Source organism: Mercenaria mercenaria, chromosome 13 (genome assembly GCF_021730395.1).
Source record: "Mercenaria mercenaria strain notata chromosome 13, MADL_Memer_1, whole genome shotgun sequence".
NCBI classification, from domain to species: Eukaryota; Metazoa; Mollusca; class Bivalvia; order Venerida; family Veneridae; genus Mercenaria; species Mercenaria mercenaria.
Window position 1 is genome coordinate 9453379 of NC_069373.1, and position 72089 is coordinate 9525467.

General features: G+C 36.8%; 1 protein-coding gene, 1 non-coding gene and 1 pseudogene across 3 annotated transcripts; 2 read left to right on the forward strand and 1 right to left on the reverse strand.

The window, feature by feature from the left end:
• Positions 1-2754: 2754 nt before the first annotated feature.
• Positions 2755-41883, reverse strand: LOC123529908 (alanine aminotransferase 2-like; annotated as a pseudogene).
• LOC128548075 (U6atac minor spliceosomal RNA) lies at positions 18378-18499 on the forward strand. Its single transcript, XR_008366893.1, has one exon. It is a non-coding gene; the product is annotated as a U6atac minor spliceosomal RNA (small nuclear RNA).
• LOC123529910 (BTB/POZ domain-containing protein 6-like) lies at positions 35676-49171 on the forward strand. 2 transcript variants are annotated; one of them, XM_045310496.2, is made up of 4 exons: positions 35676-35961; positions 44030-44203; positions 45599-45684; positions 46607-49171. In XM_045310496.2, the coding sequence occupies exons 1-4, from the start codon at positions 35935-35937 to the stop codon at positions 47700-47702; spliced, it is 1383 nt and encodes a 460-aa protein (XP_045166431.2). In that variant the 5' UTR covers positions 35676-35934; the 3' UTR covers positions 47703-49171. The 2 variants fall into 2 exon arrangements, with proteins under 2 accessions (XP_045166431.2, XP_045166432.2); XM_045310497.2 differs by lacking the exon at positions 35676-35961 and adding an exon at positions 42116-42279.
• Positions 49172-72089: the final 22918 nt, after the last annotated feature.

Below are 72089 nucleotides of genomic sequence, written 5' to 3' on the forward strand. Positions count from 1 at the left end.
CACAGCAGCACTAAAATGCAGCATTTTGGTGGAATTGTAAGTAGTTTCTTACTTCTAAAAATATATTATCTATACTATATATTCTTTCAAAGGTGGAACTGTTTCATTGGTGGTATAAACTATCTTAAAAGATACCATGTAAGTGTCTGCTTCAAAGTCTATGATGATTGGTTAGAATTAGCTCCAAGGTCTATGATGACTGGCTTGCAACAACAGCAGCAGCAGCAGCAAAATCTATGTTGATTGGATAACAGTAGCTGCAAGGTTGATATTCATTGGTTATTAGCAGCAAAGAACAGTTTGGAACAATACATCACACTTTTGTTTATTTCTGAAATTATAAAAATACATAATTTAATATACTCATCATAATATTCCAACATTCTAACATGAAAACATGTCTGCAAATTTTGGGCATCCACAAATTGGGATGTAAATGTACAAACATGGAGATTCTCCAAAGCATGTGCCATTGTTGAACATTTTTTTGTATGCTCATCTAGGTCCAAAGTTACAAGAGCTGCTAGAATGACAGGACATTCAACTATTCAAAAATGTTTACCAAGAAACTATTATTATATGATATAGTGGTTGGTGGAGGTAGGTTGGATAACGGCAGTGACTGGAGGCGGGGAGATGTTTGGGGTGGGCGGGTATGGCATATGGTAGTGTGAGAAATGTAAATGGGACCAGGAGGCAGTGAGGGATATGGAGAAACCATAAGAGATATGTGATGTAAGTAAGCATAAGAAATGTAAACAAATGAGAAAATATTGGAGATTCTCTTTCAGGGGTGGGGGAGGGGTTAGAGAAGGGTGGTAGAAGTGTGAGTGGAGGTTAAAAGTGAATGAAATTGGGACAAAAGAACTAAGAAATATTTTGTGATATAATCAAAACTGCTTAGAAGCAGCCAAACTTTAAACTAGAAATGTGTCCATGGGACACAGATGCCCCCACTATATGACAAAGGACACAAATATTTTCCTAGGTCAGGGGCCATAACTCCTACAATACTGAATGAATCCGGACGCGAAACCCCAGGTGCACAACTGCACATGCTGACCAACATTCCTGTAAACTTTGGTGACTGTAGGTCAAATAATTTTGGAGCTACGCTCGACACAACATTAAAACAACCAATTTTTAACTAAGTCAGTGGCTATAACTCCTACACGACTGAATGAATCCAGAAGGAAACCCAGGTGCACAACTGCACATGCTGACCCAAAATTCCTGTAAACTTTTTGGGGTCTCTAGGTCAAATACTTTTGGAGCTATGTGTGACACAACATTAAAATGACCAATTTTTTACTAAGTCAGGGGCCATAACTCCTACACGACTGAGTGAATCTGGATGCGAAACCCCAGGTGCACAACTACACATGCTGACCAACATTCCTGTAAAGTTTTGTGACTTTACATCAAATACTTTTGGAGCTAGGCGCGACACAACACTAAAATGACCAATTTTTACAAAGTCAGGGCCCATAACTCATACATGACTGAATGAATCCGGATGCGAAACCCCAGGTGCACAACTACACATGCTGACCAACATTCCTGTAAAGTTTTGTGACTATACGTCAAATACTTTTGGAGCTAGGTGCGACACAACATTTTCGGAAGGACGGACGGATGGACGGACGGACAAGGGCAAATCTGTATGTCCCCCCCAAAGTGGGGGCATAAAAACACTATTACTAGTATTACTATAAAATCTGACCCCAGCTACCATGACCTTCACCTTCACCATAATATGTCCACCAGAATGTGGTAGGTGACTCGGTTTGCTTGGTGTGAGCTGTAGTCTTATTTTCTGATACTTCCAACACTTTTGTTGTGCTGTATTCATGTAGAGTAAATAACACCAATTTGTTTCATGTGACAATAACATATTGGTGCACTCCCTGCTAAAATAAACCTGTGTTTTATGCATATATATTGCATAGTATAAACATATTATCTTTGCAATACAGACTAGGATGTATGCTTGGGTGACATTATGTGATATTTCAACTGATAAAGTATTTAAAGCAAGTCATGCTTTAGGATATATGTCAAAAATCAAATTATCAAGTCTTTGCTCAATCAGGGCTTGACCAAAGTCTTTGAAAGTAAGTGCTCCTGCAGGACAAGCTTCATAAAATGTTCACTTGACCTGCTGCCATTAGCACTCATCCTGCTAAAGAAAAATGCCTATTTTACAGTATTGATCATTCCGCCACTTTCAAAATCCTGTAAAGACTGGAATTATGGACTACTGATCATCTAGCTTATGTTATCATAGCGCAGTACCATAACAGAATAAGGCAGATTTTGAAGTCTTAGTTTAATATAGAGCAAATGAGCCTAATCAAGCATTGTACATAAAAAAAATCTAGTGAGTGAGTGAGCTGGGTTTTACAGTGAATCGACACAAAATGGTCATATATCGCCAAGTAAAAAATCTAAGTGAAGATCTGCTGATACTTGTTTTTGACTGTGTGTCCGCAAAAATTCTGTTTTGTTTTAAAAATGTATCTCATGCTTGACAATGCAGAGCATTTTTTTACATAAACAAACTATTTCATATACATACTACTGTATTTTTTAGATCTGCATTTATATGTTGAAGTGCGACTTGGAATACAATACCTGACCCTGTGTAAAACAAGTGATCATGATTTTAAGTCATGTATTTTTCAAAATACACATACATATTTTTTGTAAAATAAAAAACACTTAGAAAAAAGGAATATCGCAAAATAAAATTACCTTCTGTAAGTTCCAACAGATTACTCGTACTGCTTCAAGAATTCAAGATGGAATTTTTCGAAAGTTTTTAGAACTGTCTGCATTTCTTCTAGCCTTGGAAGAATTGTGATCCTGAAGTGGTATGTGCCTTTCTTCTCTCCAAATCCTGAACCTGGCACAGTACAAATTCCAGTGGCTTCAAGTAGCTGCATGCAGTAGAAGAAATCGGGAGACTGCTTTTTTGCCTCTGCTGCTGCAACAGCCTTCGGGGGCAGAAAAATTTGTGGAAATGCATACATGGCTCCCATCACCTCATTGCATTGGATACCTTTTATCGAGTTAAACAGCTTGGTAACAAATTGAGCCTTTTGCTTCAGTAATGAAAGAACTTCAGATTTCTCCTTCTCGAAAAGATCGTAAGACGGTTCCCCAGGAAGTGGTGGGTTCACGATAGTGTCCATTACAACTTGTCCTAAGATCGGAGGACAAAGCTTGGCAGAAATAGACTTCAGGAGTATAGCCTTAACATCTGGATGGAGATTCACAACTTCAGCATACCCGCCACGGAATCCACATTCACCCATGTAACCTTTAGAGCATGACATAAATGAAGCCAGTTCCGTCTTGCTATATTTACCATTGTCCATTTCTGTCATCACTTTCTTGAAAGAGAAAAATGCTGAACCTTCTGCCCAAATGTTATGTTGATAAACCTCATCAGCTAAAATCATGAGTTTTTCTTCATTTGCAAACCTGATAATAGCCTCAATGTTTTTTCTCTAGTCAGTACCTGTCCTGTCGGATTTCCTGGATTTATCACACAGATGGCTCTTGGCAAACACTTTCCTTTGGCTTCTTTAATGGCGTGCTTTAACTCACTCACATCGAGACTCCAGTTGTTTTCCTCATTGAGGTAGTAAGGGATAGGATGAGCATTAAATTCTGTAATTGTTGCAGTATATAGAGGATACTGGGGTACAGGTATCATTATACCAGCTTTTTCTTTACCATCTTTCCCTGTCATGAGAAGGTTGAGAACAGTTTTAATTCCGTCACTAGCACCAGTACACAGTATAACATCATCCGAACTAGCTTTCTGGCCATCCCTCTTTGCGATATAGTTTGCAATATCTTGACGAACCACATCAATACCAGGTGACGCACTGGAAAATTTTAAAAACAATCAAGTTTTTAAAAACATTTCAGAAAAATATGAATTCTTGCTTATCAGTCTGTATAGTTAGCTCACAAAAGAGATTTAGAGGTTAAGAAATTATGGAAAACTGTTTTCTGATTATTAAACAGAAACACTAAGAGATTAATTTTCATAAACAAGAGGGCCATGATGTCCCTATATCGCTCACCTGTTATCATTGCACTTGAGGACAAGAAGGTCCTCAGAAAAATATCTAAGTCCAAAGGACAGGAACAACAAAGGGAAGAAATTAAACCAAAAAGAAAAAAAAATTCTTACAAGGTACAGATATGTCAAAATACACCTAAAACTTGGAAGTACCATCCATGTTGTACCACAGAAAAGTGGTCTCGGTTTTTCCCTACGACCAATAATAAAAAAGTTACTAAAAACAAGTTATTTATAGTAACGTAAAAGGGAAGTAATCTAAAAAAAAAAATGATTGTAAGTAAACAAATGAAGGATCTGCCAAATAAATCTGTTGGCATAAATGAAATTTCAGATCAGTATCTTCATAAGTTAGGAGATATACCCATTTTAATTTGAAATAAAGGGAGGTAATTTGACATAAAATCAGTCCATAGTTATCTATCCTCATTGGCTCAGTCCAACTAATGACAATAATGAAATTTCAAATAAGTCCTATAAGTACTTACTGATAAAAATCCATTTTGATTACAATCAGGGGAGGTAATCAGATATAACAAGAGCTGTCCGTAAGACAGCCAAGCTCGACTATTCGAAATATTGTCCCAGAAGCAGGAAAATATTACCCAAAAAGGTTAAATATCAAAAGAGTTTTAAGTTCAAAAGGGGGCATAATTTGACCAAAATGCATATCAGTTATGGGACTTGCTGCTATCAACTAGTTTTATAACCCCGAAGGCACATGTGAAGTTTCAATTCAATATCTGCATTAGTTTTGGAGATAGACACTCGCATGTAAAACTTAAACCAAAAGGGGGCATAATTTGCCCAAAATACATGCCAGAGTTATGGGACTTGACCCAGTGAGGTTGGTAATTGATCTAGAAAAAGAAAAAATAAGTTTCAAATCTATATGCCTTTTAGTAATAGCTGTATGTACTTGCACGCAAAACTTTAACCAGAATTTGCTAAATCCCAAAAAGGGGGGATAATTTGGCCAAAATGAAGGTCAGAGTTATGGGGCTTGGGTGCTATCAACTAGTTTTATAACCCCCAAGACACATGTGAAGTTTCAAATCATATCTTCATTTGTTTTGGAGATAGTAACTTGCATGTAAAACTTTAACCAAAATTTTCTAAGTCCAAAAGGGGGGGATAATTTGCTCAAAATACATGCCAGAGTTATGGGACTTGACCCAGTGAGGTTGGTAATTGATCTAGAAAAAGAAAAAAAATTATATTTCTTTTGTGCCTTTTAAAAATAGCTGTATGTACTTGCACGCAAAAATTTAACCCGAAAATTTGCTAAGTCCAAAAAGGGGGCATAATTTGGCCAAATGAAGGTCAGAGTTATAGGACTTGCTGCTATCAACTAGTTTTATAACCCGAAGACACATGTGAAGTTTCAAATCAATATCTGCATTAGTTTTGGAGATAGTAAAACCTGATGTAAAACTTTAACCAAATTTTCTAATCCAAAAGGGGGGGATAATTTGCTCAAAATTTCATGTCAGAGTTATGGGACTTGACCCAGTGAGGTTGGTAATTGATCTAGAAAAAGAAAAAATAAGTTTCAAATCTATATGCATTTTAGAAATAGCTGTATGTACTTGCAGGCAAAACTTTAACCAGAATTTTCCAAGTACAAAAGGGGGCATAATTTGGCCAAAATGAAGGTCAGAGTTATGGGACTTGCTGCTATCAACTAGTTTTATAACCCTGAAGACACATGTGAAGTTTCAAATCAATATCTGCATTAGTTTTGGAGATAGTAACTTGCATGTAAAACTTTAACCAAAATTTTCTAAGTCCAAAAGGGGGCATAATTTGCTCAAAATACATGTCAGAGTTATGGGACTTGACCCAGAGAGGTTGGTAATTGACCTAGAAAAAGAAAAAATAAGTTTCAAAGCTATATGCCTTTAATTGATGGCTGTGTGTACTTGCATGCAAAAACTTAATTAAGGTGCGACACCGACGCCGACGCCAGGATGAGTAGAATAGCTAGACTATTCTTCGAATAGTCGAGCTAAAAATAACTCTGGAACCTACGAATGGATCTGATTTGTCATGGAATCAAAGATTTATTGTTGTTGAAGATATTTTGGAAGTTTGTATCAAATAAAACCATAAAGAAGTCTCTATATGGCTGCAAAAGCCAAAATAGCCAATTTTGGACCTTTAAGGGGCCATAACTCTGGTACCCATGAAGGAATCTGGCCAGTTCAAGAAAGGAACCAAGATCTTGTGGTGATACAAGTTTTGTGCAAATTTTGGTTAAAATCAAATCATAAATGAAGCTGCTATTGTGCAGACAAGGTCAAAATAGCTAATTCTGGCCCTTTCAGGGGCCATAACTCTGGAATCCATTAGGGGATCTGGCCGGTTCAGGAAAGGAACCAAGATCTTATGGTGACACAAGTTTTTGTGCAAGTTTGTTTTAAAATTTAAATCATAAATGAAGCTGCTATTGTGCAGACAAGGTCAAATAGCTAATTCTGGCCCTTTCAGGGGCCATTTAAATCTGGAACCCCTGAAGGAATCTGGCCAGTTCAAGAAAGGAACCAAGATCATATGGTGATACCCAAATTGTGTGCAAGTTTGGTTTAAATAAAATCATTAAATGAAGCTTTCTGTTGTGCAGACAAGGTCAAATAGCTAATTCTGGCCCTTTCAGGGGCCATAACTCTGGAACCCATAATGGAATCTGACCAGTTCAAGAAAGGAACCGAGATCTTATGGTGATACAAGCTGTGTGCCAGTTTGGTAAAAATCATATTATAAATAAAGCTGCTATTGTGCAGACAAGGTCAAAATAGCTAATTTTGGCCCTTTCAGGAGCCATAACTCTGGAACCCATAATGGGATCTAGCCAGTTCAAGAAAGGAACCGAGATCTCATGGTGATACAAGTTGTGTGCAAGTTTGGTTAAAATAAAATCATAAATGAAACCACTATCGTGCAGACACGAAATTGTTGATGCACGCACGGACGGACGGACTGATGACGGACGATGGACGGAGGGTGTTCACAAAAGCTCACCTTGTCACTATGTGACAGGTGAGCTAAAATACAAGGAGCTGCATTCAATAAAAGCTTTTTGCATCTAAGTCCAAAACGAGGTCAAGGTCAAACTGAGGTCAGGTGATGTTTGAAGATGAGGAATGGTCACAGTTTACATCTGTATTAATTCATTCTTGTAAGGTGTATTGATGCTAGATGAAACGGTCCCATTTGGTTAACCAAGAGATGGCCCATATAAAGCAACCTAAGTCCAAAATGAGGTCAAGGTCAAACTGAGGTCAGGTGATGTCTGAAGATGAGGAATGGTCACAGGTTACATCTGCATTAGTATTAAGTCATTCTAGTAAGGGGTATTGATGCTAGACGAAACGGTCCCATTTGGTTAACCTAGTACGGACGGGTAAACGAACAAACGGACGGACAGGACAATCACAATCACTATATGCCTCCCGCATCAGTAGATGCGGGGGGCATAAAAACCCTATGTCTCCCACCTATTAACATGCAGACATTGTAAAATTAACGGCCTAACAATAACATACTAGTGATATGTTTGGTGGAATTCCAACCAGTGGTATAAGAGAAGTAGCATTAAAGTATTTGAAAATCACGGGTTAGCTAAAAATTACTTAATCTGAACATGCCGATAATATACCTAACTAGGCTTCACACCAATCATTCATTAGGTTTGGTGAAATTCAGCCCAGTGGTATATGGCAGGTAGTATAAAGCACTGTACATGACGGCAAACAACGAGCCATAACTATACTGAAAATCACTGGACTGGAACATGCCAATGATATGCTTAAATAAGTTTTTCACTGATAACTCCTGTAAGGTTTGGTGAAATCTGCAAAATTGTGTTAAAGAAGTAGCCACAACATATACTAGAGTGTGTGTCTATAGGACACATGTTCCTCCAATTCCTGTCACTGTGCATGGTTTCATGACTTTAAAAGGTGAAATATTTTTTCAAGATATATGCAACATGAACTTTTAAGCATTTTTCACAATGTTCAAAGACAATAACTCTGTTCCAGCGAAGTAAATCCTACTTGCTGTGCCACTGGAGTTGGTCAGACAAACTTTGTGACATACAAACAGACAGAACAAAATCTCTAGGCGGGAGACATAATTAGAGCCAAAGTCATTTTTGTCTCTGTCAGTTTCAAGTGGGGTAGATGTCACATAAACAGACCTACTTCAACAGACAGTAAACCGTTAACGTTTTTATATAATTATCATATCCATTTGTATAACATAGGCAAATATTTCACTAATGCAGTAATAATCTACAAACCTATAAGAGCCTACACTCTGTCCTTTACATCCCTGAAGAATTCTTCGAGCTTTGTTTTTCACATCGTCTGGGAAGTTACAAGTGTCCATTAAGTCTGGACAGACACACGCAGCAACAACTTGACGAATAAACGTGATCGGGTTCTGTCCAGTGGCATGGCAGTCACCTATGTTGGCTTGAAGCTGTAACAATAAAGAACAGTTCTTTGACTGGTTCTCATTTTATCCATAACCTAGAAATGATGACAAGACTTCCATGTAATCAATGCAGGAAGAACTAGTGCTGTCAAAAAGACAGCATGCTTGATTATTAAAACATGTTAACATTTTAAAGAAAATAAATTCAGAACCACATTTTTCCATGGCAACCTACTTAACTGAACAAGAGGGCCCTATATCGCTCACCTGAGTACCACTGCTTTAACCAAAAACAAAAAGAAACAAAAAGCTGCGTTCAATAAACGCTTGATGCCCCCGGTGCCATCCTTGTCGATACAAATCAACCTAAGTCCAAAACGAGGTCAAGGTCAAACTGAGGTCAGGTGATGTTTGAAGATCAGGAATGGTCACAGGTTACATCTGTATTAGTATCAATTCATTCTTGTAAGCGGTATTAATGCTAGACGAAATGGTCCCATTTTGTTAACCAAGAGATGGCCAATATAAAGCAACCTATGTCCAAAATGAGGTCAAGGTCAAGGTCAAACTGAGGTCAGGTGATGTTTGAAGATAAGGAATGGTCACAGGTTACATCTGTATTAGTATCAATTCATTCTTGTAAGCGGTATTGATGCTAGACGAAATGGTCCCATTTGGTTAACCAAGAGATGGCCCATATAAAGCAACCTAAGTCCAAAATGAGGTCAAGGTCAAAGTCAAACTGAGGTCAGGTGATGTCTGAAGATGAGGAATGGTCACAGGGTAAGTCTGCATTAGTATCAAGTCATTCTAGTACGGGGTATTGATGCTAGACGAAACGGTCCCATTTGGTTAACCTCGTACGTACGGACGAACGAACAGATGGATAGGATGATCACTATATGCCTCCCGCACCAGTAGATGCCGGGGGCATAAAAATTCTTACAAGGTACAGATATGTCAAAATACACCTAAAATTTGGAGGTACCATCCATGTTGTACCACAGAAAAGTGGTCTCAGTTTTTCCCTATGACCAATAATAAAGAAGTTACGAAATAAGCTATTTATAGTAACATAAAAGGGAAGTAATAAAAAAAATATTGTAAGCGAACAAAAGAAGGATCTGCCAAATAAAAACAAGAGCACTGCAATGCAATGCAAATGCAGAGCAATATTCACATAAAACAAAGTCATATGACCTTTGACCCCTAAGTGTGACCCTGACATTGAATTTAGTCATCCAAAACATGCGTTCTGCACATCCTTTCAATGAGTGAACATTTGTGTCTCTGAAATCCATCAAGGCGTTCAAGAATTACAGAGTGGAAGTGAAACTGCTAACCAACACACAGACAGATAGACGGACACAGAGGCGATAACATAATACGTCCCTGCCGGCGTATAAAAAAGAATCGAGATCTTATGGTGATACAAGTTGTGTGCAAGTTTGGTTAAAATCAAATCATAAATGAAGCTGCTATTGTGCAGACAAGGTCAAAATAGCCAATTTTGGCCCTTTCAGGGGCCATAACTCTGGAACCCATTATGGGATCAGGCCAGTTAAAAAATGGAACCAAGATCTTTTGGTGACACAAGTTTTGTGCAAGTTTGTTAAATTCAAATCATAAATGAAGCTGCTATTGTGCAGACAAGGTCAAAATAGCTAATTCCGACCCTATCAGGGGGCATAACTCTGGAACCCATTAAGGGATCTGGCCGGTTCAAGAAAGGAACCAAGATCTTATGGTGACACAAGTTTTGTGCAAGTTTGGTTAAAATCAAATCATAAATGAAGCTGCTATTGTGCAGACAAGGTCAAAATAGCTAATTTTGACCCCTTCAGGGGCCATAACTCTGGAACCCATAATGGAATCTTGCCAGTTCCAGAAAAGGAACCAAGATCTTATGGTGATAGAAGTTGTGTGCAAGTTTGGTAAAAATCAAATCATAAATAAAGCTGCTATTGTGCAGACAAGGTCAAAATAGCTTAGTTTGGGCCTTTGAGCTTTCAGGGGCCATAACTCTGGAACCCATAATGGAATGGCCAGTTCAAGAAAGGAACCAAGATCTTATTGTGATACAAGTTGTGTGCAAGTTTGGTAAAAATCAAATCATAAATAAAGCTGCTATTGTGCAGACAAGCTCAAAATAGCTGATTTTGGCCCTTTCAGGAGCCATAACTCTGGAACCCATAATGGGATCTGGCCAGTTCAAGAAAGGAACTGAGATCTTATGGTGATACAAGTTGTGTGCAAATTTGGTTAAAATAAAATCATAAATGAAACCACTATCGTGCAGACAAGAAATTGTTGACGGACGGACGCACGGACAGACGTGCGCCCATACGATTCATGTATTAGGTGGTCATTCCACTGTTTGAAAACAATAGAATGACCACTTAAGGAACAAAAGAATTAAGTGGTTAGGGAATAAATACGAAGGATTTCTATTGTCCTAGGCCACACCTCCTACCACCTAAGGTACCAATCGTATGAGCGCATGCGCTGACGACGCCCAAAGGGTGATCACAAAAGCTCACCTTGTCACTATGTGACAGGTGAGCTAATAAAATAGATATGTGTTACAGATCCAGGTAAAATTTGGAATTTACCTTCAAGTAATTCTGAAACTATCAAGACAAGAGGGCCATGATGGCCCTATATCGCTCACCTGTTATCACTGCACTTGAGGACAAGAAGGTCCTCAGAAAAAATATCTTAGTCCAAAGGACAGTAACAACAAAGGAAAGAAATTTAACCAAAAAGAAAAAAAAATTCTTACAAGGTACAGATATGTCAAAATACACCTACAAATTGGAGGTACCATCCAAGTTGTACCACAGAAAAGTGGTCTCGGTTTTTCCCTACGGCCAATAATAAAAAAGTTACTAAAAATAAGCTATTTATAGTATCGTAAAAGGGAAATAATTAAAAAAAAAAAATTATTGTAAGTGAAGAAAAGAAGGACTCCCAAATAAATCTGTTGACATAAATGAAATTTCAGATCATATCTTCATTAGTTTACGGACATATACCCATTTTAATTTGAAAAAAAGGGGAGGAAATTTGAAAAACCCCCTGATTGGCTCAGCCCAACTAATGACAATAATGAAATTTCAAATAAGTCCCTATAAGAACTTACTGGGTATAAATCCATTTTGATTACATCAGGGGAAGTAATTTAGATATAAAATAACTCTGGAAACCCATGCTTGGATCTGATTTGTCATATAATCCCCCGAATTATTGTTGTTGAAGTTATTTTGGAAGTTTGTATCAAATAAAACCATAAATGAAGTCTCTAAAATGGTGCAAAAGCCAAAAAAAGCCAATTTTGGACCTTTAAGGGGCCAAAACTCTGGAACCCATAAGAAATCTAGCCAGTTCAAGAAAAGGAACCAAGATCTTGTGGGGATACAAGTTGTGTGCAAGTTTGGTTAAAATCAAATCATAAATGAAGCGCTATTGTGCAGACAAGGTCAAAATATCTAATTCTGGCCCTTTCAGGGCCATAAACCTTGAACCAATAATGGAATCTGGGCCCGTTCAAGAAAGGAACTGAGATCTTATGGTGATACATGTTGTTGCCAGTTTGGTAAAAAAACAAATCATAAATAAAGCTGCTACTGTGCAGACAAGGGCAAAATAGCTAATTTTGGCCCTTTCAGGGGGCCCTAACTCTGGAACCCATAAAGGAATCTCGACAGTTCAAGAAAAGAAAACCCCAAAATCTTATGGTGATACAAGTTGTATGGCAAGTTTGGTTAACATCAAGTCATAAATGAAGCTGCTATTGTGCAGGGCAAGGTCCAAAATAGCTAATTTTGGCCCTTTTAGGGGCCATAACTCTGGAACCCATAATGGAATCTGGGCCCGTTTTAAAAAAGGAACCAAGATCTTATGGTGATACAAGTTGTGTGCCAGTTTGGTAAAAAATCAAATCATAAATAAAGCTGCTATTGTGCAGACAAGGTCAAAATAGCTAATTCTGGCCCTTTAAGGGGCCATAACTCTGGAACCCATAGTGGAATCTGTCCAGTTCAAGAAAGGAACTGAGATCTTATGGTGATACAAGTTGTGTGCCAGTTTGGTAAAAATCAAATCATAAATAAAGTTGTTATTATGCAGACAAGGTCAAAATAGCTAATTTTGGCCCTTTCAGGGGCCTTAACTCTGGAACCCATAATGGGATCTGGCCAGTTCAAGAAAGGAACCGAGATCTTATGGTGATACAAGTTGTGTGCAAGTTTGGTTAAAATAAAATCATAAACGAAACCACTATCATGCAGACACGAAATTGTTGACGGACGCACGGACTGACGACGGACGAAGGGTGATCACAAAAGCTCACCATGTCACTATGTGACAGGTGAGCTAATAAAACAAGAGGGCCATGATGGCCCTGTGTCGCTCACCTGAATACTATTGCTCAAAATGATACGTTCGTTTCAAACCAGTCTCATTAGAAGCTGCTAAGGTGTATTCATTTAGATAAATAATAAAGGAGGTAATCTGTCATAAATTCAGTCAATATGTATCTTCACTGATTGTCCAAGTCCATCTGTTGACATAAATGAAATTTCAGATCAGTATCTTCATTAGTTACGGACATATACCCATTTTAATTTGAAATAAAGGGAGGTAATTTGACATAAAATCAGTCCATAGTTATCTACCCTCTTTGGCTCAGTCCAACTAATGACAATAATGAAATTTCAAATAAGTCGTACTTACTGATATAAATCCATTTTGATTACAATCAGGGGAGGTAATCAGATATAAAATAACTCTGAACCTACGCTTGGATCTGATTTGTCATATAATCCCAGAATTATTGTTGTTGAAGTTATTTTGGAAGTTTGTATCAAATAAAACCATAAATGAAGTCTCTATATGGCTGGAAAAGCCAAAATAGCCAATTTTGGACCTTTAAGGGGCCAAAACTCTGGAACCCATGAAGAAATCTAGCCAGTTCAAGAAAGGAACCAAGATCTTGTGGTGATACAAGTTGTGTGCAAGTTTGGTTAAAATCAAATCATAAATGAAGCTGCTATTGTGCAGACAAGGTCAAAATAGCTAATTCTGGCCCTTTCAGGGGCCATAACTCTTGAACCAATAATGGAATCTAGCCAGTTCAAGAAAGGAACTGAGATCTTATGGTGATACATGTTGTGTGCCAGTTTGTTAAAAATCAAATCATAAATAAAGCTGCTACTGTGCAGACAAGGGCAAAATAGCTAATTTTGGCCCTTTCAGGGGCCATAACTCTGGAACCCATAAAGGAATCTCGACAGTTCAAGAAAGAAACCAAGATCTTATGGTGATACAAGTTGTATGCAAGTTTGGTTAAAATCAAGTCATAAATGAAGCTGCTATTGGCAGACAAGGTCAAAATAGCTAATTTTGGCCCTTTCGGGGGCCAAAACTCTGGAACCCTAAGGAAAATCGGGCCCATTCAAGAAAGGAACCAAGACTTATGGTACAAGTTGTGTCCCAGTTTGGAAAAAAAATCAAACATAAAAAGCTCTACTGGCAGACAAGGTCAAAATAGAAATTTTTGGCCCTTAAGGGGCCCCCTTTACCCCGGGAACCCCATAGGGGGAAATTGCCCATTCAAAAAAGGGAACCGAGATTTTATGGTGATAAAAGTTGTGTCCATTTGGTAAAAATCAAATCAAAAATAAAGTTGTTTTGTGAGACAAGGTCAAAATACAAATTTTTTGGCCCCTTTTCGGGGGCCCTAACTCTGGAACCCCATAATGGGTCGGGCCATTCAAAAAAGGAAACCCGGATCTTATGGTATACAATTTGGTGCAAGGGGGGGGGGGTTAAAATAAAACAAAACAAAACCCCAAAATCAGCAGACACGAAATTGTTGACGGACCCACGGATGACGCGGACGAAGGGATCACAAAAGCCACCATGTCACTATGGGACAGGTGAGCAAATAAAACAAGAGGCCATGATGGCCCTGTGTCGCTCCCCTGAATACTTTTGCTCAAAAGATACTTCTTTTAAAACCCTTCTCTTTAAAGTGCTAAGGTGTTCATTTAGATAAATAATAAAGGAGGTAATCTGTCTAAATTTCACTATGTATCTTCACGATTGTCCAGCCCATCTTTTGACATAAATAAATTTCAGATCATATCTTCTTTATTCGACATATACCCATTTTAATTTTGAAAAAAGGGAGGAAATTTTTTGACTAAAATCATCCATAGTTATCTCCCCTTTTTGGCTCAGCCCCAACTAATGACAATAATGAAATTTCAAATAAGTCGTACTCTGATATAAATCCTTTTGATTAAAATCGGGGGAGGTAAAATATAAAATAACTCGACCTACGCTGGATCTGATTGCATATAACCCAAATTATTTTGTTGAATTTTTTTTTGGGAATTTATCAAATAAAACCAAAAATTTTAAGTCTCTAAAAGGGCGAAAAAAGCCAAAATAGCCAATTTTGGACCTTTAAAGTGGCATTTGCGCACTTACAGCACGTAGGGGTTTTTTTGGGGTTGAATGTTTTAAAAAAGCAAGTTTTCGGTTGTGTTTTTAAATGTGTTTAATTAACAATAACCCCGCATAGTATTTAAAAAGGATGTTTTAAAATAAGAAATGGGTTATAAAAAATATTTCATTTCTTCAGTCTGTAGAAATGACCTCCCTTACCTATAAGTAGAGATTTTGAGGTTGAAGGGAAGCAACTCATGCAAGCAGTTTGACTTTCTTAAAAGACTGCCCCCCGTCAAAAAAGAAAAAGTCATATTTTAAAAAATATTATTTTTGTAATGGTAAAAGGAAGAGTTTGGTATATGGGGTTAAAAACTAAATTTCCTCCCCCCTTTTCACACACATATTATTTGTGCTGTATTTTTTCTTGAAAAAAGCGTATAAATTCCACTTTAAAAAGGGGGGCCAAAACTCTGGAACCCAGAAGAAATCTAGCCAGTTCAAGAAAGGAACCAAATCTGTGGTGATACAATTGTGTCAAGTTCGGTTAAAATCAAATCATAAATGAAGCTGCTATTTTGCAACAAGGTCAAAATACTAATTCTGGCCCTTTCAGGGGCCTAACCTTGAACCAATAATGGAATCGGCCCGTTAAGAAAGGAACGAACTTTGGGGATACATTTGTGTGCCCTTTGGTAAAAATCAAATCTTAATGCAATGTGCAAAAAGGGGAAAATAGCTAATTTTGGCCTTTCAGGGGCCCTAACTCTGGAACCCCTAAGGAAATTGACGTTCAAGAAAGAAACCAAAACTTTTTGGGATAAAAGTTATCAAGTTTGGGTTTAAAAACAATCATAAATAAGCTGCTAAGGCAGACAAGGGCAAAATAGCTAATTTTGGGGCCCCTTTTAGGGGGCCCTAATCTGGAAACCCAAAAGGAATCTGGGCCTTCAAAAAGGAACCAAGATCTTAAAGGTGATACAAATTTTGGGGCCATTTTTGGGAAAAAAGAGGGGCCCTAAGGGGCCCTGTACGCTCATGCCCATTGACCTAAGTCCAAGATAGTTTCATTAAAATTGACATAATATGGCCCCTAAAGTGTAAAAACTTTTCCTTTGATTTTTATGGTGACCCGTTTTTACCCCCTATGACCAATTCGAAATTGACCTAAAAACATCAAAATTAACATTCTGACAAAATACTGGTACAGTCATAAATTGGGCCCCTAGAGTGTTAACAACTTTTCCTTTTTATTTGACCGGTGACCTTTTTTTTGACCCCACATGGGCCCCCAATTTAAACTTGACCCAAAGATCATCAAGATTTAAAATCTGACAAAGGGTTTTTGAAGATACAGTCATAAAGTGACCCTAGAGTTAAAAAGCTTTTCCTTTGATTTTCCCAGTGTAGTTTTGACCCCCCCTGCCCGATTATACAGACTATAGATCATCAAAACAACATTCTGCCGTTTCTTAAATTGGTCTAAATTGGCCTCTAGAGTGTTTAACCCACCTTTTTTTGATTTTTTAAACCCGGCGACCTAGTTTTTTTACCCCACATAACCCCGATTCAAATGGACTTGAATCATCATGAATAAACTTTTGAAAAAGTTTCATGAAGTTTTGTCAAAATTTGTGAATTCCCGTTTTAAAAAGTTTTTCCCTTTAAATTTGGGACCTTGTGCCCTATTTTTTGATCCCTTTTTGACCCAATATTGAATTCATCCAATTTTATTGAGGGTAACATTTGACAAATTTTTCTTTAAAGTTTGGGGCCCAAAATTGTGACCTTGAGTGTTAAAAGCTTTTTTTTTGGTTGCCCCAGGGACCTATTTTTTGACCCCAAAAGCCCCAATAAAAAAACTCGCCCAAGATTTTTTTGGGAGGGTAATTCTGCCCAATTTTCTTAAAAAGGGGGGCAAAATTGTGACCTCGGGTTTGTTAACAAGCTTTTCCTTTGATTTGACCGGGGTCCCCTATTTTTTGGACCCCAGATGCCCTTTTTAACGAATCATCCAAGTTTTTATTAAGGGTAAATTCTGCCCGTTTCATTGGTTTGGGGCCCAAAAAATTGTGACCTTGGGTTTTAAACCCAACCCTTTTCCCCTTTAAATTTGCCCCGTGACCTTTTTTGACCCCAGTTGCCCAATATCAACTGGGCAAGATTTTTTGAGGGTAAACATTCTGACCAAGTTTCATTAAAAACCCGGTCAAAATTGTGCCTCTAGAGTTTTAAAAAAGTTTTCCCCTTTAAATTTGACCCAGTGCCCTTTGTTTTTGACCCCGGGTTGGCCCCAATTCAAACTCATCCTGTTTTTAATTAGGGGGTAAAAATTGCCCAAGTTTCTTTAGGTTTGGGGCCAAAATTTTTGCCCTTTAAAAGGTTTTAAAAAAGTTTTTCCTTTGTTTTGGGCCCTGAAAAACCTGGGTTTTTGCCCCGGGGCCCCAAATTATCGAACTCGTAAAAATTTTTTTTGGTGGGTAACATTTGCCCAAGTTTTTTTAAGATTGGGCCCAAAAATTGTGCCCTCTAGAGTTTTTAAACCCGGTAAAAATTTTTAAAGACTGAGGGGGACACGGGCAAATTCCACAAAAGCTCCCCTTGGCACTTGTTCTCAGGTGAGCTAAAAAAAAAAAAAAAAAAAAAAGATCATAACCCTTAAAAGGATGACCGGGGAAATTTTTTTTGATTTTAAAATTTGCGACTTTTGCCCTTAGTGTTACAGGTCTTGGAATAAAAGGGTTTATTGAGAACATTGTACTAAGTGTTTTAAAAACCCCTTGATCGTGGCGTTTTTGGGAAACCACCCAAAAAGGTGCCTTGACTTGAAGCTTCAGGCCGGGGTTTCTTCCCATCAACAATTTTATCAATGGAAAATTGTCCCCCAAAGTAATTTTTAAAACCCTCTCGAAAAAATTAGCCAAAGTTTTGGGCCTGACAAAAAAATAGGTTTTGTACATTTTTTGCTTAGATAGTGACCTTGACCTTAAATCAAACCCGGGATTGTGTACCCTTTTTCTTGAAACAAGCAGAAAGAAAAAAAACCCAAATTTTTTTTAATCTGCCTTCAGCAATAAGGTATGAAAACTACCCAAAAAAAAATAAATCCTAAATGAGTTATTTCCCCTTGAATAACAAAAACATTTTGATTTTGCGGATTTTTTTTTTTAAATATCTAAAAAAAAATATTTTTTTTTTTTGAAAAATTTTTAATTGCTAAAAACCCAAAATTTCCCTCAAGCTAAATAAATTAATAAAAATATTTTTTAAAACCTTTTAATTTTGTATGCCTTAAAATGGTATGAAAAATTTTAAAATAGGCCCAAAGCTATATAAATTTTTTTTAAACCATTTTTTAAAACCCTCTTGGGCCCAGCTATATAAAGGTGTGTTATAAAAAAAGGGGGGAGGTTGGGCACCCCCTTGAAAAGGGAAAGGAAGAGCCCTTCATGGTTTAAAAACCAAATGAGGCTTGCCCCCTTTTTATTTTGAGGGCAGCTTATATTTTTAAAACCCACCTATTCGTACAAAAACAAAAGTCCCCCCCTTTAAACCTGTATGGGAAATTTTGAAACACGAAAAAAGATTTAGTTTGAGGAAATTTTCCCATTACCCGATTTCATATTGACAGTTTAACTTTTACATTTAAAAATGAAAAAAATGTAAAGAATAAAAGATAGATTCCGCCTTTTTAAAAAGACACTTGCAAATTGCAGTTTAAACCCCAGAGTTTTTTAAATGCCCCCCCAAAGAAAAGACTATTTAAAAATATTGGTTTATAAAAAGGAATATATTTGACACTAAACTATACCCCAATTTATTTTCTTTGTGAAATTTTGAGGCTTTTTTAAAGGGGTTGGGAAAAATTTAAAAGTAAAAAAATTTTATGAGGGTCTAAATTTTTACAGAAACTTTTATATGTTACTGCAGAATACTAAAATTTTGTAATCTGTGACTTTAAGATAAAAAAGGGATGTTCTTTTCTTTCTATTTATAAATTTAAATCACCCCACGCTTTCATGGGATCTTTTTTTTTTCCCTTTATTTTCCCTTCCCAATTTAAATTAAAAATTGAAAATCTTAATTTTGAAAAAACATCCCAAAAAACCTGGAGGAATGCCCCAAAGGCTTCTTTATATTTTAAAAGGCATGCGGGTTAAAAGTTTTTTTTAAAAAGGTAAAAATTTTTAAACATCTTTTAAAGCAGCCTTACCCAAAATTTTTTCAAAGTTATCACATAAAATCTTTTTTTTTTTACCCCTTTTTTTTCCTAAATTTTCAAAATTTCAAGGGGGGCCATGAGGGCCCCTGGAGTTTCACAGCTCGCTTGAACAGTGTTTGTGGGTTAAAGTTGCAAGTAAAAAAAATATCTGAAAAAATTATTTTAAAACAGGGCAAGTTTTCTTGACAGGGAAAATTTTTAAATTTCATAAATGGAAAAAGGTGGGAACTTTTGCCTGTGTTTGAGGGGTATTTTTGGGGTGAAGATGGGGTTGGGGGAAAGAAGTAATTTTAAAAAAGGTTTACGAGGGGATTTGGCGCCCACCAATGTTCCCTTTTTTAGTGTTTCCCAAAATTTAAGACTTACTGACTAGTCAAGGTCAATTTTTATTTCCCTACAAAACACTTTGCATGTGGGTCCCAAAATTTTAAAGCTGTTGTTGGGGGAAATGTGAAAATAGGGGCATAGTCCCCCCTTTTTAAGGCGAAATGGGAAAAGTAGGTATAGGTCAAAAACAAGGGCAAATTCACTTCGAACACAAAATTTTTGCATTTTGGGCCCAAAATTTTAAAAACCCGTACCCTTTAAAAATTTTTGGAAAATAGGTAAATAGGTCAAGTCAAGGTTAAAATTTGTTTCGGTAAAAATCCCATGCTGTGGTCTAAAATTTTAAGTGTAGCTAAGAATGTGAAAGGGGGTACTAGGTCAAACTTAAAAGGGCAAAGTTATTTGGTACATAAAACTAAAGTTTTGGTCCAAATTTTAAGGTGTAGCTCGAGGGAAAGTGGAAGTAGGTCACTAGGTCAAAATCAAGGTCAAATTTTTATTTCGAACACAGAAATTTTTCATGTGTTAAAATTTTAAGCCCCGTACCCTTTAAAAATGTGGAAAATTTGGACCCAGGGCCAAAGTAAAGGTCAAAGTTTGTTTCGGTCCCCAAAACTATGCATGTGGTCCCAAAATTTTAAGGTGTAGCTTGAGAAATGTGAAAGTGCGTAGGGGCAAAATCAAGGTCAAAATTTCCCAAAACGGGGAAAACAAAACTTTGCAAAGTGGTCCAAAAATTTTAAGCCTTTCCCTTTAAAAATGTGAAAATAGGTCACTAGGTCAAGTCAAGGGAAAATTTTTTTTTAGTGCACAAAACTATGAAGGGTCCCAAAAATTTAAGGCTGTTGCTACAGAAAAGTGAAAAATTAAAGGGCACTAGGTCAAAATCCCAAAGGGCAATCATGTCAAGGTTTATCTTGCCACCCCAAAAACCCAAAAATGTGGTTTCCCAAAAATTTAAGTTGTTTGGTTATTTACAAGAAGATTTTTAAAAAACTTTTCCCTATATAAGTCTATATGAACCCTGGACCCCCCAAGGGGGGGGCCAATTTGGGCCCCAGGGGATAATTTGAAAAAAAATTGGTTTGGAACCAAAATAGAGGGTGTTTCAATTTCAAATGCCCAAAACCCAGGGTTTGTGGTTTGGACGAAAAAGATTTCAACGGTTTTTTTTATGTAAAAATCTATGTAAACCCTGTGAAACCCCCGGGGGGGAAACATATTTGACCCCAGGGGGATAATTTTTAAAAACTTTTGTTTTTAAAACCACTAGATGGGTGTTATAACAAATTATCAAAGCCCTAGGCCTGAGGGTTTTTAACAAGGGGGGGTTTTTTAAAGTTTTTCCCCTTTTTAAAATCTATATAAAACCCTGTGGCCCGGGGGGGGGGGCCATTTAGACCCAAAGGGGGGTTTTTGAATCAAATTTTGGGGGGCACTTGTGATGTTCATACAAATATCAAACCTTAGGGGTCTGTTTGGGTTTGGAAAGAAGATTTTCAAAGTTTTTCCCTATATAAATTTTTGTAAATTTTAGAAATAAAAAAAAGGGCCATAACTTCTAAACAAGAGGACCATGATGGTCCCGAATCGCTCATTTCCCAATTGGGCCGGTTTTTTAGGGATGCCCTCATTATTTGGGCATAGGGCCCGTTTTTTTAGCTCATGTGACCAAATTTTGAAATTTACCAGATATTATCCGTAAAAAATTTTTTTCCAATTTTCATAAAGATCATTGAAAAAATATGGTTCCTTTCAAAAGGGCACCCGGTTTTTCCAAATTTTTTGACCTATTGACCCCAGTTTTTGAAGGTTTGGGGACCCCGTTTTTTAAATTTTCCCAATATATCAAGGTGAAAAATTCTCACTAATTTTCATGAAAATCTCATGAAAAATATTTGGGCCCCTAGAGAGGGGCACAAGGGGGGTTTTTTTTTTTAAAAACCAACTGGCCCGTTTTTTCCCCCCCCATGTGACCCAGTTTTAAAAATGACCCGATATTTCACGGTGAAATTCAGGGTCAAATTTTTATGAAAATCCCTTTTTAAAAATTTTGGCCTCTAGAGAGGGGCAAAGATTTTTTTAAATTTTAGCCTACTGACTAGTTTTTGACCCCGTTGACCAGTTTCAAAAAATTTTCCTAGATATCCTTAGATGAAATTTTGACCTTTTTTTACAGATCCCATTTAAAAGTATGGCCCCTTTGAGGGTCACAAAGGGTTTTTTTTTTTTTTTGACCCACTGACCTAGTTTTTTTTGGGACATGACCCCGTTTCAAACTTTCCCCAGATATATCAAAGGGGAACTTTTTGACCCTTTTTTTGGAAATCCCTTCACAAGTTGGCTCTAGAAGAGGTCCCAAGGTTTTTCTTTTTTTTTGACCTGCCCGACCTTGTTTTTGTCGGGAAATTTACCCGTTTCGAAATTGACCCCGATATCATCAAGACGAACATTCGCCCCAAATTTTTATTTCAGTTTCCTTTAAAAAAAATTTGGGCTTTAGGGAGGTCAAGGTTTTTTTTATTATTTGACTTCTGACTAGGGGGTTTTATGGGAGTGAACACTTTTGAAAATTGACCTAGATATATCAAGATGGGAAAATTCGACCAACTTTCATCAGATCCCATGGAAAAAAAATGGCCTCTAGAAAAGGGGCACAAGGGTTTTTCTATTATTTTTACCTATGACCCAGTTTTTTAAGCACGTGCCCCCTTTCGAAAATTTGGGCCCAGATATAAACAATGGTGAAAATTCTGACCTTTTTCATGAAAATCTCTTTTAATTTTAAAAGGTTCTAGGAGGTCACAAAAGGTTTTTTTTATTTTTAAAAACCCCATGACCCAGTTTTTTGGGCCGCACGTGACCCCGTTTCAAAAATTGCCTAGATATCTTAAGATGAAAATTTAGACCCAAATTTTTTACAGTTCCCAGAAAAAAAAGGCCTATTCGAGGTCAGAAGGTTTTTTATTATTTGACCTATGACCCAGTTTTTTTACGGCACGTGACCCAGTTTCGAAAATTGCCCCGATACATCAAAGGGGAAAAATTTTATAATTTTCATGAAACCCTTTTGAAATATATGGCCCCTAGAGGGGTCACAAAGGTTTTTTTTATTTTAGACCCACTACCCCGGGTTTTTTTTGGCGTTTACCCCGGTTCGAAGTGACCCAGAAATTTATCAAGATAAACTTCAGACCAAAATTTTACAGATCCCTTGAAAAATATGGCCCCTTTTGAGAGGTTTACAAGGTTTTTCTATTTTTTAAATAATGACCTAGGGTTTTTTATGGGGATGTGACCAGTTTCGAACTTGACCTAGATATATCAAGGTGAAACGTTCTGATTAATTTTAAAGAAAATCTTTTTTTGGGGAAATTTTTGGCCCCTAGAGAGGTCCAAGGTTTTTCTATTTTTAGACCCCATGAAATGTTTTTTATGGACGTGGACCAGTTTCGCTTGATCTAGATTTCTCAAGGTGAAAATTCTGACCCAAATTTTTATGAAGATCTTGTGAAATATATGGCCCCTAGAGAGGTCACAAAGGTTTTTTTTATTTTTGACCTATGACCTAGTTTTTGAAAAAGGGACCCGGGGCCGTTTGAATTGTCCTTGATTCTTTTAAGATGAACCCTTCTGACCCAAATTTAAAAAAGAAACCCAAAGAAAAATGTGGACCTTAAAAGTGGTTAAAAAGCAAAAGTTTTCGGACCCGGGGGACGGCGACGGACACGCGCGTTTACAAAAAACTCACCTTGTCACTTTGTGACAGGTTTTGGGTAAAAAACCAAAACATTTAAAAAGCTGTCTGTGCAGAAAAAGGTAAAATAGCCCAATTTTGGCCCTTTTAAGGGGCCCTAAATCTGGGGAACCCCTAGTGGGGAATTTGGGCCCAGTTCAAGAAAAAAACCGAGATCTTTTGGTGATTTCAAGTTTTGTGCCCGTTTGGTTAAAAAACAAATCAATTAAAAAAAGGGTTTTTATTGTGCAGAAAAAGGTCCCAAAAAAGTTAAATTTTTGGCCCCTTTTAGGGGCCATTTAACCCCTGGAACCCTTTAAAGGGGCTGGGGCCCGTTCAAAAAGGAACCGGGGGTCTTTTTGGTGATCAAGTTGTGTGGGAAATTTGGTTAAAAAAAAAATAAACGAAACCCCCTATCAAAGCAGACACGAAATTGTTGCGGAAAAGCACGGGCTGGAAAAGGACGGGAAAGGGGGATCACCAAAAATCACCATGTCACTATGTGACAGGTGAGCTAATAAAAAAAGAGGGCCCGTTTGGCCCCGTGTCGCTCACCCGAAAAACTATTTCCCCAAAATGATACGTTGTTTTTAAAACCCAAACTATTAGAAGCTGCTAAGGTGTATTTATTTTGATAAAAAAATAAAAGGGGGTAAACTGTCATAAATTCATTTAATATGTATCTTCACTGAAAAGTTTCCCAAATCCCTCTGTTGACATAAATGAAAAATTTTTGATTTAGTATTTCATTAGTTACGGACATTATACCCTTTTAATTTGAAAAAAAGGGAGGTAAATTTGACATAAAATCAGTCCATAGTTATCTACCCTCATTGGCTCAGTCCAACTAATGACAATAATGAAATTTCAAATAAGTCTATAAGTACTTACTGATATAAATCCATTTTGATTACAATCAGGGGAGGTAATAAGAGATAAAATAACTCTGGAACCTACCATTGGATCTGACAGGTTCGTCATGGAATCCAAGATTTATTGTTGTTGAAGATATTTTGGAAGTTTATATCAAATCAAACCATAAATGAAGTCTCTATATGGCTGCAAAAGCCAAAATAGCCAATTTTGGACATTTAAGGGGCTATAACTCTGGAACCGATGATGGAATCTGGCCAGTTCAAGAAAGGAACAAAGATCTTGTGGTGATACAAGTTGTGTGCAAGTTTGGTTAAAATCAAATCTTAAATGAAGCTGCTATTATGCAGACAAGGTCAAAATAGCTAATTTTGGCCCTTTCAGGGGCCATAACTCTTGAACCCATAATGGAATCTGGCCAGTTCAAGAAAGGAACTGAGATCTTATGGTGATACAAGTTGTGTGCCAGTTTGGTAAAAATCAAATCATAAATAAAGCTGCTACTGTGCAGACAAGGGGCTATAACTCTGGAACCTGTGATGGGATCTGGCCAGTTCAAAAAAGGAACCAAGATCTTATGGTGATACAAGTTGTGTGCAAGTTTGATTAAATTCAAATCATAAATGAAGCTGCTATTGTGCAGACAAGGTCAAAATAGCTAATTCTGGCCCTTTCAGAGGCCATACCTCTGGAACCCATAACGAAATCTGACCAGTTCAAGAAAAGAACCGAGATCTTAAGGTGATACAAGTTGTGTGCCAGTTTGGTAAAAATCAAGTTATAAATAAAGCTGCTATTGTGCAGACAAGGTCAAAATAGCTAATTCGTGCCCTTTCAGGGGCCATCACTCTGGAACCCATAATGGAATCTGGCCAGTTCAAGAAAGGAACCATCTTATGATGATACAAGTTGTGTGCAAGTTTGGTTAAAATAAAATCATAAATGAAGCTGCTATTGTGCAGACAAGGTCAAAATAGCTAATTCTGGCCCTTTTAGAGGCCATACCTCTGGAACCCATAACAAAATCTGACCAGTTCAAGAAAAGAACCGAGATCTTAAGGTGATACAAGTTGTGTGCCAGTTTGGTAAAAATCAAGTAAATCCTGTAATGGGATCTGGCCAGTTCAAGAAAGAAACCGAGATCTTATGGTGATACAAGTTGTGTGCAAGTTTGGTTAAAAAAAAATTCTAAATGAAACCACTATCGTGCAGACAAGATATTGTTGACGGACGGACGCACGCACGCACGAGACGGACGGACTGACGACGGACGAAGGGTGATCACAAAAGCTCACCTTGTCACTATGTGACAGGTGAGCTAATAAAATCATAAATGAAACCACTATCGTGCAGACAAGAAATTGTTGATAGACGCACAGACGACGGACGAAGAGTGATCACAAAAGCTCACCTTGTCACTATATGACAGGTGAGCTAAAAAGAACAACAATTACAACATTACCACTTTTTTAAATGGTTTCTCTTTGCCTGCAGCCAGCTCTTTACTAAGATTGACTGAACGAGTCACAATTGGTCCCCTGACTGCATATTCCATTTCCACTGCACGTGGATTAATGGTCTTCATAGTGAGCACATGGCTCTCCTCAGTAGCTATATCTCCCATGTTGATCACTCTATCAGCTTACCTGAAATTCAAAATACAAAGTTGCATTTAAAAATCTGTCCTTTTAGGTAAAGGCAGGGATTTTTTTACCATTTCAAACCTGGGGTCCAGGGCCAATTCTGTTGGGAAAAATGGCACGTAAAACCTGAAAATTGGAAAATTAAAAAAAAAAAATTTTACCATTGTATGAAATTTAATTCAGCATTGTATCACGCCATGTACCCGGATAATCCTAACTCTGTTCAGCGACCCTAACTCAGTGCCAACATGGCTGACAGAAAGACGATGTATGTAGTTAATTTCCTTGTCTTTTTTCGTGTTTTTATGTGAGTATGCAATGTTAGCGTAAAGCTTTTGATAGTCATAATATCCTGTATTGATAACATGTTTTGTGTAGTAAATATTTCAATCGAAATGTCACATTATGTGGCTGGAATTCATTAAAATGTACTGAAAAAAGTCTTCAAAATGAACATGTTTTATGTTTCTAACTGTTTTAAAGTATCAGAAATTGCAGTAAGACCTTACTTATTAAATGTATTAGTTCCATAAATATCTCTTTGACAATGTTTAACAGTATCAAAGTTTGAAATCGATTTCTATAGCTTAAAAATTGTATTGATTATGAGGTGGGTTTAAATTTGCGGATAATTCCTAACTGGTATAGGAAACAGTGCTGGATAAATACGAACTTAGCATGGATAAACACCTAACCAAACAAAAACTGCTGTTCGTCTGTGCTTTTTTATGGGCTGCTGATGCTCGAAGTTCTTTGATCCACCCACCCCTGCAGGGATGTTGGATTCCTATGTCCAACTTATCCGACTCGTGATTTTTTGCCGGCGGACAAGTGCATTTTTCATTCTGTGTGTCCGTGGAAAAGCATACTTTTTCAGGTATAAAATGAGAAAACATAAAATATCATTTAGATTGTGTGTTACTTCAGGTGTATGGAGGTGATAAAGATAATGGGTTCTTTGACTATGTCTCGCGCACATGTAACTCGGTGACTATGATAAAATATCAGAGAAGATTTAGATACAAGAAGATTTATTTAACGTCGGAAAAGTATAAACATATAACACTAGCTTAAAGCTATTTTCCGACAAACACATGTAAATAAGTTCAACATAAGTAAAACAGCTGTAATAAAATGCAAATATGTTAAAGCACATTAAAGCAAATAAAGCATCTGCTCTAAGTAGATAAGAAACCAATCACAAATTATCACATACATGTTACAGCGCATTAAAACAAAATAGCACATATGTACTAGCAAATAAAACGAAAAAATAATTTACCACATACAGATTTAGCACATTTAAAGCTGACACTACACAAAAATAAGAAGAGTCACATTTTACAACATGCATTTAAAAAAAACAACATAAAAGAAGAAATTATATACATGCTAAAGGGAACATAAGAACTACTTAAAGTAGCTGAAGAAAAATATTTGCATCATCAGCATATAGCATTCTGTAACTAAAACTATAAAAAGGAAAACAAGGGTTACACACAGAGAACAAAAAGGACATTTAAAGACATCAGAAACGTAAACAACTTATAAAAAGTATTATGACAAGTTTGTAAGTAGAATTCCAACTGCTGAGACAATAAGTCACTGCCAAAGGAAATATTTGACCCAGTAGTCAGCCAAATTAAAATCAAAAGCACACAGAGATCGCAAGTATGACTAAAACAAGTCGGAACGTTTTAAGAGTCTTTCTCTGAATTCATCTGGCTTTGCACCATTGCGTGGGCAGTGTTTCGGGCATGACCTCAAAAGATCCCGAACACTGCTTACGCGATTTCAGACTTTTATAAACGTTAAAAGGCAAATATTTCAACAGCTTATATTTTACCACAGTTACTGTGATATGCTTTTCTTTTCATTGTCCTAAAAAAGAACTCGATCTCCAGTCTGTTTGCGCTTTCATGAAGGTTTGATTTTAAACAAATCAGAGCAAGTGAAATTTTGACTACGGACAAGTGGATTTTAAGTGTCTGGGGACAAGTGAAAATGTAAGGATACCCACACCCCTGTCCCGTCAGTCCATGCATCACTCCCCCACCCCACCCCACCCCACCCCACCACACACACACTTTTCTTCCCTATTTACCGTCTGAAAAATATCATATTTGATAATTAATCATAAATCTAACCCCATTTAAACAATATCAAAAATATTCCATTAGCACCTCTATAAAAATCTCTTACACTATACGATATACAAGATTTGAAACAAACACAATTCTTCTGAAACAGTGTGTGTGTGTGTGCGTGTGTGTGTGTGCGTGTGTGCGTGCGTGCGTGCGTGTGTGTGAGAGAGAGAGAGAGGGAGGGAGAGAGGGTTGGGGACTACATAACGTCGAACATCGGTGGTATTGAATAATTTCTTATGTAAATATAATAATTTTGACTTTTATACTGAGTTATTTTTTAGGGTTTATTCCAAACATTGCTATTTGCATTATATCAAAATTATGAAAAAATATTTGACTGTAGTGGGCATACATATAACTTCTTAAAATTAATGGCAAAGTTTGAAGACAATACCGCTTATAAAGTAATGTTTACAATAATCAGACCATGTACATGTCAACTCATTCATTTCTATAGAATACTAGTCAGTTAGGTGTTTATCCGTCACACAATTTCGTGTAAGTTAGGTTTTTATCCATTCCTCATGTAAACCGAGTTCGGTTTTTATCAAATCAAAGTTAGGTTTTTTATCCCTTTTCTCGCTGTCAGTACATTTGAACATGTATTGTGTCAACATGTAGTGGGTTAACAACATAGTGTAAAGGCGCCTATAAAGCAGTATATCTTTGCTTTCAAACAACAAAATAGTCGAGGCATCAAAAGCATAGAAGTATTTTTAAAGATTTTTTGTAAAAGTTTTCATTGAAAAAGTTGCCTTGTTCGTCGTTTTTCCACCTGAATACACAAAGGTTGATATATTTAACATGATACATTTTGAAATAAATATACACTTGATCAATGGAGATAGATATAACAACAGAAACATTCCTTTATACATCGTAATTATACAGAAAACAAAGTTGTATCAGCTTTACATCCGCCATGTTGGCACTGAGTTAGGGTCGCTGAACAGAGTTAAGATTATCCGGGTACATGGCCTGTTGTATGTCACATTACAAATACATGTCATTTTTCCTTTTTTTTTTTTTGTCTCTTGAAAGTGTCTACTAAATTGCACAAAGAAAGTCACAAAAAACTAAGTTAAGACAAAGAAGGGTCAGTGAAACCTTCAGATTTCGGTAGGTCAGTAACAGCTTCACGTGTGTACAGTATTTTATCCAATGTTTTCGGGCCTGGTCCGAGGATGTGTTTTCTTTGTCATCGGCATTCTCTTACCTAACCGAATCCTGGGACTTTATCTCGGTGAATGTTTCTCAGCACTTGTTTTATTGACAAAGCTGAAGTTTGACAGCCTTTTGTTGTCAGCAGCATACTTTTTTATGACTTTATTCGTGTAATCTTCTTCTTCTTCTCGTACACAATTACACTGTCAGACCAGTAGCCTCGATGAAACTTGTGGTTTGCCGCAGATCCTCAATGCCTCCATACAGTTTCTGGTGGATTGAGGTATCTATCGGTCAAGTGGCAGCTCGCTCCTGGTCATGCCTTTTACATCTCTGAAAAATATGCTCCGCAGTCTGATCTTCCTTGCCACATGGACAAGTTGGCGATGATGCCAGTCTGTATTTCTTGTACATGTGAGCACTGAGCTTGTTGTGCCCTGAGAGCAGCCTGACCATCATCACTTGTTCAGACCGATCAAGGAGATGAAAAGCATCTTCCTCCAACCTTGGTCTCGTTAGTACCTTGATGATGGTGACTTTCGCCTTGTAACTCACAGGTTCTGTTGGTTGTTCTGACTGAGCTCCTAGCTTAGCCAGTTTGTCTGCCTCTTCATTGCCTGCAAGTCCACAAGTCCACTGAAGTGCTACTTTGCAGGTTATACTCAGGCTCTGCATTCTCCTGGCTAGCTGCGGAGCTTTATTGTTGATCAGAGCTTCCATGACAGACAGTGCATCTGTGAGAAAGACGACTGAGGAGCTTTCTTCTGCCGAGTCTTCAACCATTGAGACGGTCTTCATGAGTGCTTCAGTCTCTGCCTTGTAATTGCTGCAGTGTTTTCCCGTGGCTGTATAGACATGAGTCCATGATTCTGGAGGATAGTCTTCATTAGTGCATGTCAATTTGTGGGAATATGGGCTGCCGTGAGAAAAATATTGAGAAATATAGAGACCTATACCACATTGTAGATTGAAATGAGTTATCGTAATTTCCCATGTATCTCTTTCCAGACACACGACTGGAAAAAGTTATGACGTCATAAATATGGCGGCTTAAGAGAAAATAAAAACGTAGGCTGCTGAATAATTACAGGTGACAACGTCTTTGAAAACTATGTTATGATTGCATAATTCATATATTTAGTGAAGGTAATGTTTATTCTAGCAGATAAAACCATTTTATGGAAAAGGATGGAATTCATTATGCTTAAAATGAAAAAAAAATATCCATAAATATCAAAAAATGACAAAAACCACTGAATAACGATATTAAGTGAGCAAATATCTATTTAATGGCGCAGTATGTTCCATTTAAAATAGACATAGTCTGATAAACTATCACTACAATAGTCGATTAGCATCATTATATGTATCTATATACCCTTGTTATCTGTATGAGTGTGTCAGATCTGCTTAATGCCCCGACACTGTGGTCAGAACTCAAAATCAATAGAAAAAATATCTGTTTCAATTTTAAGAATGCTTTTTCTAATGCATTTAAAGCTTGTTGTAAACTATTTTGTAGTGCAGATTCTCCTATTGAAATTGATAAATCCAATCAATTTATACATACTTCCCAGTAAAACTAAGTTAAAGACATCTACGAAAGGAATCATCAGAAGATTTCTCTAAAAATGTTTTTGTCCAGCATACTAGTGGTCTATGACGTCATCGTCATTTAGCGCTACAGTATATTTACAGAAGAAAATTTATAATACTAAAAACTACCCCTTGAGTCCTTTCAGTGAACAGGATTTGGTCACTAATCACATCCCTTCATTTGTTTTTTCAAGCAAAGCTCGCATATATGATCAGTACTATTATTTTCGATTCCTTCATTGCATATAAAATAAGATTATGCTCATTTCATAGATAAATTAACCTCTAATACATGTACCACTTCTAATTTATTAAAACTGTGTCAAACTGTGAAAAAGAAATATAATATTGCGACAAAGTATATATGCAGATTCTGAAAAAAAAACATTCCCAGAAAAATTAAAATCCAGCAATTACAGGGTGTGCTGTTCCGTCATTTCATATGATTCCTTTACTCTTTATACCTATTTACCAAATAATCCAAAGAATTACAAAGGAACTGCTTTAATTAAAGACCTTTTCTCGTGTATTTAATTTCAGTTAAGCATTTTTCTGCTTGTAACATTGCTAAAATAATTTCCATGTGAACCTGAAAGGCAGTTTGTCAAAGCATCTTCTTATTAAACGATGTAAGGGAATGCAGTTTTTCGAAAGATAATAAGTAATCCATGAAAACAACTTCTGCCTAGCTTGTCGTATGATTTAGAAAAGGTTAAACACAGTTATGTGTGGCTACTATATGAAAAATAATTCACACATTCTTGATGAAGTTTTCAAATACAAACGATCAGTTGTTGCTCAAATAGTTGTCATTTTTTTATGTCAGGGAGGTGTAGTTATTAAATGAAACTAACAATTCAAAGACTAAAATACTGCCTCGCTTGGGATTGATATATCTCCATATCTTAAATTGATTTATACTTTCAAGTTTATTTACTGGAGTTTTTCTCTATTCAGATGGGGATGTTTCCCATACAATCTTCTGCAATATATCAGCTTAGATAACTGTCTGTTTCTAGATAGTTAACGTAGCTTGTCACAATCAGCTGTAGGTCATGTTGTTTGTCGGTTATATGCGACGTTTAATAAATACACTTTCCTTAACTTTTATATAATCTTCATATATTTGCAAGAGCGACTTTCAAGAATTCAATAAACGTTATCAATATGTCCTTTAGCAGATATACTGCTATTATCAAGTGCAAGAATATTTTACTAAATTTCATGATTGTAATTCAGACTTATGTGGGTTATTTTGTTGTTTTTTATGGTTTAATAGCAATTAAAAAACACTTCTTTTACTAAGTGTATCAAAACAGTAGTTATTTATCAATATCAATGAAAATTTTCACAAATGATGAAATGTTTTATCATATGCGGTTCTGATCCTCTTATTTGGAGATATGTTGCATATGTGGTGTTCATTCTTTTGTCAGCTGGATGCTACACTTTCCTCTTTGATCGTGACCAATGAAAGAGGTGGACCATGCCATGACTGGTGGTTCTTAAAGGCCATTGGGACTGAGCTGCTTTGATATATTTCTACTTTCCTGATTTGTCGGATCCTTAATAATGTTCTGCTAGTATTCTGCTTTCTGTAACGGCATGATTTGTTAAAAGCTTTAAGAAGATCCCTTGAAAGTATAGAATGCAAATAATCAAGATAATAGAAGACTTGTTTTGACTAAGTTTGTTCCTGAGCGGTTTAGAAAGGTGAAAAAAATCTCATGCCCTTTAGCACCAGCTTAAGCTGAATTATACTATAATGATATTTAACGAACTTCATAATACTAAAGGACCAGAGGCTATTTACATATTAGATATTTGTAGATATTTACTCGATCATTTTTGTGTTTCAATTAATAGCGTGCCCTCAGTTTCCCTTGCGTGAATAAGACACTCAGCAGTCGGGGGATTGAGTTTACGTATAATGTTCTATAACATGGGAATATGGTGGAGATATAGAATGTGAGCATTATTTCTAAACTACTGTTTAAGCACACCAGCCTTGTTTTGCAACTGACCGTTCCAAGGCTTTGCCGCACTACGTTCCTTTATTTTACGTTTTAAGCTTTCTGTCTATTGGCTTTACTCAGTTCATGTATTTATCATGTTCTAACCTATACATGCATTGCTGCAGAGTTTTACGGTTCAAAGATGCGTTGCATTAACATGAATCAGAGTTTATCACAAATCGGATCTGTTGAGAAGTATTTTCAGTTTCAGAGAAGGAATGATGAAAGAAAGAAAATGAAATGATTATTCCCTGCCCCTGATATCCCTCCTCCTGCAATTAGCTAAACATAATTACGGAAAACCCATAATAAACGTTCAAATGCAGGTTTGATAAATAACATTGTTTATAGATACTTTTGTTATCGCGGAGCTGAAGATAAATTAAGTAAAACGCTTTCAGTGTTGATGTCAAGTTTGAATGCATATGATTAACCAGTAATTCTGAGTAACTAAGTCGACTATTATGAATCTAACTTTAAGAAAATATCTGTTAAATTTCCATCGGCATAGTCATCTTGATTGTACTTAAATCTTGTTTAAATAAAATTGCAAACAATGCATGTAATATGCACATGTTCTAATAATAACAGCATAGACAATTACTTGTGCCGACATTGATTTGTATTGCATTTTCGACAAAATCCTTTCCTTCTAGGTACTGATTAAAACCAGATATTAATAACGTATTTTCCCTTATTGTATGCTATATTTCTTTTAACGTTTGGAATTAATCTTAAATGCCATAAGATTAGTCGAAAATATTTTATTTCAAGAGGTAGAAGCGACATGTAAAAATGCGTTGTAAATTAGGTGGGTGGGGTACGAAATAAACAATGAAAATAACTTAAATATACTTTCTACTGAGAAAGTGCAAATAAAATATATTTGATATGTCCAATTGGCTTGTTTAATAACATCATATCCGATATTATAAGCAATATTAGTAATATTTTCAATCATTATTCAGCAGTATTATTTTCGTAAACGGTCGCCATATTGATGACGTCATTTCCGGATCCAGTCGCGGTCCCCAGAAGAGATACATACATATTATTTTTGTCTTGGCCCAAGGAATAATTTGGTATATGTGGCTATATTTCTCAACTACTTTCGAGCGGGATTACGAATGGCCGTGTACTACATTGATCATAGCAAGTGTGAGGCTCTTTTAAATGCCTTCATCCTCTTGTTTCCCGCAGTCAAGACGAGGAACAGGAGGACAGATCATTCGCTAGTGGGTTTATGTCTTCACTACCTAGGGGAGTCGCTGGTATGTTCAGCTCAGTTTTGAACTCTCGGTTGAGTTTCTTTGCCTCATGAACGAAGCTGCTACGTTTGAGCCGATTTCTGGTGTAGCCATCTAGCTTGGCTTTCATGGGATGGTCTTGAAAAGACCTGAACTTCTCTGCTTGAAGCAGGACCTTTGCATGTCTCCTGTCTTGTAATGGCTGTGTGCCTGTTAGCTTCTCCATGAAGGAGATTGGTGTAGACTTTGTAGCACCTATCATGATCCGCAATGCTTGGTTCTGAACCTTGTCTAAAGCATGTTGGTTAGTTTTGGCAGTAGTGGACCAGGCAGTTGAGCTATACTCTAAATGGGGTCTCACTGTTCCCTGATATACTGTCTTGAGTATTTGATCATTTGCTCCCCACGTTGTTCCAGCAAGTTTGCGCATCATGGCAAGCTTCCTAGGGGCCTTTCCTTCTGCTTGACTAATGTGGGGCTTCCAGGTTAGCAGTTTGTCAAAGGTCACTCCAAGGTACTTTACCTTGTCTGCTTCAATCAGCAAAGTATTTCCCATCTTGATTTTACCCGCCCTCTGCTTTGATGACAGGGAGAATAGTGTGGTGGACGATTTCTCTGTATTGATTGATACACACCAATCTTCAGCCAAAGCTGAAAGCTTGTTGATGGCTTCTTGCATCCTGTATGTGGCTGTAGTGGCATGTTCTTCCTTACACCATAACACCAGATCGTCAGCGTAGAGTGCAGCCTTAACTCCTTTCGATAGTTCAGACACCAGATCATTGATGAAAAGCAAGAAGAATGTAGGGGATAAGACTCCGCTTTGTGGGACACCATGACATAACAGGAACTTCCTACTGCTGGCATATGTTCTAAACTGACTCTTGCTCTCCTGTTGTGGAGGTATGACTTAATCCACCTCAGCATGTGACCTCCTACTCCAGTCCTCATCAGTTTGACGAGGAGTCCATCATGTACTAACTAATTTCAGCTAGTCATTAACAGGTCTAGGAAAGTGGAGTATTTACAGATTATCTGTAAATTTACAGATAATCTATAAATATACAGATTTTTCAATCTGTAAATTTACAGATTGTGTGTATGAAAACTGATTAAATTACATTTATCCTCAAAACCGCAGCTTGGAATTAATTGGTTTATTTACAGCATGCATAAATTAAAGTCATTAAATTTTGTGGGTTTCAGCCATTTTTGTTGACTTTGAGTTTTTGGCATTTTAAGAAAAATCAAAGTCAACAGAAATGACTGAAAGTTACAATTGACCTTTATTTATACATACCATAAGTAAATCAATTAATTTCAAGCTGCGATTTTGTGTCTAAGTATAATTTTAGCAGTTTTCAAACACTTGATCTTTAAATTTACAGATTGAAAAATCTGTAGATTTAGATTGTCTGTAAATTTACAGATAATCTGTAAATACTCCACTTTCCTAGACCTGATTAATGCAGTGTTCCAGATAAGCTGCGTATCGGCGTACTTTACGCATAAAAATCAACTAAAAACGCACATGATTTCATTTTGATGCGTACATTATACGTACATGACTTTGAACTTACGCACAACATTAAAACTTGAAGCGTACCTTAATTATATTTAAATGAAAACATGTTGAAAACAGCTGATCACTACTTCCGTATAAACAATGCGATGGGTAACCGCTATTAACTTCGCTAAAACGTTCTACCTGTCTTAGAAACCATAAACTAGTCTACTTGAACATCTGCATCGTCTAGGTGCTCTAGAAATTTTATGTATTTACTTACCAAAATCAAGCGTTTGATCATTGTATTAAAACGAAAGTAGGCACATTATTTTTTATCATGGCTTCGTTCTGCCGTTTTTAAAAATAAAAAGTCGCATGTGGCTGTCACAGAATCTACCATTGCAAGTTGGAAAAAATCGTATCCTTGGATAAAACTCACTGAAAAGGACAGTTTATGGTGTTGTTATAATGTCTGTCTTTGTCTCTATAGTAACGGTAAGTATTGTTAAACGGTCAGACGGTTTGACCCCTTGACAGTTTGACCCCTTAATTTTTTTTTACCAAAGATGACACCTTGACCCCTTAGTGACACTTTGACCCCTATTTTCAGTGACACCTTGACCCCTACTTTTTTTTTATTTGACACTTTGACCCCTAAGATTTTTTGTGGCTAGGGGTATATTTTTCTGCAGTTTAATTTTTTTAATGTGCATGTAAGTCATTGATAAAAGCGGTATTGATGGACTTGTACAAGTTCTAGGCTATGAGTAGGTGACAAAGTATGGTTTATGAGTGTTGGTTTATGAGTGTTGGTATTACTAATAATGATGTTTCACAAACGTTTGCAGTTATCTAAGAAATTATTTAGATGAAAGTACTAATCATGTTAGTAATTAGATATACAGTAAATAACTTCATTTACTAATTGAAATAATAAAATAACTCTCTGTTCGAAACTTCTCATTTACTGGTATACTACTTTATTCATAATTGTACATTTTTATAAATAAATACAAGTAACGCTAAACTATTTACATGAAACAGAAAACAAATATAAAACATTATACAAAAGACAGAAGACTGTAAAACATAAAAATCAAACAAAAGACAACAAAGACACAAATAAGAAAAATACATCACATAAAACATAAAATACATTGAATAAGTACACTTTTTACACAATTTACATGAAACAGACAACATAAATATTAAACATTATACAAAAGACAGAATACTGTAAAACAGAAAAGTCAAACAAAAGACAACAACGACACAAATAAGAAAAATACATCACATAAATCATAAAATACATTGAATAAAATACACTTTGTACACTATTTACATGAAACAGACAACATAAATATTAAACATTATACAAAAGACAACAAAGACACAAATAAGAAAAATACATCACATAAAACATAATACACTTTGTACACTATTTACATGATGAGCACTGGTCAGTCTATTATTAAGCACTGGCACTGTTTTTTCAATTTAATTGCGTTTTAGATTTACATACGGCCATAGATCTCACCAACCCGGGCAAGAAAGTCTTCACACACAATGTCATGGTCATCGTACTTGTCCCAAAGCTCGCCAATATGATTGTCCATTGACACATACACTTGACGATGGTTTCTGATCACTGCCTGTTGAGAGACAAGAGCAACAGTGATTGATACCAACTTTCCTTCCTGATGAAGAAGTGGAACTAGCACGTAGAATGGGAGCGTGCTGCATCCAGCTTTCTGGTTGAGGCGCCGGTGCCAACCCTCACAGTCGTTGTTTGTGCATACAGGCTGCCTGTAGACACTCCACTCGTCACCCGTCCACAAACTTGAGCACAACCACTGGTCCCAGACGTATTGGAAGAGATCCCGCACTGGCTGCGAGCTGGTCATGGCACGGTCCCTCAGACGTTGGAACGCTCTCTCGATGTCCCGACCTGGTAGAAAAGGAAGGGCAAGTAGCTTGCTTATCAGCTGATGAACGGTTGTCCTGTCCTGGTAAGTTTTGGCGAGACCGTGCTCCTTCACATGACGAATGATGGACTGTATCAAAGAAGTTGTATCAGTATATAAATGTGTATAAGGTTATTGAATTATGATTAATTAAATCACTTTAATGTTTTGCTCACATTTTCTGTAAAGTTAATTCACTATCTTCGAACTTTTAAATATATTCAACTTAGATAAAAACAAGAGCTGTCTCCATAGGATGACACATGCCCCCGATGGCACTTTGAATTAATAGTTATGGTCGATGTTAGAGTTTAGGACCTTTGACCTATGGAGCTGGGTCTTGCACGCGACATGTCGTCTTACTGTGTCACACATTCATGCATAGTTATTTTAAAATCCATGCATGAATGACAAAGATATGGACCGGACACGCCCATCAATGCACCATCATGAAAAATGACCTTTAACGTCTAAGTGTGACCTTGACCTTTGAGCTACGGACCTGGGTCTTGCCTGCGACACGTCGTCTTACTGTGGTACACATTCATGCCAAGTTATTTGAAAATCCATCCATGGATGACAAAGATATGTACCGGACACACCCATCAATGCACTATCCTTTAACTTCTAAGTGTGACCTTGACCTTTGAGCTACGGACCTGGGTCTTGCGCGCGACACGTCGTCTTACTGTCGTACACATTCATGCCAAGTTATTTGAAAATCCATCCATGGATGACAAAGATATGGACCGGACATGCCCATCAATGCACTATCCTTTAACGTCTAAGTGTGACCTTGACCTTTGAGCTACGGACCTGGGTCTTGCACGCAACACGTTGTCTTACTGTGGTACACATTTATGCCAAGTTATTTGAAAATCCATCCATCGATGACAAAGATATGGACTGGACACGCCCGTCAATGCACTATCCTTTAATGTCTAAGTGTGACCTTGGCCTTTGAGCTACGGACCTAGGTCTTGCGCGCGACACGTCGTCTTACTGTGGTTCACATTCATGCCAAGTTATTTGAAAATCCATCCATCGATGACAAAGATATGGACCGGACACGAAAATTGCGGACAGACTGACAGACGGACAGACATTTCAAAAACTATGCCTCCCTTCGGGGGCATAAAAAACATTTTGATTTTAAGGAATTTTCATAAAAAATTAGCCTGATAACCTTTAACACCATACATTTCAATTAATATACAGTACCTACTAGTTACATGTTGTGAAGGTGAAACCCCATTAGGTAACATGTTTATTGTATTGTACCTAGATTAGAGTAATTAGGGGCACACTTCAGTTTACAGTGCAGTGTAATCCAATTATCACACCTCAGTAAGTTTTTAATCCAATCACCACCCTATTGATGGAGTTCAAGTATGCCTTTAAACAATAAATTAAATGATAGATAAATTTGATACCGTATAGCGGGTTATTTCTGCGGTCAAAATATTCTGCGTTTTGGCCCCAAAAATTGTGAAACAAATTTCTGCGTGTTTAATTTCTGCGTTTTCACATAAAAGGAAGAGAAATGTTTGCGTTTTTGATGCCAAAGAGGAGGTAGTTCCAGTGTTCACGAAAGACCCTGAATATTCACAGGACAGTCGGTCTGGTAAACATGATTTTTTTACAGGACCGGATAATATTTTACCAGACCGAATTCTTTTTAATAAATTTGGTATCTGATCTTTAAAACTGGTATTTATACATAGTCTTAAACTATATAGACATCATTACACGAATCTACATCCTTTTAATTTATTTCCACATATTAACTGAAACAGATTTCAGACATTAAGTTTTAAGGCTGTAAAAAGTCTCCCTGTACTTGGATTCAGTGTTGTTATATTTTCTGGTCCTTTTGGACCATGGAGTCCATTCAACATTTGTGTAATAGATTAAGAGTCCCGCTTAAGCCGTTGCTTGGGAGGCGTGAGAGATGTCCTCTCGCGAACAGACTCGGTCAAAACGAGTCTGCTGTTATTCTTCTTGGTTGCATTCTTTGCTTCCAAAGGATCTTTTTACAGATTTTATTCATATTCATTTGCTATATCATCGCTGTCTTTTCCCCCACAAGTCTAGTTTGCACCGAGTCACGTTGATGTTGACATATAAAGAGAAAGATGACCCGGAAATTCTGGAAATTCCCGTCTGGTTCCCGCGTACAAAAATCGAGTACCATCCGCGAGTAGTAAGCATCCAATGATAACGCACGTTCTTAGAATTGTCGTGACGTCGTGAGGGGTTTCCACTGTTTCTATTTTTAGTACCAATGAAACAAGCGCTTACTAAAATATAGTTTGACATCAATTTCTCGGGATTCCATGTTACAATTTAATGATGAAAGTCAAACTTTCTCGAAATCGCGGAGGACTTTCTTCTTATTTTATGATATTGACCTGCAATTTTTATCGGACACTCGGTCTTGTGAATTTGATATATCACGCCGGACCGGATCAAAATTTACCTGAAATGTCCGACGGCTTTCGCGACCTCTGTAGTTCCTCGCATGATCGGGCGTTGTGAGAATGATAGCGTATGAAAACAATAAACTAAATTACCGGTAAATGTTGTAAAATAACTTTGAATTTTATGAATACAGTGTAGGATATAATAATATGTGAATTGAAAAAGTCCAACAACAATTTCACAAACAACAACTGCAAACTACGGTATATCGGCATAACGGTTACTAGTACACTTATATAAAGGTTACTAAAGTATGTCGGTAGTTCATAAGATCTTCACAAGGGATTAATATGAACAACACAAGTGAAATTCGCTCAGTTTATTTCATTCACAGAAGAAAAATGTTTTCTGAGGGATTAACAGTTAGGACTTTGATTGACCATCACACCTAATTATATCATAATCGGTAATTGTCAGATTGCAACGGTAATTTCCAATAATTAGACCATGCGATTGTGAAGGGAAACATAGCATGAAACAACATTGATAAAAATAATGCAGATTTTTTGCGTTTTAAATTTTTGCTGGTTGAATATTCTGCTGGAAATATTTTTGCGATTCTACCGAGAGACCGCAGAAACGCAGAAATATTGCCCCCGTAGAAATAACCCGCTATACGGTAATCTGTTTAAGAATAATTGTAATTGATGTTATTTTTGAATAATTTTATATTTGAAACTAGTTTAATATTGAAATATCATTTTTATGAAAATACATTGAAAAATTGATAAACGTGAAACAAAATGTTATTATATTTATAATAAGTGTTAGACTTTAATTGCTCAAATCTTTTTAGTGAAATTTTACACTCCACAAAATATATATATTCATTTACATTAATAAATCAACAAACACATCCTTGATATTCTATCTATTCTGACTGCAATAACTACAATACTATTATACTTAGTAAATCTTATAAAATCATTTTGCATATATTTATCATTGACATTTTTTAATGCAACAAAACATGGTATAATGAACAATTATATAAACACTGCTTTGTGTGATAAAATATGTCCTTGGGTTGTCCAACAACTCTAATAATATTTATAGCTTAGTGGAAAATAATTGCATTTATTCCAACATCTTATCAAACATAGCCAAATATGTGTAATTCTGACAAACATCTCAAATGAATAAGTCAGATTCAGTTTATTATGAGTAAACAGAACATTAATTAGACAATGCAGTCCAGATACACAAATGAATTTACAAAATACAATATCAGTTTGACTCAGTTAGATATTAATATAACCATGGTAATATAGAGATATAGAGCTAACATTTTACACTTACCTGACTGACATGTTCTATGAGTCCATCTTTATCTTATAATTACTTGCAAATTAGCCCACTTACATAAAATTGAAATCAATGATTTCTTTGATTCAAAGTCATTCTATATTTTAATACAGCATTTATACTTACCATTATATCATTATCGCCTTTTTACATATTCTTTGATGTGTCTTGTGATGTCAAAATCTTCAAATAATGTGACTAAAATTGTATTATTTTCTGATGTCTGTTCCTTTTAAAACACTAAAATAATGTTAAATATTTGAGCCAGAATATCTGTCAATATTCAACAAAAACTGTAAAAGCTAAAAGCTATATAACATGTAAATTTTTCACTTAAACCAAGCAAATCAAAAAAAAAATAGGGGTCAAAGTGTCACTATGAAAAAATTGAAAATAGGGGACAAAGGACAAAGTGTCAAGGTGTCATCTTATTTTATTAGGGGTCAAAATGTCAAGGGGTCAAAACATCTTGCTACCGTTAAAATTACCCTTTATCCGAGTTTGGAATTTTGAGTTTACCCCCGTCTTCTGAAAAGTGGGGGTAATTACCCATGTGGTCAAAAAATTATCTGGAACACTGTTAATGAGCCACACCACGAGAATACCAACATAGTGCATTTGCTACCAGCATGGATCCAGACCAGCCTGCAAATCTGCTCTCTAAACTGCAATAGGGTTAAGAAGAAAATATGGATGTTCAGGCTGGTCTGGATCCATGCTGGCATGTGTTTGTGGCTCAAATGTTTATGAAAAGGTCAAATGAGGTCACAGGCTACTTTTAGTCTTACGTGACTGAAGGTGACAGACAAATGTCACGTAGACAAATCATCATCCAAACCTTGACTGAAAAAATTAACCCTGGAAATGACAACACATCATGAGTGACAACTAAAGGAAATACATATATTTCACCTAGATCTACTAAAATATGCTCCACCGGTTCGAAGATGTGAGATGTTGGATATTACTGCTTGGTTCCTGGTTCGTTAGATACGTCAGATCCGGGTTCCAAAAGAAAACGGTGTATCAGGTTATAAAGTTTTACGTAAAAATAACTTAACAGGTAAGGACAAAAAGTATTTATTAACTTTTCGCAAAGAAGTATAAAATACATTATTTTTATAGCTCTTTGCTTTTCGTTTGTTTCGTAATGAATGCAACATTATAGCATACAAAAAATTAAAACAAATGAAAATCAATAGCCTAAGATATTGAAACGCAAGAAAGGGGCGTTATTGATTTACAATAGGCGTGCTCGATTGCATGAATTCGGGCCACCCCCAGATTAGCGTACGGTGCCGGACGGCACCGGGTCCACCTGGGCAGCCCCCGGCTATGGAACAATCTACGGACCAAACAACACCGACCTTATCAGGGACGACCGGGGCCATGTTTCTGAAAGTTCTAGACCAATATTTTTACAAAATATTTAGTTAATTTAATTGGTAAAGCCAAAGATGAACATTGAACGAGGATAGGCCTACCAACAATCTACGGACCAAACAACACCGACCTTATCAGGGACGACCGGGGCCATGTTTCTGAAAGTTCTAGACCAATATTTTTACAAAATATTTAGTTAATTTAATTGGTAAAGTCAAAGATGAACATTGAACGAGGATAGCAGTTCAGTAATCGCCTCACACTAAAAGATTCTGCTGACAAGATCTCACTTTGACATGATAACATGGCTTGTTAACATAATTAGATACTATTTGGATAAGTTAACATCGAACTTTAGTGGAGCTTTACGAAATTATAATACGCTAGAAGTCACATGTTTTAACATGATAAGCCTAACCCTTGTATGATCGTAAGAGGCGACTAATAGGATCTTAACACTTGGTTTTGCAGTAACTCTGTGATTCCAACAGGTATGCAAATTTTGATTCCATACCTCTTTGTTTTTATTTCGATTTAATGAGATGTGGAACCAAAATTTGTAGTCCTGTTTGGCGCCATATTAACTATACTGTGTTGGTGCGCTGTAAAACCGAAATAAATAAATAAATAAATAAATAAATAAATAAATTTTAACATAACACGCTCTGCAAACAATACCAGTATATTGACATGGTCAGGTATTATAGCGTTTTAACACAATTAGACATAGTTTTGACAAGTTAACAATACAATGCCTGCTATCTAAAATAATAAGGCACTGTTTTGCAAAGTTAACACCGTATTTTGACATAATCATTGAGCATTGTCTTTTTTAACATAAGACGCTGTTTTGATATAACATCTATACTTCGCTTTCGTTTAAAGTATATATTTTGTGGAATTGAGGTTATAACAGGAAAAGAAAGAAGAAAGTTCAATGTTTCATAAAAACGGTCATGTGACAAAAGCTGCTTCTTTCTATATCTACACTCAATGAATATAAGTAATTTAATGCTCGGCAGAGCCTCTAAGACTAATTATATCATTTTATACAAGTCGTTAGATAAATAAATAAATAAATGGAAAAACATCGGCATCTCGCATTTTACTAATTTATTCAACATGTTCAACTAGTTATGAAATGCGATATAAAAATACCTCTTGTCTTATTCTTGACGATTCGAGTGACCGTATGTTTTACTATGGACAACAGACAAGATGGCAGTTAAATTATGATCATCTTATCAGCCTCGTACACAAACAAGAACACATATTCAAAGACTGCTATAGATTCATAGATTCAACAGAACTATTATCGGAAGAGTACCCGGTCAAAACACTGATTATGAAGTACGGGTTTTCGATATGTGATAAAGTCCTATAGAGTTACCTGGGTAAAGTTTGCAGTAATAAGTGCGAGCCTTTTTCAGATGGCTGAATGCAGTCCAGCTTCCGACTGGCAGAACGACAAGACTCTAGCGGAGGCATGCCGACACATGCTGACCAGTCGCTTAGCAACCGATGTTGAGTTTAGCGTTGGAAATGAAAAAGGGATTGTTAAGGCTCACAAGTTTATACTTACATGCCGGAGCTCAGTTTTCCAGGTTTGTCCTTGTCGTATTTCCATATCTAAATTAATTTGAATCATACAATTAGTAATAGTTATAGTATGTGTGAGAGTGTGTTACCAGGATATATCAGAGCTAGGGGTACATCAAGGGTATTTTTCTCAGCACATATCGTCGAGGCCGGTAGGCCGAGACAGATATGTGAAGAGAAAAATAACGAGATGTACCCCTAGCTCTGATATATCCTGGTAACACACGAGCATACATATTATAACTGTTTTATCGCATAGTTTATCATTAAAATTTATATATTATTTTCATTTAAATTTGTTTATTATTATTTTTACTATTTTTATTCCCTTTCTGCGCCTCGCTGACTGAAACACTAAAACTTCTGTTTTAGAAAATGTGTTCCCCAGATAAAAGTACCCAACAAATTTCTACTTTGGTTTTAAATCTTTGCATTTCATTGGCCAGACATATTGTAAAACTTGTTGTTTTGTTTGTAAAAAAAATCAAAGAAAAAGAAACATTTGAGAAATCTCAGAATTTCATATATTTCATGTATTTCTGAATTTGGCAATGACTATCAAGTTTTTGAAATAATCTAGTTTATTTATTCTTTTACTTTATAAATGTAGGTGTTTGTGACAATTCTTTCTCTGTGAACTGTAAATTGGAGCTAAAATCATTTTTTCTTTGAAAAGAAAAAATTATACTCCCTTGATAGGACCTCAATAGAGAAAAAGTGTTCCGATATATATCGGAACAGTTTTACTGTGCTGATATATATCGGAACACTTTTTTTCTTATGAAACTCCATAGAGATTTCCGTGTTGATATATATCGCAACAGTTTTGTAAGATATCAGCACAGTTTTGTAGTAATAATGTGTGTTACTATGTATAACATGCTGCAAAGATCAAAGGAAAATTGCCGCACTATGCGATAATACTGTATAATGCTCACGCAGGTACCGTAATGTTATATTATTTTGGATATAAAGATAAAATTGATGAATGGGTTGACCAAACAGCGGAACACTTCCGAGAATATCTTTTTATAAAGTGGATGCAATCAGTCCAAAGCGGAAGACGCTTTGTAGAACTTCTTCCTGTATATATACTTCTGATTTAACTCTAAGGATCTTGAAGTCTACGATGGAATTTTGTTTAAGCCGATGCATACGTGAGAAGCGGTGCACATCTCATTGCCTCTCATAAACAAACTCTGTTAAACCAAGTCTGTTATTATTTTGATTGTATGCTTTCTGTGCTTCGAATGGGTCTTCTTACTGAAATGTTGTTTTTTTTTATGTTAAGATTGTACCAGTTACACAGGTTTTAAGTTCTTTTATTGCGTATTCAGTTATCTTCATTTTTTTTCACAGTAGGCGTTCTTTTTATACCTAATTGTTTGATATATTTTCAGGCAATGTTTACAAATGATTTTGCAGACAGCAGAGAAACAATTCATGTACCTGATATAGAACTGGATATATTTGAAAAAATGCTCTCGTAAGTAGATTCTATATTCCAATGTGACGATTGAAAATTTTGATAAGAGGCAGTGACATTTTAAGCGAACGTTTTAAGCATTTTAGCTCGATTTTTCGAAGAGTAGGTAGAGCTATTGGAATCACCAGTGTGTCGGCGTCCGCGTCCCGATTGAAACTTCACACACTTATTCACAGTGATGAGATGACTTGCGATGCATACCGGGGTTCAGAGCTCTACTTTGCATTTTTAAAAAAGTATGCCCTTTTTCGACAGAGCAGTCTTTGGTGCAGTTGTGTGTGTAAGCCGGTAGCTGAGTACCCACTTAAGGGAATGGATTGAAACTTCACACAATTGTCCACAGTGATTAGCTGACATGCATTGTACAGGTTCCGTAACATTTTGAACATTATGTTAATTCAGTTGACAAGTCTGTTGAATAGCCGAGCGTTGCTGTCCTCCCACAGCTCTTGTTCAACATGACATTTGTGCAACTTTTCTTTGTATATTTTCTATAGATATTTTCTATAGAAACTATTGAATCACTGTAACTCATCCAAGCTATAAAAGTTGACCAGCTACTGAAACTGCCCAAGAAAACATATCGCTGACAGTACACATTCATGTTACAAGTTCATGATCTTTACTCTGAATTAAAGTCCCATCACATAAAAAAAACAAGATTGTAACAAATGACCCAATTTCCAGCAAAGACCTGCTATCGATAGTGTCTCTTGATTCAAGCTTCGCTGAACCTGGCTATTGGTAGAAACATCCGTAGTTTCTCAGAGCAGAGTAAAACAAACAAAATAGAAATAAAACAAAATGAGCTCTGTTGAAATGCTTTAAAATATTATTTGTAAGGCATATAACCAAAGCATTTTGAAAGCCTTTAAACGAACTGCATCACAGTGCTTTATTTTTAATGATTCGTTTCTTTCAGATTCATGTATACTGATGAAACAGAAATAACTGGTGAAAATGTCCTACCATTGCTGTACACTGCCAAAAAATATAGTGTTCACAAACTCGTACATGAATGCCTCAGATTTCTGGACAAGGGTAGCTCGCCGGAGAACATATGTGATATTCTGGAACAAGCTCACATCTACGACGAGGAGGAATTCCAAGAAAAGTCAGTCAGATATATCTTAGAGAATGCCGGGTATGTTCTTAAATCTTCTTCGTTTCTAGAACTGTGCCATACCTGCGTTAAAAAGGTCGTCACATGCGATGAATTACAAGCAGACGAAAGAACAGTTCTGGAGGCTGTTACAAGGTGGGGAGAGCATAGGTGTAAGAAACAAAATTTAGAAAATAGTAATGAAAATCTAAGGACTGTTCTGGGAGATATATTATATCTCGTACGATTTCCACTGTTAGGGGAGACTTATTTTACTAATGTTGTATCCGACACAGGACTGCTTACCGACGCTGAAAAAGTTGAACTGTTCAAATTTTTCTACAAATCAGGTTTCAAAACGGATACGTTTATTAACAAAAATAGATATGCACAAAGAGAGATGTCACAACATTCCATTGCGCCAGTGAAGAAGTCGGACGATAGTTCTATCCAAACTTGTATGCGGTTTAACCGCGTGTCTGATGACGGTTCCTGGTGCTGCAGCGGGGAACCAGATGCAATAGCATTTTCGACCAATCAAAATCTCTGGATTCACGGAACTTTAGTTTACGGCGCGTACATTGGTGAAGGTACTTATGACGTCACATGCTCCATATATAATTCTTTAGATTCCGAAATGGTTCAGATAAGAAAGCAAATCAAGACGAGCGAACATCAGTTAACATACGTAGTTTTATTTGAAGAGGCTGTGCAGGTTTATAAAGATAAGAGGTATTCCGTGCTGGCGAAATTAACAAATCCCGATGGGATTGACACATATCAAGGAACAGAAGGTAACTCATCTGTCAAAGTCGGTAGTGTTAAATTTACGTTCTCAAAATCTAAGCACAGCCGCAATGGTACAGATGTTAAAATGGGCCAAATAGCAGGTCTTTTATTTTCATCTGTAGATTGATTTTGAAACGTCATGTGCACAGCTTATGATAAAGGCTTTCTTAAATTTTACAAATTGCAACTGAAAATTATTATTTTTTACACAGAATATCAGACTACCAATATTAAATTTTATGCCAACGTTTGACACATAATGCAAGAAGAATCCTGATTTATAGAAAGGAGAGAATAAACTTGTTTGTTTTGTATTTGGATTTCATATAGAACCAAATGCCAAGAGTACATACTGCCTGTACAGTATAACAGTAGGCCTACGCATCACTTTATACGCTGAGATTATACAACATAAAGAATTTGTCTGCGTAGGAACATAGCAAATTTAGTAGATCAGGATCGGTTAGACATCACAAAATATTAACAGCAAAGAAAGTGGAAGTGTAAGACAGAAAAACAGGAGCGACTGTAGAAGTTCTCCGAAGTCGGTGCAGTTACTTGACTGATTTCCATCAACCTTGGTCAGAAATGTGATTTGGTTTACACAGGGATCATCAGAGCTATAACAGGAAAAAAAGCTTTAAATGATTTCATCTCATAAAGCGTTTGATGTATTTTCACAAAATTTTCTCATGCTTGTTTACACATCTCAGATATATTCCACTTCACTCAAAATTCGAAGGGAATCTTAATACAATTGTACAATTTCAAATAGTAACTTCATGAGCGATACAAGTTGTCTGGACCTCTTGTATGCACGACACTTTTAGTCGGGTAGTTAGCATTTTGCAAATCGTTTTGACGCTACTGGTCATTCAGTATTGGGATAAAGAAAATGGGTTTTTTTTTTTACATTGATCCGTTTTTTCAACCTCGATTTTGAAACTAACATTTCTTTTATTATTCTCGATAATAGAAACCAAGACCGGCACAAATTCGAGAGTAACAAAACTTAAGACAACGAGCCCTTTTATTCCGACTTTAGCTGATGAACAAAGCTACAATAAAAGATCAGGATTATTAACGGGAACAACAAAGTTGAAACATGTTTTCCTCCTCTTGTATTAATACATATAATAAAACTGCAACACAATTGGGTTTAATCATTTTGTATGTATACTTGCATATAAACAGTCTTTGCCAGTTTCCGGTGTGGCTAGTAACGAAAACATACCGATATTGTTAAACATACGGTTGAACACGATGAGCTAGGGTTTATCAAAACAGAATTATTCAATCTACAAATATTTTTTATCTAGTATGATATTCTAATGAGATCATTTCTACCGACTATGGTATAATCTATGGAAGAAATAGGTATGCGGCACCGAATTTCATACAACCTGGACGAATTTCTCTTTGCAAAGCTTATATTTCTGATTACATTGCATTTCACAGAAGACGAGAATAAAATTATGCACCCATGACCAGTTAATTTCCATGCTGAAATGTAAAGTCATTACTGTAACATACTATGCATGCATCGTTCTGTATTTTCTAAAATAGACCAATAATTGAAGTTATTTAAGCGTTAAATATGAAATTTTAAGTTTTTGCATCCATAAACAGGACTGGTAACACGATTACGGGAGTACTTGAAACGAAGATTGTGCATGCATCCGGATACTGATTTACGGTAAGTATTTTAATAGCAAAAGAATTTTAACATGGTGCATCCTGTATAGGTGTGATATCATACGCGAATGTGTTTGCCGGACTTAATATTTCCATGACCGTTCCTCCTCCATGAGCTCTCGAAGAAGCAATCCGTTGATAAGTTTTGCAACTAAGCTAAACATGCTTTTGCGTCCATATATGTTGATAAACTTGAAAGAAGTAAGCATTTTAAAATTTGAACAACTGCGATAAAATCAGCGGAAAGACTAGACTGTTTATAAGAATGGGTAATTAAGGCTAAACCTGACCTACAATAGAGAAAGCGACACTTATTATATTTTGTCTGTAAATACGAACTACCTTTGTTTTTATGAATCCACTTAAAATAACAGTTTGACGGCGGTTGCTACAATGATTATGAAAATTATGTACGCTTTAGTTTCAAAATAGTACAGTACAGCTAATATAAATGTAAACTGAACCCATCAGTACAAATGAAAGATTACAAACTGCAGGGATATAATCAGAAAATATGCAGTACTTATAACAAATAATTATACACATCAAATAAAAAGGATATGCAATACATTTAAACGAAAGATATATGAATTCAACGTTTGAATTCAATATTCAATGATTTTTGAAAATGAAAATGTAAGAAATGACACGCTAGACTTTCATGAGAGGGAACCATGGCCGTTGCTTTCATTACAAGAGCTTTAAGATAAAAATTATGAAGATGAAGTATAAAAAAGGAAACTATCCCCTTAGACTTGTTTGTATAAGGGTATGCGTGCTTCATTTTTTGACAATTTTATAAACTTTTTTTTTTGTTTGGTTGGTTGGGGTTTTTGTTTTGTTTTAAAATAGTTTAATCAAAGTTTTATTGCCAAAGAGAATACCGCGACCTGGCGATCAGACAAGACTTGAAACTGCATATCATGACTGGTCGTAGGACCTTGAAGATTTGTTATGTGATCATAAAAGACTTCTTACGATTGCCGAGGCCCAGTCGCATTGATAGCTATATAGCGTTGTCCGACTGATTACAGCTGGTCGTGACTAGTCGCGAAACTTGTCGTGGCTGGTCTTGCGAGCTGTTGTTCATATTCAGTCAATGACAACGTAGGACCACTCGAGACTTGCACTACAACGATATAACGACTGTTGAAGACCTACCTAGGACAGGAACGGCCAGTTTTGTTGGTCGCAAACATGTTATTGAAGACGATTAATAGCCTCTGAGCGACGAATTTAGTCGCTTATTACATGTGTTTACCTGTTTTTAGTTAGAAAATATTCTGGTATGGACGACAATTAACCTTAGATAGATCTACATTTGCATATAGTCAGTCATTAGTATAGTAGAGGTCCAATTCTGGCACAAAGCCGTTTTGTGTCTCTGCACGTAAGGGCGTTCCAGTCAGGTATTGTTTTTACAAAGAAACTATTTTTATACACATTACTATTGGCAAGTTCCACTTTATAGCACTGAGAGGGTACGCCATATTTAACTGTAAATAGTTCTGCCCAAGAAAACATCCTCCAGCAAGACTTAAATAGGTTACAGCTATGGGAAAGTAAGTGGGACATGGAGTTCAACCCCTCAAAATGCACTGTTATGAACATAACAAGGTCAAAAAACCTTTTTAAATCAAAGTACACACTCCATGGCCAAGTCTTGGAAACAGTTCCTGATGCAAAGTACCTTGGGGTCACTATATCCTCAGATCTTAATTGGAATAAACACATCAATTTAGTCACGTCCAAAGCTACCCGAACACTAAACTTCATCAAGCGAAATATCCCATGCAAGAACCCAGAAGTTCGAGAAGTAGCTTATAAAGCCCTAGTCAGGCCACAGCTAGAATATGCTAGCTGTGTTTGGAACCCTTACACCCAACAAAACATCCACCAGATCGAAATGATTCAGCGGAGGGCAGCGCGATGGGTAAATCATGACTACTCCCCTTACAGCAGTGTCACAAACATGCTATGTCAGCTGAGATGGCGTACCCTTGAAGATAGGAGGTCTGATTCACGCCTCCTTATGTTCTACAAGATAGTGAATGGTTTGGTTGCTGTGCCACTCCCCCACCCCCCTACGTCAGCCCCCCATCCCGTCTAACAAGACATATGCATCCCCACTCATATACTCAGATCCTCACTCCCTGTAATTACTATAAGTAGGCCTACTCTTTCTTTCCAGCCACCATAGTGCAAGCCCCCACCCTAAATCAGTTTAAGCAGGGTGTGACCAAACCTGTGCACAATGCTTAACATGATAGACCTGTTTTTAAACTGCTTTTATCTGTAAATCTTTCTTGTTTTTAACACTATCAACTGTATTCATACTTGCAATACACATCGTGTATTACTTTTATCCGCCTATCCAATCTACTTTTAACTTCTTGTACAGACGCTGAGCTGCACATAATACTCGCCGAGAGGAGTGTTGCAGTATAAATAGATAGATAGATAGAAAGATAGATAGATAGAGTTATTTGTTTGGAATTTGCTTACTATATATTGCTTGTTTTAAAATCGTCAAATGTTTTCACTTTGATTTGCCTTTTAGCTGGAATTTTTTGAAGGAACTCGTCAGCAATGATTGCTGGTACCATACAAATGCGATTTAATGGACAAGGAGAATGTTACCTTGCGGTTCTTGTGCGACTGAAAGAGGTAGTGAAACGTGTAATGAATTAACTTGTTTTTTCTCCCATGACCTATACCTGTGTCGATGGATGGCTACGCTGAACCCGTGAATGAAATATACGCCAACTTGCATCAAATTGAATTTTTGTGATGTCACCGCGTCTTTTGTTCTAGGTTCGCAGATGTCAAAGATTCAAAGTACAGACTGAAGTAAACATTTAATCTATGAGTTTCTGTAGCGGAACTTCAGGCTGAGCAACGAATTTCCGAACAGTCTACTGAAAATGTAATAAATATGGCATTTTGTTACATAGACCTACACTCACACATGAGTATCCACGTAACTACAACGAGCATTTAAATGATTAATGATGAACAGAATCTAGTATTGACCGTTTCTTAACTTTAGCAATATTTTATAATACTTTTCCCTCGTTTCATTTGTTCCCAAAATCCGAATACAAGTTGCGAACGAGGCTTTTATATTTAGGGCCTACCCCCTCGAAACCTTAGAAAGAATTCCTTGCATTAAAGCATTTTGTAAATTAATTTTGCACGACAATTCTAATGTAGATCTACACGATAAAGAAATTCCTCCTTTTAAGGTCGCAGACTTCAAATAACTTGCCCCTCACAAATGTGGGTTCGAGCCTTAATAGGGGCGTAGAATTCCTTTTGCTAGGAAGCAATCCAGTTGGCTTACCGTTACGGTAGGTCGGTTGTTCTACCTATAGGAGCTCGCCTGTGATGAAATAATGTACGGAGGGGCACATGGGTATTCCTCCACCATGAACAGCTGGGTTGTCGCCATATGACCTATAGCTGTATAATAACAACAACAACAACAAAAAGAAGAATTAAAATATGTTTATAGGCCTACTGTTTACCAAGTATATTCAATGCAAGTAAAAGACAATAGTCTTCATTGACTTCATTGAAAAGAATAGAAAATAAGAGAAGAAAATATATTTTACGAATATAATGTATTATGTATTTACATTATGTTTCGGTGAAAAATTTTCATTTATGAAAATAAAACATTGCTTTTGAATAAGCAAGTAACATCAGCGCGTTTTGTAAGATAATTTCCCCTTGTTGTCAAAAATCGCAAATCACAGAAACAACAAAGTCCATGCAACAATCTTGAATATTTCCTCGATTTCTTTGGGTACATTTAGAATATCTTTGGAATTCAGTCTTTTTTTTAAAAAAAAAACTATGAAATTTGTCCAACATTTTATTTTAATTTAACATAACCATTTGTATACATACTTTTATACTTGATTCACTGCAAGATACCAACGCTCGTATTCATAAAATATATGATTTTTAAATTTAGATCGGTCGTATTATTACTCGCCGTGACTTCGTTAATGCAACATTAGTTTCCATATTTTCTGATTTGTGCATTCCATTTTTCTGTCCACCACCATCCGCAATATCATTGCGTTAGTCGTTACACTGCTCACTCTTCCCACGAATGAGTTCTCAGACATTTTTAAGTTCCATGAAAAGTTATCATTTTTGTCAACATTTAACAAATTATATTAAATTGTTAAATACACGTTATCTACCTCCTTCTTTTTCGTTATTTGTATAAAACGCATTTTATTCTATGAAAACTTAACTTGAATACCTATAAAAAGCAATATATATAATATGAGCCGCGCCATGAGAAAACCAACATAGTGGGTTTGCGACCAGCATGGATCCAGACCAGCCTGCGCATCCGCGCAGTCTGGTCAGGCTCCATGCTGTTCGCTTTTAAAGCCTATTGGAATTGGAGAAACTGTTAGCGAACAGCATGGATCCTGACCAGACTGCGCGGATGCGCAGGCTGGTCTGGATCCATGCTGGTCGCAAACCCACTATGTTGGTTTTCCCATGGCACGGCTCATATGCCGATAGATTTATTCGTTCCTTCCACATTTATTTCTACAAAACATATAAGAATCAGTAACCGTGCAGTGAAAAAGTAATTCCTGTACAAAACGAACTCTTTACGGAATGTTTATTAATTTGTACATATACATAAATTTATACTCTTAATTTAAGATTTTTATCTGCTACTGCAAAAATATGTTGGAATGGTACAAGCAACATTTTGTTGTTTGATGTTGTACACACGACATTTTTGTTGTTTGATTGTTCTACCGAGAGGTCTTCTGTAAGGTTTTCAATCCAGTATAAAGATTGGTAATTAGAAATATTTAAGTCATATGTATAATACCAAAGAGCTATAAAACGAATATTTTATAGTTCTTTGATAATACTAAATCTAATGTGATTCTCACCGATACTAGTGAAAGCAACAAAAATATGCATTTCTCTGGACTTTTCGTACATATTTAATTCCTCATATAGAAGATTAGTTAACTACTGTCGCCTGTTTGTGACTCCATGAGTGGTGGGAGCATGTAGATTTCGTCTTGTCCGTGTGTCCATCCATACGTCCGTCCGTCCGAAGTTCGTGACGCGCCTAGCTCAAAAAGTATTTGATATAAATTGATAAAACCTTGTATGAGTCTTTGTCATGATATGAACCTGCGCACCTCTTATTGTGCGCATCCCCGCCCCCACCCCATATACATTTGGTCTTGTCCGTGCGTCCGTCCGTCCGAAGTTCGTGACGCGCCTAGCTCAAAAAGTATTTGACATAAATTGATGAAACCTTGCATGAGTCTTTCTCATGATATGAACTTGCGAACCTCCTATTTTTCGTCTGGATCCGCCCCCTATTTGTAGAGTTATGGCCCCTGAAATAGTTAAAAATGCACATTTTCACCTTGTTACACGCCTACCTCAAAAAGTACTTGATATAGATTCATGAAACCTTGCATAAGTCTTAATCATGATATGAACTTAGGCACATCCTATTTTTCATTTGGGTCTTTCCCCTATTTTAAGAGTTATGGCCCCTGAAATAGGCAAAAATGCCCATTTTCACCTTGTGACGCGCCTACCTCAAAAAATATTTTATATAAATCAATTAAACCTTGTGTGAGTCTTTATCATGATATGAACTTGTGCACCTTCTATTTTCTGTCTGACTGTCTCCTATTTACAGAGTTATGGCCCCTGAAATAGTCAAACATGCACATTTTCACCTTGTGACGTGCCTGGCTAAAAAAGTATTTCATATAAATTGATTAAACCTTGTATGAATATTTGCCATGATATGAACCTGCGCACCTCCTATTTTTTGTCTGGCCCCGCCCCCTATTTTCAAAGTTATGGCCCCGAGAATAGTCAAAAATGCTCGTTTTCACATTTTGACGCGTCTAGCTCAAAAAGCATGTAATATAAATAGTTGAAAAGTCTTTGTCATGATATAAACTTGCACATCTCTTACTTTTTGGCCAGCTCCACCCCCTATTTTTAAAGTTATGACCCCTGAAATAGTAAAAAATGCACATTTTCACCTAATTATGTGCCTAGCTCAAAAAGTATTTAATGTAAATTCATAAAAAATTGCTAGAGTCTTTATCATGATGTGACCTTTCTCACTTGGCATTCTTCTTGAGAATCTTTGTGCTTATTACAGAGTTATGCCCCTTGAAATAGCCCAAATAGTTGATTTTTTGTTTGTGATGCTCATAGCTCAAAATTATATGGCCTAGAATAATGAATCCTTTTCATAAAATGTATGTTTAGGCTAAACCCCATTAACACTGCAAGCATTTGAATTATTGCCCCTTATTTGTGACAATTCTACCAATGGGGCCACACTCTGTGTCCTACAGACACATTCTAGTTTCACAGATATTTTCCAGAGGTTTTTTTTTCTCAATTTCTCTACTGTAGATCTTCAGGAATAATGTATAAATTTATGTCCCTGATATTTTCTAACAAGACCACTGACGTCATCTTTTCAAGAATGCGCAAAATGACGTGCCTGATTTAAGTTAATTCAAATTTAGTTTTTCTCTATTGCTGAATATAATGAAAGATAAAAAGAATTAAGTTGCTATTTCATAGCACTCTTTCATTAGACGAATGTTTCCGATATAAGCTCACCTATACATGTCATACGCATAGTTGCAGTATATGTGTGTGCGCAGTGTCCAACACAAATACAAGGGGCCTCCGTGACCAAGTGATTAAGGTCACTGACTTCGAACCAATGTAGGTTCGAACCTCACTCAGAGCGTTGAATTCTTTATGTTAGCAAACTTGTATATCTTTATCGTAGATCTAGACTGGATGTGTTCCAGATCATACTTAGTGCACTTTAAATGACTAAAGGGGCCTTAATTAAAAGCCCGGTGTTAGTTTTAGAACATGTCTGCGTATTAGTGGTGGTATAATTAAATTTGCAAATGGTGTCAAGTTGGGTAGGAGAAGTTACTCTTAATGGAAAAAACATAGTTGGTTAGAGTGACTTCCCCTTAACTTTGAAAATGCTGTCAAGGCGGGTAAGGGAAGTAACTTTTAATGGAACTTAATGGAAAAAAACCAAGGTCGGTTAGAGTGACCACCCCTTAACTTTGCAAATGGCGTAAAGGTGCGTAGGGGAAGTAACTCTTAATAGAAAAAACAAGGTTGGTTAGAGTGACCTCCATTTAACTTTGCAAATAGCTTCAAGGCGGGTAGGGGAAGTAACTCTTAATGTAAAAATCCAGGGTCGGTTAGAGTGACCTCCCCTTAATTTTGCAAATGGCGTCAAGGCGGGTAGGGGAAGTAACTCTTAATGTAAAAAAAAACTAAGATCGGTTACAGTGACCTCCCCTTAATTTGCAAATGGCGTCAAGCGGGTAGGGGAAGAAACTCTTAATGTAAAAAAAACCAAGATCGGTTACAGTTACCTCCCCTTAATTTTGCAAATGGCGTCAAGGCGGATAGGGGAAGTAACTGTTAATGGAAAATAAAACCAGGTCGGTAAGAGTGACCTCCCCTTAATTTTGCAAATGGCGTAAAGACGGGTAGGTGAGTTAACTCTTATTGAAAAAAACAGGTCGGCATGAGTGAACTCCCCTTTATTATGCAAATGGCGCCAAAGGGAAGTAACACTAAATTTTAAAAAAATGCCGGTTAGAGTGACCTCCCCTTAATTTTTTAAATGGCGTCAAGGCAGGTAGGGGAAGTAACACTTAATGGGAAAAAAAGTTCGGTAAGAGAGACCTCCCTTTCATTTTGCAAATGGCGTCAAGGCGGGTAGGGGAAGTAACATTTAATGGGGAAAAAAACAAGTTCGGTAAGAGTGACCTCTCCTTCCTTTTGCAAATGACGTCAAGACAGGTAGGGGAAGCAACTCTTAATGGAAAGGGAAACAGGTCGGTTAGAGTGACCTCCCCTTCACTTTGCAAATGGCGTAAAGGCAGGTAGAGGAAGTAACTCTTAATGGAAAAAAAATCAAGGTCAGTTAGAGTGACCTCCCCTTATTTTACAAGTGGCGTCCAGGCAGGTAGGGGAAGTAACACTTAATGGAAAATAAAACCAGGTTGGTAAGAGTGACCTCCCCTTAATTTTACAAATGGCGTCAAGGCGGGTAGGGGAAGTAACCCTTATTTAAACAAAAAGAAACAAGTTGGTAAGGGTGACCCCTCCTTCATTTTGCAAATGACGTCAAGGCGGGTAGGGGAAGAAAATCATTGTTAAACAAAAAGAAACAAGTCGGTTAGGGTGACCTCCCCTTCATTTTCCATGACGTCAAGGCAGTTAGGGGAAGTAACTCTTAATGGAAAAATCCCCAAGTCGGTAAGAGTGACCTCCCCTTGATTTTGCAAATGCAGAAGACGGGTAGGGGAAGTTAGTCTTAATAGAAAACTGCCAAGGTCAGTCAAAGTGACCTCCCCTTGATTTTGCAAATTGCATCAAGGCGGATAGGGGAAGTAACTTCTCATGGAAAAATGCCAAGGTCGGTTAGAGTGACTTCCCATGATTATGCAAATGGCGTCAAGGCAGTTAGTGGAAGTAACTCTAAATGGAAAAAGGCAAGGTCGTTTAGAGTGACCTCCCCTTAATTTATCAATTGGCGTTCAAGGCGGGTAGGGGAAGAAACTCTTAATGGAAAATAAAACCAGGCCGGTAAGGCTGACCTCCCCTTAATTTTGCAAATGGCGTCAAGGCGGGTAGGGGAAGTAACTCTTAATAGAAAAAAGTCAAGGTCGGGTAGACTGACCTCCCCTTAATTTGCAAATGGCGTCAAGGCGGGTATGGGAAGTAACTCTTAATGGAAAATAAAACCAGGTCGGTAAGAGTGACCTCCCTTAATTTTGCAAATGGCGTCAAGGCGGGTAGGGGAAGTAACTCTTAATGGAAAATAAAACCAGGTCGGTAAGAGTGACCTCCCTTAATTTTGCAAATGGCGTCAAGGCGGGTAGGGGAAGTAACTCTTAATAGAAAAAAGGCAAGGTCGGTTAGAGTGACTTCCTCTTAATTAGCAAATAGAGTCAAGGCGGGTAGGGGAAGAAACTCTTAATGGAAAATAAAACCAGGTCGGTAAGCGTGACCTCCCTTAATTTTGCAAATGGCGTCAAGGCGGGTAGGGGAAGTAACTCTTAATAGAAAAAAGGCAAGGTCGATTAGAGTGACCTCCCCTTAATTTTGCAAATGGTGTCAAGGCGGGTAGGGGAAGTAACTCTTAATGGAAAATAAAACCTAGTCGGTAAGAGTGACCTACCCTTAATTTTGCAAATGGCGTCAAGGCGGGTAGGGGAAGTAACTCTTAATACAAAAAAGTCAAGGTCGGTTAGTGACCTCCCCTTAATTTGCAAATGGCGTCAAGGTGGGTAGGGGAAGAAACTCTTAATGGAAAATAAAACCAGGTCGGTAAGAGTGACCTGCCTTAATTTTGCAAAGGGGCGTAAAGGCGTAGGGGAAGTAACTTTTAAATAGAAAAAGGAAAGGGTAGTTAGAGTAAATCTCCCTTAATTTTTCCAAATGGCGTCAAGGCGGTAGGGGAAGTAACTATTAATGGAAAATAAAAACAAGGTCGGTAGAGTGACCTCCCTGAATTTTGCAAATGGCGTCAAGGCGGATAGGGGAAGTAACTCTTAATAAAAAAGTAAAGGGTCGGGTAGAGTGACCTCCCTTAATTCAAATGGTCAAGGCGGGTATGGGAAGTAACTCTTAATGAAAATAAAACCAGGTGGGTAAGAGTGACCTCCTTAATTTTGCAAATGGGGGTCAAGGGGGTAGGGGAAGTAACTCTTAATGGAAAAATAAAACCGGGTCGGTAAGAGTGACCTCCCTTAATTTTGCAAATGGTGCCCAAGGCGGGTGGGGGAATTTAACTCTTAACGGAAAATAAAACCAGGTCGGTAAGTGACCTCCCTTAATTTTGCAAATGGCGTCAAGGCGGGAGGGGGAAGTAACTCTTCATGGAAAAATGCCAAGGTCGGTAAGAGTGACTTCCCCTTGATTATGCAAATGGCGTCAAGGCAGGTAGGGGAAGTAACTCTTAATGGAAAAAGAAACAGGACTGTTAGAGTGACCTCCCCTTCACTTTGCAAATGGCGTCAAGGCAGGTAGGGGAAGTAACTCTTAATGGAAAATAAAACAAGGTCGGTAAGTGACCTCCCCTTAATTTTGCAAATGGCGTCAAGGCGGGTAGGGAAGAAACTCTTAATGGAAAAGAAAACCAGGTCGGTAAGGGGTGACCCCCCCTTAATTTGAAATGGCGTCAAGGCGGGTAGGGGAAGTAACTCTTAATGGAAAATGAAACAAGGTCGGTAAGAGTGACCTCCCTTAATTTTGCAAATGGCGTCAAGGCGGGTAGGGGAAGTAACTCTTCATGGAAAAATGCCAAGGTCGGTTAGAGTGACTTCCCCTTGATTATGCAAATGGCGTCAAGGCAGGTAGGGGAAGTAACTCTTAATAGAAAAAAGCCAAGGTCGGTAAAAGTGACCTCCCCTTAATTTTGCATATGGCTTCTAGGCAGGTAGGGGAAGTTATTCTTAATGGAAAATAAAACCAGGTCGGTAAGGCTGACCTCCCCTTAATTTTGCAAATGGCGTCAAGGTGGGGAAGGGGAAGTAACTCTTCATGGAAAAATGCCAAGTTCGGTTAGAGTGACTTCCCCTTGATTATGCAAATGGCGTCAAGGCAGGTAGGGGAAGTAACTCTTAATAGAAAAAAGCCAAGGTCGGTAAGAGTGACCTCCCCTTAATTTTGCATATGGCGTCTAGGCAGGTAGGGGAAGTAATTCTTAATGGAAAATAAAACCAGGTCGGTAAGGCTGACCTCCCCTTAATTTTGCAAATGGCGTCAAGGTGGGTAGGGGAAGTAACTCTTAATAGAAAAATGCCAAGGTCGGTTAGAGTGACCTCTCCTTGATTTTGCAAACGGCGCAAGGCAGGTAGGGGAAGTAACTCTTAATGGAAAATAAAAGCTGTTTGGTAAGAGTGACCTCCCCTTAATTTTGCAAATGGCGTCAAGGCGGGAAAGGGAAGTAACTCTTAATGGAAAATAAAACCAGGTCGGTAAGAGTGACCTCCCTTAATTTTGCAAATGGCGTCAAGGCGGGTAGGGGAAGTAACTCTTTATAGAAAAAAGGCAAGGTCGGTTAGATTGACCTCCCCTTAATTTGCAAATGGCGTCAAGGCGGGTAAGGGAAATAACTCTTAATGGAAAATAAAACCAAGTCGGTAAGAGTGACCTCCCTTAATTTTGCAAATGGCGTCAAGGCGGGTAGGGGAAGTAACTCTTAATAGAAGAAAGGCAAGGTCGGTTAGAGTGACCTCCCCTTAATTTTGCAAATGGCGTCAAGGCTGGTAGGGGAAGTAACTCTTAATGGAAAATAAAACAATGTCTGTAAGTGACCTCCCCTTGATCTTGCAAATGGCGTCAATGTGGGAAGGGGAAGTAACTATTAATGGAAAATAAAACCAGGTCGGTAAGAGTGACCTCCCCTTAATTTTGTAAATGGCGTCAAGGCGGGTAGGGGAAATAACTCTTAATAGAAAAAAGGCAAGGTCGGTTAGAGTGACCTCCCCTTAATTTTGCAAATGGCGTCAAGGCGAGTAGGGGAAGTAACTCTTAATGGAAAGTAAAACCAGGTCGGTAAGTGACCTCCCCTTAATTTTGCAAATGGCGTCAAGGCGATTAGGGGAAGTAACTCTTAATAGAAAAAAGGGCATGTTGGTTAGAGTGACCTCCCCTTGATTTTGCAAATGACGTCAAGGCGGGTAGAGGAAGTAACTCTTAATAGAAAAAAGGGCAGGTTGGTTAAAGTGACCTCCCCTTGATTTTGCAAATTGCGTCAAGGCAGGTAGGGGAAGTAGCTCTTAATAGAAAATAAAACCAGGTCGCAAGGGTGACCGCTTCTTAATTTTGCAAATGGCGTCAATGTGGGTAGGGGAAGTAACTCTTAATGGAAAATGAAACGAGGTCGGTAAGGGACCTCCCCTTAATTTTGCAAATGGCGTCAAGGCGGGAAGGTGAAGAAACTCTTAATAGAAAAAGGCCAATGTTGATTACAGTGGCCTCCCCTTAATTTTGCAAATGGCGTCAAGGCGCGTAGGGGAAGTTGCTCTTAATAGAAAAAAGCCAATCTCTGTTAGTGACCTCCCCTTAATTTTGCAAATGGCGAAGGCGGGTAGGGAAGTAACACTTTATGGGAAAAAGCCAAGGTCGGTTAGTAACCTCCCTTTGATTTTGCAAATGGCCTCAATGTGGGTAGGGGAAGTAACTCTTAATGGAAAAAACAAAGGTCGGCTAGTGACCTCCCCTTAATTTTGCAAATGCATCAAGGCGGGTATGGGGAGTCACTCTTAATGGATAAGAAGCTAAGGTCGGTTAGTAACCTCCCTTTGGTTTTGCAAATGGCGTCAATGTGGGTAGGGGAAGTAACTCTTAATGGAAAAAGCCAAGGTCGGTTAGAGTGACCTCCCCTTAATTTAACAAATGGCATCAAGGCGGGTAGTTGGAGTAATCTTTAATTAAAAAACAGTCGGTTAGTGTCCTCCCCTTAATTTTGCAAATAGGAATAGCGTCTATTGGGTAAGGGAAGTAATTTTTGATGAAAAGTGTAAGTCAGTTAACCTCCCCTTTTATGGGAATAGATGTAACAGTAACTCCCCATGATTTTGCAAATGCAGTACAACAAATTCCCTACAAATTACTAGGGGGTAATTAAAGAAGCTGTGGATAGAAAAGGTCGGTTATATATATATCTTGATTGAAAAAGAAGTAGGTTATGTAACCTTTTGTTTATAATGCAAATGGTGTCAAAGGGTAGGCAAGTACATATAAATGGAGGTATTGCTGATGGCGCCAATATGGGGAAGGGAAAGTAACTACATGACAGCGGACGAGTCGGGTAATCTGACAGTACAAGGACAATTGTAACCTGCATTTTACAAATGGCGTCAATGAAAGAAGGGTAAAATATTGATGACAAAAGCTAGTTGTTAAGGATACTCTCCTGTAAAATGTATTTTTTCAAATGACAAGGAAGTATGACCAATTGAACACACCTGCATTTTGCAAAGGTATGAAGGGAAAAAAACCTATTAAAGGAAAGGAACATCAAAAATTAATGCAACTGTAAGTCCTATTTTATTTAAACCCAAAAAAAACAACACAACTGTAAAGGTATTTTATTCATTTCTCAAGCTGCAATAAATAGCACACGTAGTCACAAATGGGCATTGTAAAGTATAATCATAATGAAAATATTCAATCTGAAGAATATTTTAAAAATTTAATACATGTACAATAAAATCATTGCTTGAAATAGCTTTTCACTAAAAAAGTAAAACTCGTCAGAAAAAAAGTAATCGAAGGAATAAATATAAAATTTTGACTGTCTTTTAAAAAACAACCAGCAAGCAGAACTAGAACTGTCACAGGAGTGACGAATACCCCACAATACGGTCTTGTCACAGAAGAATGGAATCATAAGAAAAGCATGGGCCCCAAAATGTACGTTTAAATCGAACTTGACCTGTTTTATGATGTTACACCCTTTTACAAAAAAACATTATATTGTCAAGAATTGTCACTGAAGTTTGATTTGACTCCAATGGTGGGTGAAAACTGCACAATAGCCTGAGCCTGTGTTAAAAAATATCAAATTATAAGAGAGGTACAGATAAAGTGTATGAAAACACTATATAAGTATAATTCTAACCAAAAACGGGGCATAATTCAGGAAATATTGGTGCAAGAGTTATGCAGTTTGTGACATATGATGTGGGTGATGATATTGAACAACTACTTCAAGTTTGAATCAAATGCATTTCGTAATAACTGAGATATAGTGAAAATGCATCAAGATTGTATTTTATGATGTTACACCTGTGTACCAAAAACATTTAAATCTGTCAAGAACTGTCACTGTAGTGTTTAATGACTCCAATGGTGGAAAATGTTGCACAATAGCTTGAGTCTGTGTTAAAAATATCAAATTAAAAGACAGGTGCAGATAAAGTGTATCAAAACATGAAATAAGTAAACATTTTACCAAAAAGGGGGCATAATTCAGGAAATATTGGTGCAAGAGTTATGCACCTTGTGTCATATAATGTGGGTGATGATGTGGAACGACTATTTTAAGTTTGAATCAAATCCATTAAGTAATAAAAAACCCTTTCCACAGAGTTATATATATGAGATTTTTAGTGAAATGCTCAAAATTAACCTTAAATTCTAAGTAAAAGGGGACATGATTCATGAAAAATTTGTGTCAGAGTTATGCGCCTTGTGTCAAATGATGTGTTTGATAAGGTGGAACATCTATTTTAAGTATGAATCAAATCCATTTAGTAATAACTGAAAAATTTGTGGAAAAGTATCAAAAATTTAAACCTTAAATTCTAAAAAAAAGGGGACATAATTCATGAAAAATTGGTGTCAAGTTAAACACCTGTGTCACTGAGGATAAAATGAAACCTTTAAAAATTTTGAACAAATCCTTTATAATCTGAATGAGGTAAAAAAAACTTTAACCTTAAATTCAAAGTAAAAATGGGGGGGGGGTCATAAGTTATAAAAATTTTGCTGCAAGAGTTAGGGCCCTTTGTGTCATATATAGGTGATATTTAACAACTTTTTTAAGTTTGAAAAAACCATTAAGTTAAAACCATTCGGGGCACAGAAGTTATGGATCAAAAACCAAATATCTACCTTTGACCTTAAATTTGTGATTTTTGGGCCTTTGACCATCAGCATAGTATGTGTTCAACATTTTATCGGTTTTGGGGAAAAATAATGGAATTAAATTTTTCACGGGATTACTTTGGAACATAAAACAAACAAGGGCAGTCTGAAAACAGCTAAACCCCCCAAAAGCTATGGATAGTAAAAAATAAACTTTGACCTTTAGCTGTACCTGCCCTTTGAACTGACATGGCGACTCATAATTTCTGCACAACGTCTTGATGGGACATTTGACCCAATTTTTCAAAAAAACCCTTTCCCCAAGGGGGTTTTTGGAATACAGAGCTCAAACCTTTGATCTTGAGTTTGCCCTTGACTTGATTGACATGGCTGACTCATGGTTCTTGAGGGGTGATCATTTGACCCAAATTTTGATAAAAACCCTTTCAAGGGTTTAGGAGATATAGAGTGACAAAAAAGGGAAAGGGCTCAAACCTTTCACCCTAAGTTGGACCTGACCTTTGACCGGCATGGCTGATTTTAAATTCTGCACTTTCCCTTGATATGATCATTTGCCCAAAAGTTTTTGAAAATCCTTCAAGGGGGTTTAGGAAAAAAATTTGGGCAAAACACAAAAGAAGCTCAAACCTTTCACCCTAAGTTTGACCTTGACCTTGACGGCAGGCTGACTCAGGGGTTTTCGCACATCGCTGATGGATCTTTTTTACCAAATTTTGGAAAAATTTCCTTCAAGGGTTTAAGTATAAGGGGGACCAAAATGGAAGGGCCAAACCCTTTTGTTTTTGGGACCTTGACCTTACTGACAAGGCTGACTCAGGGGTTTCTGCCCACGTCTTGATGAGGTTCATTTGCCCCAAGTTTCATAAAAAGCCTTAAGATTTTGGGGAATATGGAGGGACCGAGATTTTACGGACGAGGGACGAAGGACGACTTTCCTACATTGGAACTTATTGGCTCCCTTTTTTGTTCTTTTATTGTTCTTTTAGCCACGAAAGAAAAATACCCCAAAGAAAAACCCACGGTAAAAATATATAGAAATGGAGCATGTTTGGTTTCCATAAGACGAGTTCTTTCCCCGAAAAACTAAAACGGTGCCCCCCGAGTGAAATTAATTCGGCATTAAAAAAAGTTGATTCATTTTTATTATTATTGATATTATCATCATTATTTTTAATTTATAATTATACCAATTTATACATTACAAGGGATTGCGCTCATTTTTATTCTTATTTTTTTAAATTAATTAAAAACTTATCTATTATTACATTTTATCATCATCATCAATCATTTTTATTATTTTTTAATTACATTATTATTAAAACCAGATTATATATGTATATATGAAAGCACGTTCATTTTTATTTTTAAATTTTTTTAAAAAATTTTAAAAAACTAATCGCTTTTTTTTGACCGTTTTTTTACTGCAGAGTTAAAATAAATTTATCTCATGTTTCTTATTCCCCGCGCTGAGACCTGCCCTGCGTAACTCATGCATTTTTCTTTTACGTAAATGCCTTGAAAAAATTTAAATTTCTACCGATATACATGTTTTTTTTTTAGATTTTAATAGTTTAGCGGTATAATTGTATTTTTTGTAACAAATTATACCTTTTTTCTATTTGAAGGAAATTTCCAGCCCTTTACATACAAATTCATACCTTTTTTGCGTTCCGTGCTAGTGTTGTTCGGCTAGTAAAACTCATTTTTGGGTTTCTCCCCGGGTTTAAAAAACAATGATTTTACATGTTATAACCTAACTTTAAAATTTCCTGAATTTTTTAAAAAGCGGGGACAAAAACCTAAAAGTTGCCAACAATTATTTAAAAGCGAGACTAAAAACTAAAAGTTTGCCAAACCTTTCTACAATTATTTTTTTTAGCTAATCTTTCTACCCATCTTTCTTAAAAATTTTATCAGTTTAAAAACTTTGTTAGATAACTGAAAATTGGCAATTTGTTTTAAAAAGTCTTTTTACCCCCACAGTTAATGTTAGTGCATAAAGTTGGGTGTCGATTATAAATTTATACCAAACAGTGAAAAATTCAGTAAACCAAAAAAAGGGGCTAAAATTCTTAATACCACCAGACAAAGTGCTAGAAAAGTGTGTTTAAATGAAAAAAGCATGATTTTATCGCTACTTTTAAAGTTTTATTGAATTTTTTGCAACTTTTTTCAATATTGTTGAAAAAAAACTAGGTTATACCCTGAAAACCCACTGTTCAGAAGTAAGAAATCCAAATACAGTTTTCACTTGCCGCAAAAACAATTTAAGCGAAAGAATAGAATTTAAAACGTTGGGGGTTGGGGAGATGTTAAATTTTGTAAAAGTGTACAATTTAGTACACAAAAAATAAATTTTGCAAATAAGAATTTTTTTTGATTTATGTAAAAATATTTAATTGCATAATATAAAATTTCTTTGATTATATACACATATTTTTAATTGCATAATAAAAATTTTCTTGATTAAAAGTACAATTTTTTTTAAATTTGCAAAATTAAAAAATTTCTTTGTTTTAAAGTAAAATCAATTATTTTTCACGCTTAAAACTAACTTTTTATTTTCGCGAATATATTAAAATGTTTTAAACGATTTTACACTGAAACAAACAAAACTCCCGTACTAAAATCATTTTTAAGGGCAGCCCCGAAAACGCAAAAACCCCTGCCACCAAAAGGGAAAAGGAAAGGGAACAACCCTTTTGACCTTGACGGGACCTTAACCTTGAGCTGACAAAACTGATTTATGAATTCGCCATTATCTTGAGAGTTATCATTTGACCATTTTCATGAAAACCTTGGGGGTTTAGGAGATAGACCTCAAACCTTTGCCCTTTGATTGGACCTTGACCTTCATTAACATAGCTAAACATGTTTTCTGAGGGGGTAACATCTGGGCCCAGTTTAAGAAAATCCTTAAAGGGTTTTGGGAGATACAGAGGAAAAAATGGAAGACTCAAACCTTTGTAAAATTTGTCTTGAGCCGGCAGGGCAAATTTCAAGTTCTGCACATCATTTTGAAAGGTGATCATTTGACTCGGGTTTTCTGAAAATCCTTCGGGGGTTTAGGAGATCAGAGCGGACACAAAATAAAGGGCCACCCTGTTTACATCTTTGATCCAAAATGTGGCCTAAAACTTGAGCCAACTGACCAAAGTTCTACACATCGCTTGTGAAGTGATAATTTGCCCAATTTCATAAAAATTTTTTAAAGGGTTTTTGGGATACAAAGCGCCCCAAGAAGGAAGGCTAAAACCTTAAACCCTAATGACCTGACCTTGAGCCACATGGCTGACCTAAGTTTCTGCAAAACCCTTGCTGGGGCGATCATTTGACCCGAGTTTTTAAAATTTCCTTTAAAGATTTTTGAATTAAAGGGACAGAAATGGAAGGAAAACCCTTTTGCCTTGATTGTGACCTTGACCTTTGAGCCGACGGCAAACTCAAACTCGCACATCGCTTTTTGGGGTCATTGCCAAAGTGTCATGAAAATCCTTCAAGGGGTTTGGGAGTTTTGGGGACCGGGACACGAAAGTTTTACGGAGGGGGCCGACGGACGGACAGACGACGGAGGGAGGGAGGGAACCTTTCCTTACCCCCACCCCCAAAAAAGCAAATTTAAAAACATTTTCCCCATTTAAAACCCCCTGCAACTAGGTCATCACGAAACGAAAAATACCCCAACCTCCAATTTAAAAGGAAAGTAAAATGTTGTCATCATGACTTTTTGTTTTTTATGTTGACCTTGATTTTTGGGACCTAGTGATCGATTGTGTCTGCTCGACTTTAAGAAAAATGTTAACAAATATTGTTATTTTTTAAAAATAAGTGGGGAATAAAAAAGGGATTTTTACCCTTTTTTTATGAGGGGGGGGGGGTTGGGCGGGGCAAATTTTTCGTGAAATGGGGTGGAGGGGTAGTAAGACAGGGAGAGGGGAGTTGAGGGGAACATGAAACTAAGTTTTGTATGGAACGTTTTTTTGGGTGATTTCGGGGGGAACGTAAGAATGGGGGTATGCTAAAAAGAAGCCCATGGGGGATACAATTCCGGGAAATAAGATATAAGTAAAATTTGAAAATTGCCACAAGATTTAACAACACTTTAAAAAATCTGACACCAAAACCCTTTGACCTTTTAGCAATTGACCCTAAACAAAAAAGATTTCGCCACGTTCTAAATAACCCTTTTGGAGGGTTTTATGTGAAAAAGAGAAGCTTACATGAAACCCTTTTAACCACACATCACAATATTTAAAACAGTGACTTCGACATTTTTGAACTTGTTCCTAAACAATTATGTAGATGCTTCCAAGACCAAAATTATGGAATTTGATGTTAATAGGGCAGATAAGAAAATATAGGACACTGGAAGCTTTTCCTAAAATTTAACTTTTAAAACCCCGGGGCAGGACACAGACCCAAGGCAAGTACAGTAAAACCTCCTTATTTATCAAACAGTCAAGCTTAATATTTTCAAAGCCGTTTAGACAATATAGAGGAACAGAAGCTAAGGTATTTGACCTTTGACCTCCACGGTAACCTTGACCTTGGCCTTTTGACCTAGGTTTAGCCTCTTGCATTGTCTTTATGTGGTTTTTAAAATTTTGTCAGTTTTAAAAACATCCCCGCAGCCCTGGTGGACAAAAGAACGGGCGCGGATGGACGGAATGCTGCCCAACAAAGCCCCCAAAAAAACTTTGTCGTGGGGTATAATTTTATACAGTTAGCTTATTCAATTTGTTAACTATGCTTTGCATGGGGGCTGTAGTGGGCCATGCATAAAAAAGCTTGTCAGGGCTGTCGTGATTTTTCATACTTGTTCTTTCTTTTGCATATATTCCCACTAAGTGTTTGAAATCAAACTAAAAAGACAAATAATAGGTAAAAATACTTTCAAGATGTAACTTTAAAGGGAAAAAAAACTTTAAAAAAAACTTTTATTTTTTCTTCTCAAATAACAAATCATACTCTCCATTTCCTTTTTCAGAGAAAAAAACGCAAAAGTGTCACAGGAACACACGCTCGACTAATTTTATGCTACATTGAAACGGGGGACATCGAGGGGAAACTGACTTCACGGAGTGTTTAAAAACTCCAATGGGGATTAATATTGCACAAAAGCTCGAGTCGTGTCCCCAAAAATCAAGTTTAAAAGAAAATGAAGATAAGGTATCAAAAAACTAAAAAATAAAAAAAAAGCAAAAAAGGGGGACTTCAAAAATAATGGTGCAAGAGTTTCACCTTGTTCAACTTACTCGATTTTAAATTTTCCCCTAAAAATAGACTTTGAAGAAAAAACTTTTTGATTTTTAAGTCAAACTTTAAAGTAACATAGATATTTTTTTTTATCAAAAATTTTAACAAAAATTCTAAGTTAAAAAAGGGGACAATTTTGTCAAAAATTTAAATAAATTATGGGAATTTTTTCCCTGGATAGACCTTGATGGAAATAATTTTTTTTTAAGTTTCAAGTCAAAAGCTTTGAAGGGAAAATGAATTTAACTTTATCAAAAAATTTTAAAAGAAAAAAAACTAATTAACAAAAGCTTCCGAAGACAGCGTGCTCGACGTTTCTCATGCTTGACTCTGAATTTGAGCTTTGCAAGTAAAAAATTCCCAAATAAAAAGGGACGTAACTCTGTCAAAATTCAAATCAAGTTATGGAAAGTGTCCCTGTGTAACTTTGAAGTTTAAAAACAAAAAAAATTTTAAATTAACTAGTAGTCCGGGCACAATGTTTCCCCCCTTTAGACATTAAAAAAAGTATTTTCCCTAGGGCGGGGGCCCTAACTCCTACAAACGAAAGAACTGGGCCAAACCCCCGGTGCACAACTGACAGCTGACCAACATTCCTGGAAACTGGAACTATTCAAATAAATTTTGGAGCACAGCAACCAACTTAAAATGACCCATTTTTAATAAGCAGGGGGCCAAACTCCTACACGACTTAATGAATCCAACGCAAAAAACCCCCGGCCCAAATGCGCATGCTGACCAAAATTCCTTAAAATTTGATGACTCTAAGCAAATACTTTGGAGCTACGCAGACACAACAAAAAATGACCATTTTTAACTAATCAGGGGGCCCTAAACCCCCAGACGAAAGAAATCTGGACGCGAAACCCCAGGTGCACAACTGCATATCGACCAACATTCCTGTAAACTTTTGGTGACTAATCAAATCTTTTTGGGGCTATGCGCGACGCAACATTAAATGACAAAATTTTTACTAAGCAGGGGCCCTAACTCCTACATACTGGGTGAATCCGGACCAAAATCCCAGGGCACAAATACACAGCGAAACATTCCTGTAATTTTGTGACCCACGTCAAATACTTTTTGGAGCAGGGCCCTACAACACTAAAATGACCAATTTTACAAAGTTAGGGGCCATAACCCTACAAACGAATAACCGGGCGCAAAAACCCCGTGCACAACTACACATGCTGACCCATTCCTTAAAGTTTTGCTCTTCGTCAAATCTTTTTTGGGGCAGGCGCGACACAACATTCCCGGAAGGACGGACGAAGGGCAGCCGGGCACGGGCAAGGGCAAAAACTATATCCCCCCCCCCCAAAAGTGGGGGGAAAAAAAGGGACATAATTTTTTGTTAAAATTCAAATCAGAGTTATGGGGAAATTTTTTTCCCCTGGGGAGATTTAGGTAAACAAGTATTTTAACTTCAAATCAAAGCTTTTTACTAACAGGATATTTTTCTTACAAAAAATTAAAACCCAAAAAATTCAAGTTAAAAAGGGGATAATCTGCAAAATTCAAATCAGATTTTCGGGAAATGTTCCCGTCTCCTGGTGAGATTTTGATAGTAAATACTATTTTGAGTTTTAAGTCAAAGGCTTTAAAGAAAAAGAGAATTGACTTTAAAACAATTTTAAAAAAAAAGTTCTAAGTTAACAAACTTCGAAGACAGCGCGCTCCCCAAATTGGATTTTAATAAAAGAATTATGTCTGATAAAGAGACCTCACTTTAAAAAAAAATACCCAAGGGGGTAACCATCAAAAAAACAAATTTGAGTTATTAAAAGGGTTGGTACAAAAACCCTGCAGATGATAAAAAGAAATTTTTTTAAGTTTCAATCTTTTTCTTAGGAAAATTGCTTTTTTTTGGATTTAAACGTCGCACCGACACACGAAGTCAAAGGCACTTTCCAGCTTAATGGGGAGGTTCAAAAAAATTTAATACAAAAGGGGGAAAAATTCTGTTAAAAAAACCCAAATTTAATTACGGGGGATGTGTCCCACATGCAGAAAATTAAAAACAAATACTTTTAAATTCAATCATTACTTTAAATGACAAAGATATGTCTATAAACGAAATTTTTGAAAAAAATTAAAATAAAAAATTCAAATAAACTCCTTGGAGACCTTAACCTTGATATATTGGGCCCCCCCCTATCATACTTAGTATGATGGGCAAATTTTTTAAGTGAAATTTCAATGATATAAGCAAAAGTAAAAAAGATAACAGATAACCCAAAGGGTTTCCGAAAAACTTTAACCCTTAAAAAATAACCAATACAGTAATGACCTTTTTGACCTGCTTTGGGGATAATGGCCCGTCCCTAACATACTATTTTTTACGATAAAAGTTTTTTGGGGTTTCACAAGAGATATGACAGAAAAAAAAAGGGTTTCCGAAAAAATTTTAAACCCAAAAAGGGCACGCCAAACCCGGGGCGAGAGTATACCCCCCCCCCCCCCCCCCGCCCCGCCCCCCCCCCGCCATTTTCCCAAAAAGTGGAGCAAAAAGGGTCAAATCGTCAAAATCAAAGAATTTTAGGGATTGTTTTTCCCGTGTAAACTTTTATGGTTTAAAATTTAAGTTCAAGTCAATAGCTTTATAGTAAAAAGATATTTACTTTATCAAAAAGTTCAAAAAGGGGGAAATTCTTTAAAATCAAACAAGGGAGGGGATTGTTTCTCCTTGTAACTTGATGAAAAAAACTAGTTTTTAACAATACTTTGATATAACAGAGTATTTGACTTTATCAAAAACTTTAACCAACGGCGACGCCGACACCGACGCCAACACCGGGGCGAGTACAATAGCTCTACTTTTTCTTCGAAAAGTCGAGTTAAAAAAGGGCATAATTCTGTC

Coding starts and splice junctions, on each gene's coding strand:
- LOC123529910 (XM_045310496.2), top strand. CDS start 35,935: ATGTCTGTCTTTGTCTCTATAGTAACG. Junction 35,962..44,029: donor TCTTTGTCTCTATAGTAACG/GTAAGTATTGTT, acceptor AGCCTTTTTCAG/ATGGCTGAATGCAGTCCAGC. Junction 45,685..46,606: donor ATATTTGAAAAAATGCTCTC/GTAAGTAGATTC, acceptor CGTTTCTTTCAG/ATTCATGTATACTGATGAAA.